General features: G+C 37.1%; 1 pseudogene; it reads left to right on the plus strand.

Annotated features, from left to right (window-relative positions):
- Positions 1-21,282: 21,282 nt before the first annotated feature.
- Positions 21,283-34,303, plus strand: LOC118530487 (SNW domain-containing protein 1 pseudogene; annotated as a pseudogene).
- Positions 34,304-72,089: the final 37,786 nt, after the last annotated feature.

Raw genomic sequence — 72,089 nt, forward strand, 5'->3', positions numbered from 1 at the left:
GGCAGAAATTCTCAGAACCTTTACTATATAAATGTGCATTATGCTTCTTCAAGCAGGAAGCCTGAGAGACCTCATTTTTTAAACTTATTAACCTTAAAACCCTTGTATTTCCCAGGAACACAAATTAACATCTCAAGGATCACAATTTGGGAAACAGTAGTCCATAGGATAAAGCCAAAAACCTAGCATGACATTAAAGATCCTACACAGGGCCCAAACATACATTTTTATATTTTTTTATGTTTTAAACTGTAAAAATAGTATAATCTCAGTGAATGTGAACAAAAAAAATACAGAAAAATAAAATAAAAAGTTTAAAAATTATATATAGCCTCATCCTCCAGATGTAACCAATATTTGATTTCTATTTTATTTCCTTCCAGCCTTTATGTTATAAATGTTTTATCTGCTTGTGATCATATGGCACCCTAAAATTATAAAAACAAACTTTATGTTTATATTTATAAAAAGATAAAAACAAAATATATTATTAATATTTCATTTTTATTTTTACTATGCTATATTTCAAGCAAATAAAATTATACCTACTATTTCAATAAATAAAATGTATCTACCTACTGCATCAGCTTTGCCAGATATTAACATCTTCATATTCATGCCTCAGATTTTTATGTTTTCTCAAGAAGAAAGAAAAAAACACTGTAGAATGGTCAATGCCCCTCGTGTTTCCCTCCCTGATTTTACATCCCTTCCCCGCCTCCCCAGAGATAACCACCACCTTGAATTTATAATTTCCTGGTATACTTTTATATTTTGACTACATGTGGGGCGCCTGGGTGGCTCAGATGGTTAAGCGTCTGCCTTCGGCTCAGGTCATGATCCCAGGGTCCTGGGATCGAGTCCCGCATCGGGCTCCCTGCTAGGCGGGGAGCCTGCTTCTCCCTCCGCCTCTGCCTCTCTCTCTCTCTCTCTCTCTCTGACTCTCATGAATAAATAAATAAAACATTTAAAAAAAATAATAATTTGACTACATGTTATATCCATAAACAAAAGGGTTTGATTTTTATGTTTTTAAACCTATAAAATTGAGATCATGCTATAAATATTCATTTGTAACTTGCATTTCCTCTCTCAATATTATATTTTTTAGGCTTATTCCATATTGTGTTCTTTGTAGCTCATGTTCAATTATTTTAATTACAATGCAGAATATGCCACAAATTTTTTATCCATTTTTTTTTCCTTCTGATGGATTTTGCATCCACATTTTTGTCGTTATAAGCAATGCTGTGACAAATTAAAAGTATAATTGCTGGATCATGGATATGTACATTGTTAACTTTCCTAGATACCATCATATTAACCTCTAAAATCTTGTACTTATTTATATTTTCACAGTAGGGTGTAAGAGTTCCCCACTATATCCTCACCAACAAAGGTATAGCCAAACTTTTAAATGATTGACCATTCTTATGGGTATGAAAATATATACTGAGGTTTTATTTTGAATTTTCCTGATTACTTCTGAGGCAGAATATTTTTTCAGGTTTCCTGGTCACTCGGGTGTCTGCTTTTGTGAGTTGCCTGTTTATATCCTTTGAATATTGTGGTATTTAAATTCACATGGAATCCCTCAAATCTTACCACTTGCTGGAGAATATTATTAACATTTAGCTGCATTTTTCTTATAGTGTTTTAATACACTTATATGTTTTATACAGTTAAAGTGAGGAACAGCTGGGAAGAAGGCCTTGGTGACAGAATTTTCCACTGCGTTGTTTATAATCTTTTCCAGATTAAATCCCAAGAAAAAGAGTCATGCAATATGTGTTTGAAAAATACAGAACACTGTCTTTCAAGACTTCTGGCACTGTAAATGGCCAGAATATAGATATTTGCTTTACTTTTGTGTAGAATAAAGACAAATCTTTTGTTTAGTCATTTTCTGGGCTTTCTTACTCCATGTTGCACATAGGTAATCCATTGTCAACAAGCACTTGTAGAGAAGAATATCATGAATACCACAAGGGGTTTCACCTGAAAGGGAGTACAGTGGACCAGATGATAGAGCTCACAAGTTACATCTGCCACCAAGAAAGTGGAAAAAGTAAGAGCGCAGGAAGAGAAATGCCACAAGGCTAAGCTAAGCCACGTATGCCTTCAGGCTTCAAATTACAAAATCCAATTTATTATTGATTTTAGAATGCAAAGTGTGACTTACTCAACACAATGCCTAGAACTCCTCTTCTTGCTCAGTTTCTTATTTATCTCCTGCATGGTTTTAGTATATTTTTAAATGATATTTTTAAATAGAAGGATCACATCAATGAGCAGTTTCTGAGCCTTTGAATAATAGTGAAGGTCTTTCTGTGGCTGTCACACGTGAAAGACAATATGGATGCTTTTAAAATTCTTGAGTTACAAACTTTCCATCCAAAAGCACTAAGATTTTTCTCAAATTCTGACATTTGCTATTACAGAAAGGTTAAGGTCAGTCTTTGTAGGCAACATTTTTCTTTCTGCCTGGGCAAATGTAGGATTTATTTTTATTCTTCTAATTCAAACATTTTGGCCAGTCATGTTCAAGTGTGTTTCTCTTTTCTTTGATTCTGTCCAGCATATAGTGAATCCTATTCTTGATACTTGTCTTTGGAGGACTGGGAGAGGTTGCTTTTTACTTAACATATGTTTTTGATTATTGCTTCATCTCCAGTTGTGCTTGTTTCCTCCTCTTTAACACCTAAAGTCATTCAGTTTCATCTACAATCTCTGCTTTGTGGAGCCACAATCTTCTTCATCATTTTCATCTTTTTATCCTTTTTCCTCTGCATTTTGTAAGAGTTCTAGAGCTTGCTCAATGAGTCACTGATTTCATTTTCTATAGTGTCTGAGCTATTTTTTTTTTTTTTTGATATAGTTGACACACAATGTTACATTAGTTTCAGGTGTACAACATAGTGATTTGAGAAATTTATACATTATCCTATGTTCACCCACCACATATATAGCTAACGTCTGTCCCAAAACATTGCTGTTATAATATCATTGACTATATTCCTTACGCTGTACTTTTTCTTGCTGTGACTTACTCATTCCATAACTGGAAGCCTATGCTTCCCACTCCCCTTCATGCATGTTGCCCATCCCCTCCACCCCCCTTGAAACCATCAGTTTGTTCTCTGTATTTATAGGTCTGCTTCTGCTTTTTGTTCATTTGTTTTATATTCCACTTATGAGTAGAATCATATGGCATTTGTCTTTATCAGTCGGACTTATTTCACTTAGCATACCCTCTAGGTCCATCCATGTTGTCTCAAATGGCAAGATATCATGCTTTTTTATGGTTGAGTAATACTCCATTGTGTGTGTGTGTGTGTGTGTGTGTGTGTGTGTGTGTGTGTGTATACACACATACACCACATCTTCCTTATCCATTTGTCTATTGATGGACACTCAGGTTGTTTCCATATCTAGACTACTGTAAATAATGTTGTAATAAACATAGGGGTGGATGTATCTTTTCAAATTAGTGGGTTTTTTGGAGTTTTTTTTAAGATTTTATTTATTTATTTGAGAAAGGAGAGAGAGAAAGAGCATGAGCAGGAGGGAAGTACAGAGGGCAAAGAAGAAGCAGACTCCCCACTGAGTAGGAAGCCTGATGCAAGGTTCGATCCCAGAACCTTGAGATCATGACCTGAGCCGAAGGCAGATGCTTAACCAATTGAGCCACCCAGGCCCCCCTCAAATTAGTGTTTTCATTTTCTTTGGCTAAACACCCAATATTGGATCATATGGTATTTCTATTTTAAATTTTTTTCTATTTTAATTTTAATTCCAGACTGTTTTCCATAGTGGCTGTACCAATTTACATTCCCAAAACAGTGTACAGGTGTTCCTTTTTCTCCACATCTTTGTCAACACTTGTTATTTCTTGTCTTTTTGATTTTAGCCATTCTAACAGGTATAAAGTGATTATCTCTTAATCTCTGGTTTTAATTTGCATTTCCCTGATGATTAGTGACATTGAGCATCTTTTCATGTATCTGCCGTCTGTATATCTTCTTTGGAAAAATGTCTATTCAGGTCCTCTGCCCATTTTTTAACCAGATTGGTTTTTTTGGTGTTGAGTTGTGTAAGTTTTTTTTATATAGTGTGGATATTAACGCTTACTGGATATATCATTTACAAATATCTTCTCCCATTCAGTAGGTTGTCCTTTTGTTTTGTTAATGGTTTCCTTTGCTGTGCAAAAGCTGTTCATTTTGATGCAGCCCAATAGTTTATTTTTGCTTTTATCTCCCTTGCCTCAGGAGACATACCTAGAAAAAAATGTTGCCATGACCAGTGTCAGAGAAATTACTGCCTGTGTTCTCTTCTAGGATTTTTATGGTTTCAGGTCTCACATTTAGGTCTTTCATCCATTTCAAGGTGTTAAAAGGTGGTCCAGTTTCATTCTTTTACATGTAGCTGTCCACTGTTCCCAATACCATTTATTGAAGAGACTGTCTTTTCCCCATTGTATATTCTTGCCTTCTTTGTCATAGATTAATTGACATATAATTGTGGGTTTATTTCTGGGCTCTCTATTTTGTTCCATTGATCTATGTGTCTATTTTGTATCAGTGCCATATTATTCTTTACTGCTATTCAATTTTATCCTGCAGTTTAGTTTTTGGTGTTCTAAAAATCCTTTCTTCACTCAGAAATCTTCGTTTTTATCTCATCCAGTGTCTCTCATTATGACTTTCTAGTACTGTTTCATGGGACAAGATGTCTTGCATTCCACTACTGATGATCCAATTTTCTAAAATTCTCTTCTGTTTACTATAACAAAGCATCCTTCTGAGGTATGCTCCTCTTCTAAGTCTTTAGGCTGGTGCTCTCTTCCTTTGCGATGCACAGTTATTAATATTTCCCCATAGTTTATTTTGTTCTTCTGTTTATTTTTCCATCAACAAGGAAAGATCTTTATTGATTTTTCCCCAATAGACAAAAAAAATGTGAATTTTCCTTAATTCCTTTCTTTGTGGACTTGGGTGTAGGCTGAATACCCATCTTAGACCTCAGCTGACATACTCATTGGCAGGTACAGATTCTAGTTTTAACTGCCAGAGTCCAGTGTCTATCACTATTAGCCCCCACTTTACCTAATGACTCTGCTACCTAAGAGGAAAGTGCTCCTCTCCCCCACTGCATGGTATTCTGACTCTCTATGTTCATTATTTTAAAGACTGACCTCCTGGTTCAGGTCACCAAGTGGAAGAAGGAGTGCATAATGTGAACCCATGTCAGAAATTCCATTTTTATTATTCTGATGGTCAGAGACCTGCAGATCACTGAAATGTCTTCTAAGTGTTTGCTTTGATTTTTTTTTTTTAATGAAATTTTGCTTAGCAGGAAATTTTAAGTACATATGTACTGAATTAAAGACTGTACCATTGAATGATAGGTAGGAAAGTTTTGCTATTCAAACTGATGGTCCCTGGCTTCATCTTATGCCCTCCTTTCAAAAGTTCATGCCTATGTCCACAATAGCCAAACTATGGAAAGAGCCAAGATGTCCATCGACAGATGAATGGATAAAGAAGATGTGGTATATATACACAATGGAATATTATGCAGCCATCAAAAGGAATGAAATCTTGCCATTTGCAACGATGTGGATGGAACTGGAGGGTATTATGCTGAGCGAAATAAGTCAATCAGAGAAAGACATGTATCATATGACCTCACTGAAATGAGGAATTCTTAATCTCAGGAAACAAACTGAGGGTTGCTGGAGTGGTGGGGTGTGGGAGGGATGGGGTGGCTGGGTGATAGACACTGGGGAGGGTATGTGCTATGGTGAGTGCTGTGAATTGTTTAAGACTGTTGAATCACAGATCTGTACCTCTGAAGCAAATAATACACTATATGTTAAAAAAAAAAAAAAAAGAAGAAGATAGCAGGAAGGGAAAAACGAAAGGGGGGGAATTCGGAGGGGGAGATGAACCATGAGAGACTATGGACTCTGAGAAACAAACTGAGGGTTCTAGAGGGGAGGGGGGTGGGGGGATGGGTTAGCCTGGTGATGAGTATCAAAGAGGGCACATACTGCATGGAGCACTGGGTGTTATACACAAACAATGACTCATGGAACACTACATCAAAAACTAATGATGTAATGTATGGTGATTAACATAACATAATAAAAAAAAGTTCATGCCTATTCCCTAGAAATTAATTTACTTTTATTTATTGTTTATAAAGTAATAATATTTTAATAATTATTTTTCAGTATTGTGGAGAGAAGTATCACTTCTATGTCTCAATCAGATCTTAAATATTCCTGGCTTATCCATGAGGGCATAAGGTGTGGCAATCAGGGTTCTTTTGCTGCAATCAATCAATTGCACTTTGGCTGATTTAAGCCAAAGGAAATATGTTGAAAATATTCTAGGAAATCAGAGAGTTGACAGTAAGTTGGAGGTCAAGTTTGAAAGAGACAGGAGAAATGGCAACCTGGAAACCTGGAATCAAGAACTGTAGGAACTAGAGGAATGAACTCAAAGAAGGAAGAGTCTGGCTACCCTCTAAGTTATTAAACTCTGATCATGCACTATCTGCTTGCAACTCTAAGATTCAAACTTCAGGGAGTGAGTGTCCAGTAGGGTTTAGATCACAAGCCTATTCCTTTTATCAGTGAAAGCAAGGCTCCTGATTAGGATCCCACCATATGTAACCCTGAGGGAAAGAGGTAAATCCCCCACAAAAACCAAGGTGGTGGTAAGAAGGAGAAATGGGCCCTGGGGAGCCAAACTCCCGTGAATGTCCATCAAATGAAAATTAGCCTGTACCTTCAGATTTCATCCATATGACCTTATATCTTGTTCATTTAATTTCTTCTCACATCTTAATTAGCTGGATTTTTTTGGCTTTATACCTCAAAATTGATTATCAGCAGAATCAGATGAATCTGAAGTCAAGCACCAGCTGCTCCCCTCACCTAGCTATATGATCTTGGACAAATCACTTAGTTTTTCTAAGCCTCAGTTTCCTAATTTATCATAATTTTTTGGAGAATTTAATAGGGGTAATATATGTATGATTCAGAAAGTAGTCAATAAATAATCTATTGTTTTAATACTATGGTTAAAATTGTGTAAATTGTTATTATTATCATTAACAATTGACTAATTCATATTGACCTGTTATTCTCTATCTCAACCCAGACAAAACTTCTAAATTAATTCTCTGATACCATCAACCCTCAACAATGGGAAGAGAGAATCCCAATAATCGTTCCCCAAGCATACAAACCTCATCCCCAGTGAGTAATAAGCCAATTGGCCCCTGATTGGTCTACTAAAGGCAGGGCATCCTTTAGGGACTTTTAGTCCCATTCAAGAAATCAAACTATTGAATACAGTCAAAGCAATTATGGATAAACCACCCAGTGACTTGCTTAAAGGACCTTTAATGAACCTTTATTCCTGGGATAGGGACAGTAACTCTGCCCAAGCAGAAAATTAATGTATTGTACTTGAAATATCCATTGACACATTATGGTGTTGTTCACATTTGTTTGTCATAAGTACAGGCAACATGCAAGACAAATTCCAAATATCAATGGAAAAAAATGCAATTAAAATTGTCTAATTGAAAAAACAGGTGGATTTTTCTAAAGCACACATGGAACAGAACATTTTCTAGAACAGATCATATGTTAGGCCACAAAACAAGTCTCAATAGAATCAAGAAGATAAAAATTATATCAAGTATATCTTCTGACCATAATGATATGAATCTAGAAATCAATAACAGAAGGAAATCTGGAGAATGACAAATATGTGGAAATTAAACAACATTATCTTTAATAACAAGTAGATCAAAGAATAAATCAAAGGGAAAATGAAAAAATATCTTGATATAAAACACAAGGGAGGCATAACATACCAAAACTTATGGGATGCAGCAAAAGCAGTTCCAAGAGGAAAGCTTACAGCTATAAACACATACACTAAGAAAAAAGAAAAATCTCAAATAAACAACCTACCATTATACCACAAGGGATTAGAAAAAGAACAAACTAACAAAGTTAGCAGAAGGAAGGAAATAATAAAGATTAGAGCAGAAATAAATAGAGAATAGGAAAGCAATAGAAAAGATTAACAAAACTAAGTGTTGATCCTTTGAAAAGATAAACAAAATTTAAAAACCTTTAAGAAAAAAGAGAAAAGACTAAAATGAATAAAATTATAAATGAAAGAGAAGACATTACAAATAACTCCACATAAATACAAAGGATCATAAGATACTACTAGGAACAATTATATGCCTACAAATTGGACAACCTAGAAAAAATGGATAAATATTTGGAAACATACAACTACAAAGACTGAAACATGAAGAAGGAGAAAATCTGAACAGACCAAAAATGAGTAAAGAAATAGAATCAGTAACAAAAAATCCTCCCAACGAAGAAAAGTTCAGAACTGGATGGTTTCACTGGTCAATTCTCCCAAACATTTAAAAGAGAATTAAAACCATTCCTTTCTGAACCCTTCTCCAAAACTGAAGAAGAAACAGTCTCAAAGTCATTTTTATGAGGATAGTTTTACCCCGAAAACACAGCCAGATAAGGACACTATAAGAAAATTACAGGCCAATATCCTTGATGAATACAGTTGCAAAAATTCTCAACAAAATACTAGCAAACCAAATCTGACAGCACATTAAAAATATTATACACTTTGATCAAGTGAGATTCATCCCTAGGATGCAAGGTTACATCAACAATTGTGAATCAATAAATGTGATACATCACATTAATATTATGAAAGATTAAAATCATATGACCATCTCAATAGATGCAGAAAAAGCATTTGACAAAATTCAACATACTTTCATGATAAAGACTCTGAACAAAATTGGGTATAGAAGACTGTACTTCAATATAATAAAGGCCATATAGGACAATCCCACAGCTAACATCATACTCATTGGTGAAACATCGAAAACTTTTCCTGTAAGATCAGGAGCAAGACAAGGGTGCCCACCCTCAGCTTTCCTATTTAACATAGTATTAGAAATCCTAGCCAGAGGGCACCTGGGTGGCTCAGTCATTAAGCGTCTGCCTTCAGCTCAGGTCATGATCTCATGGTCCTGGAATGGAGCTCGGCATTGGGCTCCCTGCTCAGCAGGGAGCCTGCTTCTCCCTCTTCTGCTCTCATGCTCTCTCTCTCTGTGTGTCAAATAAATAAATAAAAATCTTAAAAAAGGGGCGCCTGGGTGGCTCAGTCGTTAAGCGTCTGCCTTCGGCTCGGGTCATGATCCCAAGGTTCTGGGATCGAGCCCCACATCGGGCTCCCTGCTCAGCGGGAAGCCTGCTTCTCCCTCTCCCACTCCCCCCACTTGTGCTCCCTCTCTCGCTGTGTCTCTCTCTGTCAAATAAATAAATAAAATCTTTAAAAAAAAAAAAATCTTAAAAAAAAGAAAGAAAGAAATCCTAGCTAGAGCAATCAGTCAAGAAAAAGAAATAAAAGGCATCCAAATGAGAAAAGAAGAAGTAAAATTATCTGTTTGCAGATGATATGATCTTATATATTGAAAACCCTAGAGGCTCTACCAAAAAAACTTTAGAACTAATAAAAAAATTCAGGAAAGTTACAGAATACACAATCAGCATACAAAAATACGTTGTATTTCTGTATACTAACAACAAGCTTTCCAAAAAAGAAATAAAGAAAACAATCCCATTTACAATAGCATCAAAAACAATAAAATACTTAAGAATAAATTTAACCAAAAAGGTGAAAAATCTGTACACTGAAGGCTATAAGACATTAGTGAAAGAAATTGAAGAAGACAAAAATAAATGAAAAGATATCCCATATTCAGGTATCAGAAGAATGAATATTCTTAAATGTCCATACCACCCAAAGCCATTTATAGATTCAGTGCAATTCCTATCAATATTACAATGGCTTTTTTTTTACAGAAATTAAAAAAAAAATCCTAAAGTTCATATGGAACCATGAAAGACCCTAAATAGCCAAAGCAATCTTGAGAAAGAAGAATAAAGCTGGAGGCATCACACATCCTGATTTCAAACTATGTTACAAAGTTATAGGAATTAAAAGAGTATGGTGCTGGCATAAAGGCAGACACATAGACCAATGGCATAGAATCAAGAGTCCAGAAATAAACCCATGCATATTCAGTCGAATAATATTTGAAAAGGGAAACACATTTTTTTCAAGAGGGAAAAATAGTTTCTTCAATAAACAGTACTAAGAAAATAGATTATTCACATGCAAAAAAAATGTAATTGAACCCCTATCTTACACTAATCACAAAAATTAACTCAAAATGGATTAATGACAAACATAAGACTTAAAATTCCTACAAGAAAACATAGAGGAAAGCTCTTTGACATTGGTCTTGGTAATATTTTTTTTGGATATGACACCAAAAACACAAACAACAGAAGCAAAAATAAACAAGTGGAATCACATCAAACTAAAAAGCTTCTACACAGCAAAAGAAAGCATCAACAAAATGAGAAGGCAACCTAAGGAATGAAATTAAATATTTACAAACCACTTATCCAGTCAAGGGTTAATATTCAAAATATACAAGGAACTCATACAACTCAATAGCAAAAAGATCAAATAATCCAATTAATTTGACAACTGGACAAACAATTGGAATAGATATTTTTCTAATATACAAATGGCCAACAGGTAGGTACATGAAAAAGGGGCTTAATCTCACTAATCATCAGAGAAAAGCAAATCAAAACCACAATGAGATATCACCTCCAAACTGTCGGATTACTGTTATCAAAAAGACCAGACATAACAAGTGCTGGAAAGGTTGTGTAGAAAAGGGACTCTTTGTGAACTACTGGTGGTAACATAAGTTAGTACAACCACTATAGAAAAAGTATGGAGGTTCCTTAGAAAATAAGAAATAAATTACCATATGATTCAGGAATTCCACTTCTGGGTCAACCGTATACCCATTGACTTCTAGAACTGTCTGTACCATTTTGGAGGTTGCCCATTGAATTCTTAACTATGGGTGCCACTTGTTTACATGTCGGACTCATTCAGAGACTTATTTCCAAGGAAGGAGATTACAAAACTCTGCTTTTCAAACTTTAATATACATATGAATCACCTATTGATATTGTCAAAATGCAGATTCTGGGCTGGGGCCTGAGATTTTGCATTTCTAAAAAGCTCCAATATGATGTTGAGGCTGCTATCCACAGACCAGAGTTTGAAGTAGCAAAGCTAAAGAGTATTAACAGCGATTCCCACACAGATTTCTAAGCCTAACTGGAAAAATTCTCCTGATTTTACTCTCATGACCTCTTACATATAACCTTACTCACAGATACCAAAAGGTCAATGGTGTCTACTGTCATGAAACATTTTCCACAGGTCCTAAAAGAAGCAGAAAGCTAATAATCCAGGATAATTGTATCTTCAGTTCATACGGGCATCACTCAAGAGCATGTTTTAAAATGCAGATTACCTGCACTACTATCCTTCAAGAATTTGGCTTCATGATGCCTGAAATTTGCATTTTAATATGCCGCCCGTGTCCAAGATGGCACATGGACAATCCTTTGAGAAATACTAAGTGATTATGTTGGTATTGTTGCCTGAGGTAGTATAGTTAGGGTATAGACTATGCTGCTATAACAAAAATAACCCAAAACACATGGCTTAAATAAGATAGATGGCAGTATCTCCTTCATCTGCCAATCCAAAGAAGAATTCCAAGCTGACATGGCAGCTCTGTGCCATAATGCCAGCATGCCCCAGACGCCCACTATCTTGTTGCTCTGACATCTCTCAAGGTGTTGTCTCCGACTGCATTTTCAAATCTGAGTCACTACCACATCTGTAGTCCAGCCCACAGGAAGGAGAAAAAGAAAAACTAAAGGGCAAGCTATTTTCTTTTTTTCCCTGGTTATTTGGTTTATGCTTTTTTGAAGTATACTTTATATACATTAAACTGCACATATTTAAGGTATGCAATTTGAAAAGTTTTGTTGTATTTGTAACAACCAAAATGTCCATACACAGGTGAGTGAATATGCCATTTCTTTTAAGCAGTGGAGGCAGATTGTACACACATTAAGCATTGATGATAAACTAGTCGAAAGGCCACATCCAAGTGGCAAAGGAGGCTGGGTAACATTGTCTCAAACTGGGCATCATATGCAAAGCTGTACCTCTAGTTCTACAGAGGAGAGAACAGACTTTGGGGGACAGCCAGCAACCCACAACTCCTGGCAAACCTTCTGCATGCCTTAAAACTCAGGTCAGGTATCTCCTTCAGGAGGCCTCTTCTGACCCTCAGGCTGAGTTAAGTTATGCCTTCTTTGCTCACTGAAAAACCACTGCTCATGAATCTCACTATACCTGGGATGTTGAGTTATCGAAATGACTTCTTTGTGTCTTCATCTATGTGTTCCCTTTTGGAATGTGTCTAGTTGCTCTCTGTCAACAAATGACAAAATTGGACTAACCTGGTGTACTTATGAAGGTTGATGATGACTGACATTTCTTCTTTAATATTAATAATACCAATCACTTATTTAACAGGTGCCCACTATGTGCCAAACACTATTCAAGGCCCCTTAAATGTATTACCTCTTCCCTTCTTCACAAAAATTCTGTGAAGTAATTATTATTATCCCTACTTTATTTATGAGGAAACCATGGCTTAGGGGTTACAAAACTTGCCCCAGTTTCAGAGCTAATGGGAACCATAAGCAGAATTTAACTTACCTGTCTGATCCAAAGCCTATTCTATTTCTACCTGAGCAGGCCTCTTCTCCACTGTCATTATTATGATGATCAGTCTCCCTAAAAATGCACACCACCCATAATTTAAGGATTTTTTTAGCATGTTTATATACATCATTACTTACCCTGGAAGAAAATGTTTAGTCTCCTTTTTCATCTGCATGCCATAAAAAACTACCTGTAAGGTATTGCTCATATAAACTAAGAGCTAACCTGATTTAAAACCAGAATCTCAATGTCTTAAAAGAACCCAAATTAACCCAAGATCTGCCTTATAGCCTAGTTCACCAATGGAAAAATAGAGACACAAAGACACAAAATGACTGCTGGAGTCAAATAAGGCATTGGCTCAATTAGGCTCAGGCTTCCTGTTCCCAGGGAGGCAACATGTGTTTGGAAAGAGTATGGACCATGCTGCAAGATTCAAATACTGATGCTGCCATTTGAGTATGTGACCTCAGGCAAGTTTTCTACCTTCTTTGAAGCTGTTTCCTCATTTGTAAATGAAATAAAGATACCTACCTTGTAGATGTGTTGTGACTACTGGAGATGAATTATGGAATTTATATATAGTGCCTGGCAGAGTGAGTGCTAATTAAATGTTAGTTCTCTCTCTCCATCACAGGCTAGCTTTTTCCTGGAGCACATATTGCCTTCTACAGGGCGATGGTCTTTTACCCTTCTTGACACCCACATAAATTTCACATTGTAGAAATCTAGAGCTGGGTGCACATGAAGCAGAGTCCATTCTAAAGGTTTTTTTTTTTTTTTTAATTTAAAGGAAGAAAAAGTAAAAAGTGCTGAGCCAATATTTCTACTATTCAATCATTAAATATTAATCGATGTCAATGCATTTGAGGGAGCCTTTAGCTGTGACAGGTGAACTGAAAGTAGAAATTCTGATTTAACGAGGCCTCCTGGCCGCTTCGGCAAAATGTCAGGGTGCCGGGTGTGGTGGAGAATAATTAACTGATAAATAACATTCCAAAAAAGATCAGTAACTATGAAATTGAAGACAAAGACAAGGCTTCTCTTATTTCTCCAAAACATTTTTTCTCATGGGATCTCTCAGTCCTTTCTGAATCAACCCTGATTCAGTACCCCCTAAGTCGGAATGCCCTTAACTGTTTTGTTTAGACTGGGCTATGAAATGATTAGGCTGTTGAAATGATGAATCAGGGAGCACTGCAGGATTTTTCACAGTCTCTCTGAACAATGCCCCATATCACATTTACACTGACAGGCTGTATTTTTATATTTGACATGTGAGAGGAACATGGAAAATAACACACTGACAGCGCCTTAGATACCAGTCATACATCTTCCTAACACAGATTGATGGGTGGAAAAGAATATTATTTAGTGAGCCCTTCTTAAGCTCTCCAAGGAAAATATATAGATCCACCAGTGGATTGACTTGAAACTCATATTAACATTCCTTACGAGCAAGAAACAGAAAAACAACCACCATCCATTTCTGCACTAGCAAACAGATCAGAAAAATTAGCAGAAACCAATCCTGTACCTGTACATTTCTCACTGATGGGTCATGCTTTGCTTCTCCCCAGCCTGGCAATCTGAGTCAGTGGAATTTCTCCATTGGGGCACATTGGTCTTTCCAATTTCAAACCAAAGGTGAAAGATAAGCTGGTAGGAAAATTGAAGCCACAGCTTTAGCTGCTCAGGGAACCAACCTGAAACAGAAAAAAAACTGAGAAGGAGTAGCCCAGGCTAACCACATGCCTATGGAGAGACCTAAAGAACCATGTGGGATTGTGGCTGCCATGTATTAGGAGACATAGAATAAGAGAAGGAAAAGAAAAAGAAAAAGAAAAAAAAAAACATGCCCCTTATAGTGGATGCTGTAATCTCCCTCCAGAAAGGCAGGATTTATTGCCACAGTTGCTGGGAATGCGGCTGGTGACCACTGTCTCAGCAGCCAGTCCTCTTCAGGAAGTCCCTCTGCTAAAGAGAGCTGTCTCACCAAACAGTATGCTGTCTCATGGAGCCGCCCACATCAGGTGACTCTTCAATACAGAAGTATAAGGGCCTATCCTCTGATCCCCAAAAGGAACAACAATGGAAATTCATCCCAGGTTCAGAGCCCCATGAGTTAGCTAAGTTAGCCCCTTGCATTGAGACTCCATCACAGTCTAAACTCACCCTATGCCCAGTCCTACTTCCTTCCATTTGCTTATGCAGGTATCAATCCCATAAGCATTTCATAATTCCCTGCACGTTAATCTCTATCTCAGAGTCTGTTTCCAGGAATACCCAATACTCCCTTCATTTCCCACTTCCATAATGTACCATGTAACTTAAATACCCCAATGAATAAAATCCTATGATACTTTCAGAAATGTGTATGTATAATCAACCAAATCATTTTGAAACCCAAGTCACAGTCATTCCAATTCTCAAGATGGAACATAAAAACAGAAAAAGACAAGCACCATCTTTGGAAGGACCTGCCACTCTAAGTTTCAAGCTCTCTCTTTAGTCTAACGGCTTTTTGTTTCTTTGTTTTTCATTATATGTTTAAACTAAGGCAAAAGCAGGTAAAGAAAAACATCTAGGAATTCTAGTACCAAAACAGAAATAGGTGAGAGAAATCTTTCTCCTGTTGTAGATGATACTAAAAAGTCATAGGGATGCCTGAGTGGCTCAGTCAGTTGAGCATCCAACTTTTGATTTCGGCTCAGGTCATAATCTCAGTGTCATGAAACTGAGCCCAATGTCAGGCTCTGGGCTCAGCATGGAGTCTGCCTGAGATTCTCTCTCTTCCTTTCCCTCTTCGCCTCCCTCCCCCGACCCCCCACCTCACCTCGCCTCTCTTTAAAAAGCCAAGAACCTGAGATCTGGATCACTGATTATTAGGATCACAGAGTACCTGGCACTCTTGTTTCTGATAGCAAACAATGGGAGATGAAGACTTTCAACTAACAGTTTACTGATTTTGAAGTAGAGGCAAAGGGAACCAGAGACATATTTAGAATCTCACAGTAAGTTTTAGTATTCGGCTCTAAGAGTACCAAGTCATTGGTTGCCTGTGGCTTCATCTACTTTCCCTAGTTTTTTCCTCTCTGTTCTCCATTTGCTTCCTTTGCTTCTGCTTCTTCCTCTTTGGTTCCTTTTCCCATTTCCTCTCCTTCCCACTTCATTGGGCTTTTTTTATTGACTGGGGCTTCAATAGTGGTTGCATCACACAGATTGCTTTTTCCGCAGTAAAGCCCTGATTTGGAAGGGAGAAAGAACTTTTCATCTCTGTGTGCAAATGTGATTCAAATATGGTGAACTAATTTATTCTGTAAAACTTAATTAAAACCAATAAAAAAAAAAAAAAAGGAGACAGCTCTGGAGGGAGCAGTAACTCCCTTGGCAGGACCTGGGCGAGATGCATTCAGTTGGGACTTTTTAAATCTTAGCATTTGATTTGGCACCATGATTTTCAGAGGACTTGGTTTGGTTTTATATGCTACTAAAATGCTTTTAAGTATTTAATGGTTTACTCCAATTGGGGAAAGTTTTGTTAGGTTTTCTCTAAAGTTTCCCACAGGAAAGCCTTGGTTTTTTATTTGTGACTGGAATATTTTGTGGCTTTAGAAATAACCAGGAAAATAAAAAAAATGCTACTTTTGAAGTTTTCCAGATGCACATAAGTATATTTTCATATATCTTACATCACATCCCTCATTTTGAAGTGATTTTGTCTGAAACTATGAATAAACGAGGTCAGAGTGGAACTTGCGGAATAGTGACTTCATGCTTAGATCCCCATTACACTTTAAGCTTCTTGATTATAGAACTCTGTCTTAAACACTATTTCTGTGCTTCACACCAAACAGAGAAATAGAGTACACACTGATAGATGGATGGATGGATGGATAGATGGGTGGAAGGAAGGAAGGAAGGAAGGAAGTCCTAAACAAATCAATCCATGAATCCTAAAGTGTTGGGATACATTTGTCTATATTCTTCCTGCTGAAATTGGAGTTAAAGGGAGAGGTTGGAGCTGCTCCATTAGCCATACTTAAGAGTAGAGGAAGACTACTAAGCATGGAATCTCGATGAAATCTCATACCCAGCACCAAATTTTGCCAAGGCAGATACTCAATATAAATTGGATAAATTGAATGGGGTGAAACATTTTGATCAAAGTTTGCCTCAAGGACACTGCAAGAGGAGTGCCAATGGTGATTATTTCCAGTGTTTTATTATGAAAATTTCCAAACTATAGAAAAGTTTAAATAATTTTTCATGGAACACCTCTATATATATGACCTGGATTCTACCATTAACATCTCACTTGATTTATCACATAACTATCTATCCATCCCTATATTCATCCAACAACTCACATTATTTTTTTGGCTGGATACAGTATATTCTGTTGATGGTACATGACAATGTAGGGCTCTCCAAACCCCTCCCCTTCTTCAGAGGGTCTGGGATGGAAACTGTGTAGAGGTTGGGAGATTCCCAGTGTCTTGGGGGATAAGTTGGGGCAAGGACTCCCCAGCTGCTAAGGAACTCTCTCTTCCTCTTTCTATTGCTGGGGTTGGTGGTCCAGGGAACTCTTACTGCTTAGAGGCCATGTGGACTATAAGGTCTGCCACCCAGTTGCCATAGCCAAATTAATTGTCATACCAGGAAATGAGCTTGACAAAGTGGTCATTGAGAGCAAAACCAGCTCCAGCATTAAAAGTGGAAGAGCAGGTGTCATTGTTAAAGTTTCAAGAGACAACCTGGCCCTCAGTGTAGCCCAGGGTGCACTTGAGGGGCCCTCTGATGCCTTCTTCAGCACCTTCATGATGTTATTGTATTTGGCAGCTTTCTCTATGAAGCAGGTTAGATCCACGACTGACATATTGGGGATGGGGACACAGAAGGCCATGCCAGTGAGCTTCCCATTCACCTCAGGGATGATCTTGCTACAGCCTTGGTGGCTCCAGTAGAAGCAGGGATGATGTTCTGGGCAGCCCCTTGGTCATAATGCCACAGGTTCCCAGAGAGGCCATCCACATCTTCTGGGTGACAGTGATGGCATAGACTGTGGTCATGGGTCTCTCCATGATGTCAAATTTGTCATGGATGACCTTTGCCAGAGGGGCCAAGCAGTTGGTGGTGCAGGAGGCATTGCTGACAATATTGAGGGAGTTGTCATACTTATGGCTCACAACCATCACAAACAAAGGGGCATCAGCAGAAGTTGGCAGAGATGATGACCCTCTTGGCCCCACCCTTCAAGTGAGCACCAGCCTTCTCCATGGTGGTGAAGACTCCAGTGGGCTCCACAACATAGTCAGCACCAGCATCACCCTATTTGATGTTGGCAGAAACTCATTCCTGGAAGATAGCGATAGGCTTTCCATTGATGACAAGTTTCCTGTTCTCAACCTTGACAATGCCATTGAATTTGCTGTGGGTGGAATCATACTGGAACATGTAGACCATGTAGCTGAGGTCAATGAAAGGGTCACTTATGGTGACAATATCCACTTTGCCAGAGTTAAAAGCAGCCCTGGTGACCAGGTGACCAATACAGCCAGATCGGTTCACTCCAACCTTCACCATCGTGTCTTGGGGACATGCCTGGCACTGCACCAGAAGATGTAGCTATCTGTGGAATGGGGAGGAGCAGAAAGCTAACTCATATTATTTTTTATGCATTTCAAATTAAATTGCAGGCATTGGTAACTTTCTCCATAAATACTTTGGGTACATATCATTAGAATTCAATATTTGTTTCAAGTCTTTTCCTTTGAAATAAAATGATCATTCTAAATTTTGACAATTGCAAACACCTGTGTAACACAAATCCTTATCAAGATTAGCATCACCCCCAGAAAATTTAGCAGTGGAGATTTGGAAGTCTTTGAAATAATTTCTTTACATCTTTACCCAGAAAGAGACTGAGAATAACCTAAAGAGTTTAAAATTTGATAGGAACTGTCTACCCTCACAAACTGCTTCAGATCTCACACCATTAAAGAGTTGCTTTCCTCTATTTGTTTTAGCAAAATCCAAACTCCAAATGCATAGTTGATAGCAAGGGAGAGATTTATGTGTATGTACAATAATAGCTGAAGGTCCAGTGAGCTGGCAAACAGGCAGGAGAGAATAAAGCAAAATTAGGATCCTATTTTCTTATGTGGATTTAAAAATAATAATGTATACAAATAATTTTTTGTCAGAATAACAGGTATGCTTTGGGTCTTAACACATGTAAGTATGTTTTCTTTGCATCGGATTTTCTTGGGACATCACCTTTATGGGGGAAAAAAAAAACAACCAAGGAGCCCTCTGTGAAGTTGTGCATGTTGCCAAGTTGAATCCAGTGCTAAGCTAAATCCCTACCACATGGTACATGTAAGTTGAATCTCTTCCAAATGCAAGGCTCCTTCTTAAGTAGCTGTGTTGACTAATTACTTTCATCAGGATAATTGCACCTAAGAAAAGGGTACAATTATTTCTACCGAGTAGAATGTTGACATCGTTTAATGAAGAATTAATGCATGTGGTGACAAACTATGTATTTAGAGAGGAAATAAAGCACTTACCAACAATCTGTCTCCAAGAAAGAATTTTTAAGCATGTCTGGTATGCTCTTAAGTATTCAGAATGAAGCTAATAGGCATTTCCATAGCACACAAGACTCAGCCTCTGTCTAAGCCCATGCATGCCAGTGAATTGACATCCACCAGGCCCTAGTGGGTTCTACATCATGGTTGAAAGTCAGAGCTGCAATTCAATTGGGCTAAGGTAGTACCCACTCATATCACCACATTTCAAAGTGACCTTCCCAGTCACTGTTCCACACAAATAGCAAACCCACATCATCCTTCTTTGTTGGAGTGGCAAATTTATAAAACTATAATGCAGAAGGATTATAGTTAAAACCTCCAAAGTATTGACTGGGACCTAGAATAGTCACTGATGGACAAGAGCCCTAAAATTTATTCTTTCATCTATTCACTGAACACATACTGATCAATCAACTATTATATGGAAGGTGCTATGCTAATTGCTATATAATAACCCAAAAGGAACCTACATTCCAGAGGCATGTAAATACAAAAGACCATTCAATCATTCATTCAACATATCTCTACTGGGAACTGTGGTGAACTTTGTGGTCCATTGCCCAAATCCTCCTCTAAGACTGAGACACCCATTTCTCCAGCTGCCAGGAGTACGGACTGCTGATAGTTCACAACTGAGTTCCTCCCCAGGAATTACTCTAGTCTAAAAGAATACACATCCCCCTTCCTGGAGGCATCTGCATCCAGTGACTGGTGGTGCCTGAGTACAAAGCCTCTTGACTCAATTAGGACAACTGTGAAGAACATCACAGCTCCAGATCTCAACGTAGAATCAACTGAGGCCTCTCCTACAACTACGCCACAATTCAATTTCTCCCTTTGCCCAGTGCAGCAACTCTCACTCATCACAGGTGTTGTTACTAAAAGCACTCTTCAATTAACCTCCTGCATGCAAATCTCACAGTCACAGTCACCTGAGGAAGCCAACCGAGGACAGTCACTGCCAAATATGATTCTAGGAAGACAACTATAAAATGGAATTTATGAGCTGGATCACCTAGCTCCAAAATGAGAATCCCATCACTAGTGTGCAGTTATGGTGCAACTATTTAAAAAAATCCCACTAATGGAGAACTGAGATGGAAATGAAAGCCTGAAGGTAAAATACTACCAACATAAGCTGGTAGAGACCCTCCAGAGTAATATAAAAAAGAATCTCATATCCTGCAACCAGAGGGCAGAAAAACTGCAGATTGGACCTAGGAAGAGCTATAGAAGAAGTTGAATTCTCCATGCCAGCATGTCTTTTATAGTACAGGCAGGGTTCTGGTTGGGAAGGAGTGGGACATGGAGACTTGAGTTGGGAACATATTGGTCAATGAACTAGAAAATCTTGAATCTTTGGATACATTTAGACTCCCCTGAATCCTCTAGCTATTCAAAAGTGGTCCACTCCTCTCTCTTTAAAGGCTTACACTCTCCATCCCACTTTTGTTTGAAGATGCTACAGAAGCTTTTGTACTTGCAAAATAACACACATCTTATGATGATCTGCCCCACATTTTCTCCTGGCTACCAGATCATGGAGAAAGTTATAATCCATCTGGGTTAGTTCTAGGCCTGCTAAAATAAGTTAAAAACTATATGTCAAAGAAGCTGCACTACCTAGCCAACATTTCTCAGCAGGAGCCAGGAGAGTTTACATGGGATTGCATCCTGAGTATGATGTATCAAGGCGAACAGAATGTGAAGTTGGAAAGGGATGAGTTTATCAATATGTGAGCAGTCTCCTGTGATCCAAAATTTACACCCCATCAAGGACCCCAGGAGACAGTGCTAATATGCTGCTAGGATGGTTCTTGGAAGCTTGGACAGAGCAATAACCCACACCTAATGAAGTAGAAATTGGACAGATGGTAGCGACAGTAATCAAAAGATTCAGAGAAGTGAGGCTGCTGGATTAGATATAATACATGAAGCCAGAAAACCCACCCATCTACAATGTTCTAAGAAAAGGCCTAGAGAACAATCCATTTACCAAAGTGTTAAGTAACATGCCAGTAAGAGGGGCACTAGCATCAGTAAGAAGCTCAGTGACAGCTGTCTTGTTGTCCAGGGCAATAAGAGATCCTGCTGAAGAACTAGGCTCCTGGATAACAATGGACATGAAAGGATCCTCAAATAAAAGAATCCAGGTAACTGAACCCACTGAAAAGAACCCACTTAACTGAAAAAAGCAAGGTGAGCACAATTATCATAATAAATAGTAAGGTTAAAGTAGTAATCAAGGAAGCTGACCTGCAAAGAACCATGGAGATGGTTAATAGAACACGTCACTCCAAATGTCATGATAAATTGGCAGCCTTTGAAAGTTGCTCAAGCTGTACAATGAAAAGAAATTAAGGATGAATGATCAAGAGGCTGGAGGTGGATACCTCAAAAAAAATTCATTAACTTGTCCAATATCCAGATCTGAGCCTTTCTCAGACCTGGAATACAATGACTGATGGAAATGTCATGTCCACAGGAAAAAGAACTCCATGACACCATGAAAAGTTACTTGGTAACGATTCTTCCATAAGGGACCTCTGTCCACTTACTCAAATAACTTTACACTTGAGAAAAAGAAATATCCAAATATTTGGATGAGAATTGTAGGGTGGAGTCCAAATTAACATTTATATCAAAACATCATAATGGACCTCTGTTTTAGTGGGGTTAATATGGATACATGCAATAAATGGAGCTCTGGCCACACCCTGCTTACTATGGATCCACTGGGGTCCATGGACCTACACTATCATAATTTCCTCAGTCTCTGAGTGTATAATTGGAATAAATATACTTGGTAGTTGTTAGGACCTATACATTGCTTTTTTAGTCTGTAGGTTAAGAGCTTTTATAGTGAAAAAAACCAAATGGAAAACTAAGAAACTGCCTTCTCATTTCCCTCTCCATCCAAGATGTATGCTGGAACATCCTCTCCAAAGTGAAGGAAAAATTATAGCATCTCATAACTCCCACCACTATGAAGGGCAGCATATTCCATATTTCGGAATACTGCTTCCACTCATTTACTGAGAGACATGGAAGTCTTAGATATTTGAATGGATCCCAGAGCAGGAAAGAGATCTGCAACAGGTCCAAAGTATATATAGTACAAGCAGCCCTTCCACTTGGGGCATCAGACCTAACTGACCTTATGGTATTAGAGGTATCTGTGTTGACAGTGGATGTGTAGAGTTTATGGTGAGCTCTAATAGGAGAATGATAATATAGACTTCTAGGTCTATATTTGTAGCAAGGTTCATTCTATCTACTTCAGAGACTGCTGGGCCACTTAAAAAGAGCTCCCTCACATGCTACTCATTCCTAGCTGAAATGGAATATCAGATCATGGAACACCAATTGATCATGTGGCCAGAGCTTCCCATCAGAAGCTGGATTTCCAGACCCATTAAGGCATAAGGTTCAGAGGACTCAGCAGCAATCCATCATAAGATGGAAGAGTTACTATTGGTATCAGGCATGAGAAAGTCCATAAGGCACAAGTAAGCTACGTGGGCAGGTGGCCAGACTCCCATGCCACCCTCCACTATTTTGTCAGTACCCCTCCCTCCAACTTATACATATGGCTCCATGGTAGAGGTGGGGAGGGAATGGAGGATGGCATATGACTTGGTGATAAAGAAAGAAAAAGGCCAAATGGTTTCTATTTGATGACACATCACAAGTTGCCCTGTACTACTCACCTCCTCTCCTAAATGATGATCTAGGAAACTATCTTGGAACTGTGGTGCCAGATGCCACCTGGTGTTTAAACCAGGTTTCTATCTGATAAAATAAGTAGGTGCACCACTTCTTTTTATTCATTCATTCAATAGCTACTTATTGAGCCCATACTCTGTATTATCCTGGGTATGAGGAGTACAGTAATAAGTAAAACAGACAAAAATCTCTTCCTTCAAAAACTGAAACATGCAAAACAATGAATCTGGACCACTTTCTTATACCACACACAAATATAAACTCAAAATGGATTAAAGACTTAAATGTAAGGCCTGAAACCATAAAACTTCTCAAAGAAAACGTGGGCAGTAAACTCTTGGACACTGGCCTTAGCAGTATTTTTCTGGATCTGTTTCCCAAGGCAAAGGGAACAAAAACAAAAAGCTTTTGCACAGAGAAGGAAACCATCAACAAAATGAAAAGGTAACCTACAGAATGGGAGAGATATTTGCAAGAGATATACCCAATAAGGGGTTAATATCTAAAATATGCAAAGAACTTATACAACTCAACACACAGACACACACACACACACACACACACAAAAAAAAACCCACAAATAATCCAATTAAAAATGGGGAGAGGACCTGAATAGACATTTTCCCAAAGAAGACATACAGATAGCCATCAAACACATGGTAAGTTGCTCAACATCACTCAATATCAGGAAAATGTTAATCAAAACCACAATGAAATATCACCTCACACCAGTAAGAATAGTTAGAATCAAAAAACAAGAAGTAACAAGTGTTGGCAAGGATGTGGAGAAAAGGGAACCCTTGTGCATTGTTGGTGGGAATGCAAATTGATGCAGCCATTATGGAAAACAGTATGGGGGTTCCTAAAACTTTTAAATAGAAATACCCTATGATCCAGTAATTCCACTACTGGGTACTTACCAAAAAGAAATGAAAACACTAATTTAAAAAGATACATGCATCCCTATGTTTACTGAAGCATTATTTATAATAGCCAAGATACAGAATCAACCGGAGTGTCCCTATAGATGAATGGATAAAGATGTACTATGCATATATGATGGAATATTATTCAGCCATAAAAAGGAATGAAATATTGCCATTCACAACAACATGGATGGACCTAGAAGGTATTATGCTAAGTGATATAAGTCAGACAGAGAAAATGCCATATGCTTTTACTTACATGTGGAATCTAAAAAACAAAACAAAAGAACAAGCAAACAAAAAATAGAAACAGATTCATAAACACAGAGAACAAACTGGTGGTTGCCAGAGGGAAGGCGGGTGAAAGAAAGGGTGAAGTAAGTAAAGGGGATTAAGAAGCTTCCAGTTTTAAAATAAGTAAGTCACAAGAATGAAAAGTAGAGCCTAAGAAATATAGCCAAACAAATGTCTACTTACATTTAAGTGTAGGGTACATAAAACACAAACAAGTAGAAGATATTGTATGTAAGGTGATAATTTCTATGGAGAAAAATAGAGAAGTTAGAGGGATTGGAGGTGTCTGGCTTGTACACAGAGGTCCAGTTTTGAATAAGATGATTTGGAAAGGTCTCCATGAGAAGTTTTAACTTTTGAGCAAGGGACTGAAGCACTTATCTTTGGTATTAGCATTCTAAGCAGAAAAAAAAGCAAATGTAAAGGACCAGAGTCAGTGGGCATCCCTGAAATGTTCAAATAGCAAAAAGGCAAGTAGAGCTACAATCTAGTGAGGAAGGAGAACACTCTAGTGTTGGAGGTGAGCTCAGGAATTAATGAGCTACCGGGCACCTGGGTGGCTCAGTTGGTTAAGCGACTGCCTTCGGCTCAGGTCATGATCCTGGAGTCCCGGGATCGAGTCCTGCATCGGGCTCCCTGCTCGGCAGGGAGTCTGCTTCTCCCTCTGACCTTCCCCCCTCTCATGTGCTCTCTCTCTCTCACTCTCTCAAATAAATGAATAAATAAAATCTTAAAAAAAAAAAAAAGGAATTAATGAGCTACCAGATTTTGTAGGTTTAGAGGCCATTGTAAGGACTTGGAATTCTGCTCTTAGTGAAATGGGGAGCCACTGGAGGATTTTGAGCAGAGAATGGACATGATTTTATACATGAAAATAATTTATCTTGTCTCTGTGTTAAAGATAGACTATTGGTGAGATAATAATGGTATCCCCAAAGTGCCATAACCCAAGAGGGGGATGATGATGGCTTATACCAAGATGATAATGATGAAAGTGATAAGAAGTTGTATGAATTTGGATTTTTCAGGTCAAAAATAATTTGCAACCAGATTAAATGTAGGATGAGGGAAACAGACAATGCTAAATGTTTTTGGCCTGAACCAAAGTGAATGGCCTTTCCATTATCTGAGAAGGAGAAAACTGAGGGAGAAGCAACTTGGAGAAAAAAAAATGAGGAATTTTCTTTTGTGCATGTTAAAACTGAGATCTCTATTTATTAGATACCAAATGAAGATGTTAAGACTCAACCAGTCTGGAGTATGTATTTGAGGTATGCATTTGGCTGAAGTATATATTCAAGGATCATTGGCATGCAGATGGTATTTAAAGCCATGAGGCAGATGAGACCCCTAAGGTAGTACAAGTAGGTAAAAAAGCAAAGGAGCTCAAGAAATGAGCCTTGGGATCACTCTACCATTAATATTGGGGGAATCAGGAATAATCTGTAGAAGAAGCTGAAAAGGAGCAGCCAGCAAGGCAGGAAAACCAAGGGTGTGTGGTGTCCTGAAAGCCAAAGTATTTCTAGAAGACTGGAATGATCACCTGTGTCAAATGGCTCTGATAAATCAAGTATAACATGAAGACTGACAACTGATCTTTAGAATTCCCAATGTGAAAGACATTGGCTTAGTAAAAGAAGTGTCTTTATCATTCTTCGTCAATAGTCAGATCAGGAATACACACAAGTGCATCTCCACTCCTCATTAGTTCCAACTCAGCAATCTAGCTTTCATAGCCTTTGTAAAGATGAAAAATCATCTTTCTCTCTTTCTATCCTTTCCCTTTTCTATTTCCCTATCCTCCTCTCTCTTCTCCTTTCACTCTACATTTTGCATCTCCCTAAATAGAAAAATTATATAATGGTTCAAAATCTTCTAAAAATGCCAAGTAAACAAGTACCATTCACCTCTAAATTTCTAACAGTTTCTCATTGTTTTCCTTCAGAATACTGACAACTGTCAACATCCACTTCTTAATATCTTTGCTTATCCACAGGAAACAGGTTTCAGGATAAAACATGCAACATGAAACTCTTTTTTCTGTAATCTAGCAAGTAATTCCAAATTATATTTCCACTATGTTTTCATTTCAAATGCACTATATGTTAAATAAACATTAATGGCCTTTCCTGGACCTCTTGGGAGCAAGAACCATATCTTTTGTTCCATGTGCCCTCCTTCCCATGTGCCTTGCATAGTGATTTGCATTTGGTAGGACTTCAGTTAATATTTGTAAAATTGAATTAATATTTTTCCTGTGGCTAAATGGGTTTAGTTCAAGAAAACTTACCTACAACTGAATTTTAGAACACAAACTACTTACAAGATAGAAATATGCTGTATGTGCCAAAGCTTGCCTCATAAAGCAACAAGAGTGGTGGTAAGAGAAGAAGCATACATAATGTCTCCAAATCAGGGGTTAAAAATCAAATGAAGGAGGACATAAGTGGGCCAGGTGAGGACTTAGGGAAAAAGACCAACATGTCCAGTCTAAGGGGGGAGTTGCCACTTAATGCCAAATAATCGTAGCCATACAAGAACACAAACCTGGTGTTATTGGGTCCTCCTATTTCTTTTTTTTTTTTTTTTAAGATTTTATTTATTTTTATTTGAGAGAGGGCATGAGAGAGAGACAGCACAAGTCGGGCAGGGGAGAGGCAGAAGGAGAAGCAGACTCCGCATTGAGCAGGAAGCTCGATGTGGGACTCGATCCCAGGACCCTGGGATCATGACCTGAGCCGAAGGCAGACGCTTAACCAACTGAGCCACACAGGCACCCCAAAGGTCCTCCTATTTCTTAAGAGAAATCAGAAATTCAAGTGATATCTCAGTTTTAAAATGTTGGCTATGAATCCAATCTTCTTAAATGGGAGTGGAGAGGGGTCAAAAGCAACAGAAATGTTCATCAAAGGCTTTTCTACAGATTTGTCACCTCTGCCCTAAATAGGCATGAAGAATTTTGAGGAAAGGAACTAGTTTTATAGCTCAGCTTGCTGCCTGTCACCTGTCTAAATGTGGCCCTAGGACATTTCATAAATGGTGGGGAGATAGAATTGCTACCATCCTTCTAAAAGATTTAGATTAAGGAGGCTACATTAAATTCCATAAATTACATCATTCAGTGAGAACTACACCCCACCTATATATCGACAGATACCAAGTACTTCCCTTAATGAGATAACCTTTCAGACTGCCTGAGATGTCCCCAGTAAGCGATCTCCATGCATGTTCTATTATTACCTCATAAATACTCAGCATTGTGGAAGGCTGTCCTATTTTTAGTTCTTTCATAGATTATTCATGAAGAGTTGTAGACCATCTGTGAAATTTCACTAACCTTTCTTCAATTCTCCCAAAGCAGTGGATTCCTTTTGGTGTACCTCTGTTTTCTGGAAACTGTTTCCTTCCTGTTCTGTTTCATTTAACTGGAATCATCCTGGATGAATAATGGGCTGGTATCTTCAAAATACCTCTGTGTGTGTGTGTGTGTGTGTGTGTGTGTGTGTGCGCGCACGCGCATGTTGCAGCCATCACTGTGGGGCAGGAAACTGGTTTTAAAACTTGTCCTAAAAATCAGGGTCATAAACTCAAATGTAATTATTTATCTTCCTCTTAAACAAGAGGAAAGCTTTTTTAAAGCTCCCTAATGCATTTATTGGCTTTGCCCTGATGGAAGTAATTTGAACATATCCCTAAAGCATTTGCCCCATTTCAGGCAGAACGTGGTTCTGGGACTGGGCACAAGCCTAAGTACAGCATGGTTTGGTGCTAAACTATATTGACAAGTAAGAAGGTCTCTTACTCCCTACTGTTCCAAGGAACAAGGTAATATTGAGACACATTCTACTCTCCCCTAGCATTTCCCTTTCACAGGTCCTAACCTGTTTTCTTAAACTAACCCTAATACCTTTATCCTGGGGGAGGGCAGAGGACAACCCATTTCGAGTTTTTTTGTTTTTTTTGTTTTTTAATTTTCCAGCACATGTAAGCAAATGAGCCAGAGTGAAGAAAACTTTAGTGGGGGAATCCTTTGGCCTCTGTGGGAGATCAGGCAGCTTTCCAGCTCTCAATGTTGTTCTAATCCTAACTTCCAGCTGGCTGGAGGATTCCTTTTAGATTTTTGGGTTGCTTTCATATAAGTGATATTATCCAATGTTTCTGGCTGTCCTGTAAGTTTGGGGAACAGAAGAGGCACTGATTATACCCCTTTATCAGGTGAAAAAAGTTGAAGACCAGAGTAAATGGTGGTGGAAGGAGAGCCAGAAAGAGTTCTCCTGAATCACTCCATAAATCTCCTTTGCTATTTGTGGCTGCCTTTCCTAGACCAATCCACCTGCAAACAGTCAGCATATTCCAGCTTGGAGACTTGTCCTTTTCTTTACCTGGAAGGTTCTTCACGTGGAGGGTTGTCTTCGCATCATTCAACATCAACTCAGATGTCACTGTGCAAAGAGGTCTTTCGTGATCATTCTGTCTAATGTCGCTCCCGTTTCTCTACCTGTCACTCAATCGCAAGATATTTTCCTCTTGATAGCACTGAAATTATCTTCTCTATTTACTTTTTAACCACAGGTGTATGTTTTCTATCTTCCCTCATACTAGAAGGGATGTACCATGAAAGCCAAGAGGATGTCTCTCATGTTAATTCCTGGGTCTCCAAAACTTAAAATAGTGCATGGCACTTTGAAAGCATTCAACAAATATTTGCTAAATAAATGACTTCCCAATAACTTGACTTACTGTACACTTTAATCAGTTAAAAAAAATCACAATAAATGGGAAAGGTATTGTATGAGAAATCAGAAGATGGGATCTAGTAGGAGTCCCCACTATTTAAAAGTGGCCACGGCCTGACATATCGGTTCCTATATGGCAGCATATGGTTGAAACATCCTAGGCCACCTGCATCATTACTTGTAGCTTCCCCTTTGAACTCTCATGTCTCATCAACCAATTCTCTTCCTAAATTAAGCACATTACCCTTTCCTCACAGTGAAAAATTCTAGTGATGCCCATTCTTAACCACAGAGAAAAGAAAAAATAGCTTTACCAAATCATTGGCTCAAATATTACACACTTAACTAGCCCATGAGGTAACATATTTCCCTGATTCCTAAATCTGAGTCCTGATCCTAGCTGACAGTAGAAAGCCCAATATTGGGGCGCCTGGGTGGCTCAGTTGTTAAGCGTCTGCCTTTGGCTCAGGTCATGATCCCAGGGTCCTGGGATCGAGCCCCGCATTGGGCTCCCTGCTCTGCGGGAAGCCTGCTTCTCCCTCTCCCACTCCCCCTGCTTGTGTTCCCTCTCTTGCTGTGTCTCTCTGTCAAATAAATAAAATCTTAAAAAAAGAAAAAAGCCCAATATTTTTCCAGGTTTCCTTGTCCACATGTTTCTAGGAATCTCCAGAAAAACTTTGTATGATTCTCCTATCTATCCTACCTGTGGCTCGCTACTGCAGCCACCAGCTGGCCTCATGCTACTGTTCTGTTCCTGCACAGATTTCCTCCTATCATCTTGAAATCATTTTCTGTCTGGCTGCAGTGCCTAGCACTGAGACATTTTGCCTCTACTTTGTTAACAGACCTTTCTTTCGGGTCTCCATGATTGTGGAGACCAAGATGTAGCTCTTAGCATGTGCTGGAGACAGGAGAGAGTAAACAAGAATAGTAACAATAAAGAACTTAAAGGCAATATAAGTTATGGCTACTCTCAGAATTCACAAAATCTTTCTCTGGAACCCTCATTGATTTCTTCTCTTTATAATTTCCTTCTTTTTGCTTACATTGGGTTTGCTTTATTCTTTTTCTACCTTCTTCAACTGGAAGCTTAAATAATTGATTTTAGACCTCTTTTCCAATATAAGCTTTTAAAGACATAAATTTCCCTTTAAGCAGTGCTTTAACTGCATCTCAATAATTTTGATATGCTGCATTTTCATTCAGTTAAAAATATTTTCTAATTTCTCTTGTGATTTCTTCCTTTATAAGTTAATTAGAAATGTGTAGCTTCATTTTCAAGTATTTGGGGATGTTCCAGATATCTTTTTTGTTGTTTATTTCTAGTTTAATTTCAAAATCTTTTAAACTAGTTGAGGTTTATTCTATGGTCCAGAATAGAGTCTATCTTGTTGAATGTTCAATGTGCACTTTCAAAGAATATGCATTCTCCTGTAGCTAGGTGAAGTGTTCCATACGTGTTCCATATATTCAATCAGGTAAAGTTAGCTGATAGCATTGTGTTCTAAATAACTATCAATGTTTCTGTCCAATTGTTCTAATAAGAAGAGAGTTTTGAAATCTCTTACTATTATCTTAGATTTGTCAATTTACTCCTTCCAGTTCTATCACTTTTTACTCCATGTGTTTTATAATATCTGTTATTAGGTCCACATATATTTAGGATTATTAAGCTTTCCCCATAAATGCATTTGTTTATTACTAAAAACTCCTCTTTATCTCTTATGATTCTTTGTTCTGAAGTTATCTTTGTCTAATAATATAGCTAATTTATATTTCTTATACTGCTTGCATACTATATCTTCTTGTGTTCTTTCACTTTTAACCAATCTCTCTCTTTTTTAAAAAGATTTATTTATCTGAGAGAGAGAGAAAGCATGAGTGGGAGGGGCAGAGGAAGAGGGAGAAGCAGACTCCCCACTGAGCAAGGAGCCCAACACCAGGCTCTATCCCAGGACCCCGAGATCATGACCTGAGCCAAAGGCAGATGCTTAACCCACTGAGCATCCAGGTGCCTCTTAACTAATCTCTTTTTATATAGTTATGGTGTTTCTTATAGACAGCATTTTTTTGGGTCTAACTTTTATGCAGTTAGACAATTTCTGCCTTTAAATTGGAGTGTTCAGAACATTTAGGTTGAATGTAACTATCAATAGGTTTGGTATAAATCTACCATGTTCCTATTTGTTTTGCACTTATCCCTTCTGTGCCTTGTATCTTTTCCCCTTTTGCTGCCATCTTTCAGGTTGGGTAGGTTTTATGACTTTTTCTCCACTTTATCTCCACTAATTTGTTAATTAGCTCCACATTTTATTTTTATGTTTTAGGCTGGCTGGCTCTATAGTTTACAAATGCATCTTTAACTCACCACAGTGTACCTTCAAATATCATACTTCTTCAAATATAATGTAAAAACCTTACAACAGTATACTTTTAAATGCCCATTGACTATTCTGTGCTATTGTAAATCATTTTACTTCCACAAAAACTATAAACCCCACAATACGTTGTTGTTAATTTAGGTTTAAACAGTAAGTTCCCACTAAAAATTTTTGAAACAATGGGGGTAAAATCCATGTGTATATTCACATATTTACTACTTTCAACATTTTCATTCTTTTGTATGGATCCAGATTTTATCTGGTATATTATATTTCAGCCTGAAGAACATACTTTAACATTTCTTATAGTTAAGGTCTTCTGGCAATAAATATGTTAAGCTTTGGTGTTTCTGGAAAGGTCTTTATTTTACCTTTATTGTGAAGAACAGTTTTAGCGAATATAAAATTCTACATTGACATTGTTTAATTTCAGCACTTTAAAGATATTGTACCACTGCCCTCTGGCTTACTTTGTTTCTCACAAAAAGTCAGTGATATTTCTTATCATTAGTCCCTTTATATAATGTGTCTCTCTTCTCTGGCTGCTTTTAAGATTTCTCTTTATCACTGATTCTTTGCAACTCAATTATGGATGTACTGAGGTGTGTGTATGTGTGTGTTTCCTGAGTGGTGTCCATTTACCTTCTTGAATCTGTGAGTTAATAAGTTACACCAAATATAGAACATATTTTGTCATTATTTCTTCAAAATATTTTTGTTCTTTCCCTCTCTTCTCTCCTTCTGAGACTCTAATAGTTTTGTTAGAGCACTTGTTGGCCCATCAGTTCTGAAGCTCTGTTTACTGCTTTCATACTTCTTTCTTTCTGTGCTTTCCTTTGGCTAGTATCTGTTGCTACATCTTCACATTCATCGATCATTTCTTCTGCAGTACTTAATAAAGTGGTAATACTATCCAGTGAAATTTTCACTTCAGATATTTTTCACCATAAAATGTCCTGTTGGTCGCTCGCGCTGGAAGAAGTGGAAGAAGATCGCGCTCACCAGCTTTTTACTTGCACCTACTCAGCTATCTCAGGACCAGCTTGAGGCTGAAGAAAGGGCAAGATCCCAGAGATCACGACAGACCTCACTGGTCTCCTCCCGAAGAGAACCTCCCCCATACGGGTACCGGAAAGGCTGGATACCTCGGTTATTAGAGGATTTTGGAGATGGAGGTGCTTTTCCAGAGATCCATGTGGCGCAGTATCCACTGGATATGGGGCGAAAGAAAAAAATGTCAAATGCACTGGCCATTCAGGTGGATGCTGAAGGAAAAATTAAATATGATGCAATTGCTCGGCAAGGACAGTCAAAAGACAAGGTCATTTATAGCAAGTATACTGACCTGGTTCCCAAGGAAGTCATGAATGCAGATGACCCAGACCTGCAAAGACCTGATGAAAAAGCCATTAAAGAGATAACAGAAAAGACAAAGGTAGCCTTAGAAAAATCTGTATCACAGAAGGTTGCTGCAGCCATGCCAGTTCGAGCTGCTGATAAACTGGCTCCTGCTCAATATATTCGATACACACCATCTCAACAAGGAGTGGCTTTCAATTCTGGAGCTAAACAGAGAGTTATTCGGATGGTGGAAATGCAGAAAGATCCAACGGAGCCTCCAAGGTTCAAGATTAATAAGAAAATTCCCCGAGGACCACCTTCCCCTCCTGCACCTGTCATGCATTCTCCTAGCCGAAAGATGACTGTGAAGGAACAAGAGTGGAAGATCCCTCCTTGCACTTCAAACTGGAAAAATGCAAAGGGGTATACGATTCCATTAGACAAACATCTGGCTGTTGATGGAAGAGGCCTGCAGACAGTTCACATCAATGAGAACTTTGCCAAGCTGGCCAAAGCCCTCTATATTGCTGATCGGAAAGCTCATGAAGCTGTACAAATGCGTGCTCAAGTAGAGAGAAAGATGGCTCAAGAAGAAAAGGAGAAACATGAAGAGAAACTTAGAGAAATGGCCCAGAAAGCCAGGGAGAGAAGAGCTGGGATCAAAACCCATGTGAAAAAAGAGGATGGGGAGGCACATGAGAGGGATGAAATCCGGCATGACAGGCGAAAAGAGAGACAGCACAACAGGAATCTTTCCAGGGCAGTTCCTGATAAGAGGTCGAAACTACAGAGAAATGAAAATCGAGATATCAGTGAAGTCATTGCTCTTGGTGTGCCCAATCCTCAGATGTCCAATGAAGTTCAGTATGACCAAAGGCTTTTCAACCAGTCCAAGGGTATGGACAGTGGTTTTGCAGGTGGAGAAGATGAAATTTACAACGTTTATGATCAAGCCTGGAGAGGTGGTAAAGATATGGCCCAGAATATTTACAGGCCTAGTAAAAATCTGGACAAGGACATGTATGGTGATGACCTAGAAGCCAGAATAAAGACCAACAGATTTGTTCCCGATAAGGAGTTTTCTGGTTCAGACCATAGGCAAAGAGGCCAAGAAGGACCAGTTCAGTTTGAGGAAGATCCTTTTGGTTTGGACAAGTTTTTGGAAGAAGCCAAACAGCACGGTGGCTCTAAAAGACCCTCAGATAGCAGCCACCCCAAGGAACATGAGCATGAAGGCAAGAAGAGGAGGAAGGAGTAGATACACCTCTCTTCAAAGTGAATGAACTTTTATCCATAACCCTAATGATGCAAGTCAGATGGGCAAACACTTTGTAAATGGCCAGGATAAAAACCAAATCTGGGTGTCAGACCCCAGCACTACTTTTTAATACGGGAATAAGGGGTGGGGGGGGATGGAAAATTCTTTGAACTATTTAGTTTTTTTTTAAGAGTGGGTTGTGTTTGTGCTTCTCCTACCTTTTGGCATTTATAGAACATACTTCCCCACACATGAAATTAAGACCACTTCCTTTTATGTGACATTAGTACTTGGGGTTAATATTTTGTGTAAGAACGACTGCTGGTGAATAAAGTTGCCCCAACCACAGGGAGTAGAAGGATATTCACATACTGGAACTGTCTGCCAAATGACGTTTGCCCCTATTACCTCTGTTTTAATTTGGAGTGGGGAAAGTAAGCTCTTGCTTGGTGCAACTATTTTTTCAAATAAAAACATTTAGACAAAAGTTAAAAATATATATATATATGGAAACAAATGAAAATGAAAATACAATGGTCCAAAGTCTTTGGGACACAGCAAAAGGAGTTCTAAGAGGGAGTATAACAATACAGACCTACATCAAGAAATGAAAAAAATCTTAAATAAACACCTTAAACTTACATCTAAAAAGGCTAGAAAAAGAACAAAGCCCAAAGCTAGCAGGAGGAAGACAATAATAAAGATTAAAGCAGAAATAAATAAAATAGAAAATAAAAAGCAATTTAAAAGGTCAGTGACACAGAGAAATAACAACTGATAGCACAGAAATATAAAGTATTATATATAATGTATAATTATAAATATTATAAAAAATGATATGCCAATAAATTCAACAACCTAGAAGAAATGGACAAATTCCTAGAAACATATAATCTTCCAAAACTGAAACAAGAAGAAATAGAAAATTTGAACAGACCAATTACTAGTGATGAAATTGAATCAGTAAACAAAAACTCCTAACAAAAGTATCAGGGTGAGATGGCTTCACAGGTTAATTCTACCAAATATTTAAAAAAGAGTTAATACAGGGATGCCTGGGTGGCTCAGTCATTAAGTGTCTGCCTTCAGCTCAGGTCATGACCCCAGGGTCCTGGGATCGAGCCCTGCATTGGGCTCCCTGCTCTGCAGGAAGCCTGCTTCTCCCTCTCCCACTCCCCCTGCTTGTGTTCCCTCTCTCGCTGTGTCTCTCTCTGTCAAATAAATAAATAAAATCTTAAAAAAAAAGAGTTAATACCGATTGTCAAGCTATTACAAAAAAAAGAAGAGGAAGGAAAACTTCCAAATTCATTCTATGAGGTTATAATTATCCTGATTCCAAAACCAGACAAAGATACTAAAAATAGGGATGGCTGGGTGGCTCAACTGGTTAAGCATCTGTCTTCAGTTCAGGTCATGATCTCCAGAATCGAGCCCCACATCTGGCTCCCTGCTTAGCTGAGAGCCTGCTTCTCCCTCTTCCCTGCCTCTGCTCATGCTCTCTCTTGCTATCTCTCAAATAAATAAATAAAATCTTTAAAAAGAAAAAGAAAAAGAAAAGCAGAGAAAATAGTTACAGAAAAAAATACTAAAAACAAAAAAAAATAACAACAAACAAAAATTACAGGCCAATATCTCTGAACATAGATGCAAAATCCTCAACAAAATATTAGCAAATTATCAACTATACATTAAAAAATCATTCACCACAATCAAGTAGGATTTATTCCAGGGATGCAAGTGTGGTTCAGTATTTGCAAATCATCCAATGTAATAAATCACATTATCAAAAGATATGATCATCTCAATAGACACATAAAAGTATTTGACAAAACACAACATCCATTCATGATAAAAACTCTGGACAAGTTGGTTTAAAGAGAACATATCTCAACATAATAAAGACCATATATGAAAAACCCACAGCAAACATCATACTCAATGGTGAAAAACTGAACGTTTTTCCTCTAAGATCAGGAACAAAATAAGGATGTGCATTTTCCCCACTTTTATTCAATACAGTACTGGAAGTCCTAGCTGCAGCAATCAGACAAGAAAAATAAATAAATAAATAGCCTCCAATTGGTAAAGAAGAAGTAGAACTATCATTATTTGTAGATGACATGATACCATATGTAGAAAACCCTAAAGACTACACCAAAAGATATTATAACTGATAAATAAATTCAGTAAAGTTGCAAGATACAGGGTGCCTGGGTGGCTCAGTTGGTTAAACATTTGTCTTTGGCTCAGGTCATGATCTCAGTGTCCTGGGATTGAGCCTGGCATTGGGCTCCCTGCTCAGCGGGGAGTCTGCTTCTCCCTATCCCTCTGCTCCTCCCCTGCTTTCTCTAATAAATAAAATCTTTTTTTAAAAAAAGTTGCAAGATACAAAAAATGGGCACAGGACCTGAATGAACATTTTTCCAAAGACATACAAATGGCCAACAGACACATGAAAAGGTACACAATATCACTTATCATCAAGGAAATGCAAACCAAAACCACAGTGAGATTGCCTTACACCTGTTAAAATGGCTAGATTCAAAAAGACAGGAAATAATAAATGTTGGTGAGGATGTGGAGAAAAAGAAACTCTTATGCACTGTTGGTGGGAATGCAAATTGGTGTAGCCACTGTGGAAAAAATTATGGAGGTTCCTCAAAAAATGCAAAATAGAAATGCCATTCAACCCAGTAATTCCACTACAGGGCACTTACTGAAGAAAATATGAAAACACTAATTTGAAAAGATATATGCATCCCTATGTTTATTACAGCATTATTTATAAGCTATGGAAACAAACCAAGTATCCATTGATAGAAGAATGGATAAAGAAGATGTGAGATATATATATATATATATATATATATATAAAATGGAATATTGCTCAGCCATAAAAAAAAATGAGATCTTGACATCTGCAACAACATGGATGGAGCTAGAGGGTATTGTGCTAAGTGAAATAAGTCAGACAAAGAAAGACAAATACCATATGATTTCACTTATATGTGGAATCTAAAAAAAAAAAAGAAAAATCAAATAGCCTTTTTTTTAAGATTTTATTTATTTATTTGAGAGAGAGAGAATGAGAGACAGAGAGCATGAGAGGGAAGAGGGTCAGAGGGAGAAGCAGACCCCCCGCTGAGCAGGGAGCCCGATGTGGGACTCGATCCCAGGACTCCAGGATCATGACCTGAGCCGAAGGCAGTTGCTTAACCAACTGAGCCACCCAGGCGCCCTCAAATAGACTCTTAAATACAGAGAATAAACTGCTGGTTGTCAGAGGGTACGTGGAGGGGGATGGGTGAAAAAGATAAAGGAGATTAAGAGTTAGAAACTTCCAGTTATAAAATAAATGTCACAGAGATTTTTTTTAAAAGTACAGTATAGGGAATATAGTCAATAATATTTTAATAATGCTGCATGCTGACAGATGGTGACAATACTTATCATGGTGAGCACAGAGTAACAGAATGGGTGAATTGATATGTTGTATTCCTGAAACTATATAACACTGTTGTTAATTTTACTTCAATAAAACTGGTCACAGCTGGGAATAATTCATAGAATTGTGCTCACTTTTTGGCCATACATACCTTCACTCTTTTAAAAAATTATTGAGGACTCAAAAGAACTTTGTTCTTTGTGGGAAATGGCTATTGATATTTAACTTATTAGAAATAAAAACCTATAGGATGCTTCAGTAGCCTTTTCATTTCCAATATGAAAAGTTGCAAAAATTTGGGGATTTTAAGAACTCATAATGTTGACAATTTCAATTACAAATTCAATTCCTTTTTCTTTAAACTCTGAATAATTGGTCTCAAAATGATGCCACAACTTAATTGGCATCATGATGCTATACAAAAATGTTCTGTTGCATAAGACACAATAAGGTACATTATTCCTATCTATAAAGCTGAGTGGAAGCTAACTTTCACCATATTTTAATTATTTACAGCTTTGCCTAGCTTTCTTTGGAGTAGATTCCTCCCTTCTTACACTCCTACCTCAGGCCTCTGCACTAACTCCCAGTTCTGCCCAGGTCTCTTTCCTCAGAGAGCCACAAAACTCCTTTCCACACCTCCTTCAACCTTGGTTGAAATGCCACTTTCTTAAGTGCTGTCTCTATTTGGTCTTGCAACTCTCCCTGCACAACCTATCCACTATCCCCATCCATTGCTTTCCATTAAAAAAAAAAAAATTATATTATATTTTCCAAATATACTCAAAATTAGATAAGATAGTATAAAGATCCTCCTTGTATTTATCATCCAACAACAAGGATTATCAAATTTTTGCAATCTGATTTTATCTTATCCACAAATACTTCAGTCTACATCTTTAAATGACAAATACTTTTATTTCTTTGGAAACACAGCCACAACACCATCATCAAATCTAACAAAATTAACAATATCATATATTATCAGTCCATTTTCTAATTTCCCATTTGACTTAGGGGTGTCTTGGTACAGCTGGTATCTTTGAATAAAGGCCCAAACAAAGTATACACAGAACAATATCACCATTCAAAATACTACATATTTTACTTATTTATTTGCTTATTGTTTGTTTCTCCCATAGAATATCAACTCCACAATATCCATTGCCAATATCACTTATATTTCCTTTTTCACTTTTTTAGTGGCTGATGTTGAATTTGCAGTGTACATTTACAACTAATCCAAGTCCTCTTTCAAATATTTCATGTGTAGTATAATTACCTTATTAGAGTATATCTAATTCCTCTTTCAAAACATTGCTGTCACTCACTTCACTTATCTATAAACTATAATCACTGAACATATTGCTGCTATCATTATTTTGCACAAACTTATTTGTTAGGTCAATTAAAAATAAGAAAAATATAAGATTTTATTTTACTTTTATTTTTTTCCTTTTTTAACACTTTTCCTTTCTTTATATAGATCCAAATTTCTGACCTATAGTACTTTCCTTCTTTCCAAAGAATTTCAACATTTCTATTAAGGCAGGTCTTGGATTTCCCCCAATTTTTGCTTGGCTGAGAAAGTTTTTATTTCTCGTTTACTTTTGAAGAATAATTTCACTGGATACAACATTCTTGTATCATTTGGTCATTTTTTTTTTCTTTCAACACTTTATTTCACTCCATTCTCTTGCTTTTCTGGTTGCTGAAGAGAAATCTGACATAATTTTATTTTTGCTCCTCTACAGGTAATATATTTTTTCCTTTGGAAAAAGAGGAGTTTTTCCTTTGTCTTTGGTTTTCTGAAGTTTGAAAATTAAATACCCAGGTTTTCATTTTTTAATATTTGTCCTGCTTGATGTTCTCCTAACTTCCTGGATCTACTTTGGTGTATGTCATTAAGTTTGGAAAATTCTCAATCATTATCACTTCAACTATTTCTTCTGTCCTTTTTCCTCTTTCTTCTTCTGGTATTCTCATTACACATATATTAGACCTTTTTGAATTGTCCCACAATTAAAATGACCTCATTTTCATAAGGCCATTACTTTCAGAAGCAAGAGACATAACTAGCTTTTCTAATACACAGAAGTAGGCAGAGACTTAGACAAAATTCCAAGATGGAGGAATTTATCCCAAATGAAAGAACAAGATGAGGTCATGACCAGAGATCTAAGAGAAACAGATATAAGTAGCATGCCTGATGGAGAATTTAAAACAATAATCAAGAATATTCTCTGGGCTTGAGAAAAGAATAGAAGACATAAAGGAGACCCTTAAAATGGAGATAAAAGATTTTTAAAAGATTCAGAGATGAAGAATGCAATAAACGAGACTGGGAACAGGCTTGATGCAATGAACAGCAGGCTGGGAGAAGCAGAATAATAATTACTGACCTAGAAGACAAAATAATGGAAAATAGTGAGGATGAATGAAAGAGAGAAAGAACTATGCAACACAAGAACAGACTTAGGGAACTCAGTAACTCCATCAAGTGTAATAACATTTGTATTATAGGAGTTCCAGAAGAAGAGAGAGAGAAGGGGACAGAAAATTTATTTTAAGAAATAATAGCAGAAAACTTCCCTAATCTGGGGAAGGAAACAGACATCCAGATCCAGGAGGCACAGAGAACTCCTATCAAAATCAACAAAAGCAGACCAACACCAAGGCATATTATAACTAAATTTGCAAAATATAGTGATAAAGAAAAAAAATCTTAAAAGTAGCAAGACAAAAGAAGTCCTTAACTTACAAGGGAAAACCCACAAGGCTAGCTGGAGATTTCTCAACAGAAACTTGGCAAATCAGAAGGGAGTGGCGTGATTTATTCAAAGGCTGAATGGGAAAAATCTGCAGCCAAAAATACTCTATCCAGCAAGGCTATCATTCAGAATAGAAGGAGAGATAGTTTCCCAGACAAACAAAAACTAAAGGAGTTCATGACTACTAAACCAGCCCTGCAAGAAATATTAAAGGGGACTCTGTGTGTGTAAAGGAGAGACCAAAAATGACAAAGACAAGAAAGGATTAGCAAAATCTCCAGAAACAATGACAAAACAGTAATAAAATGGCAATAAAATACATACCGATCAATAATTACTTTGAATGTAAATGCACTAAATATTCCAATCAAAAGACATAGGGTGTCAGAACGGATTAAAAAAAAAACATCTATATGCTGCCTACAGGAGACTCACTTTAGATCTAAAGACAGATTGAAAGTGAGGGGGTGGAGAAATATTTATCATGTAAATGGATGTCAAAAGAAAGCCAGAGTAGCAATACCTACATTACACAAACTAGACTTTTTTGTTCTTGTATTGTTTTTATCCTGCTTTGGTATCAGGGTAATACTGGCTTCATAGAATGATTTTGAATATTTTCCCTCTATTCCATTATTTGTAAGAGTTTTATAAAACCTGTCATTAATTATTTTTTTAAATATTTGGTAGAATTCACCAAAGAAATCATGTCGTCTTAGGCTTTTCTGTGCTGGGAGATTTTTGATTCCCAATTCAACTTTCATTCTTGTTATTGGTCTAAGATTTCCTATTTCTAAGAAGATTTTCCTATTTTTTGGATTTAAGATTCATGATTCAATCATGGTAACTTGTGTGTTCTTAGGAATTATCTGGGTCTTTTTTTGCTGTTATCCAATTTGTTAGTATATAATTGTTTATAGTAATCTGTTATCACACTATGTATTTCTGTGGTATCTATTGTATTGTTTTCTCTTCCACTTCTCATTTTGGTTTTTGAGTCTTCCTTTTTTTTCTTAGTTAATGTAATTAAAGCATTGCCAATTTTGTATGTTTTTTTTTTTTTCAAAAACTAGTGATTACTTTCAATGTTATGTTATGGTTTATTCTGGTCTCTATTTTATTTATTTCCTATTTTTCTTTGTTATTTCCTTCCTCTACTAATTTTTAGCTGTTTCTTCTTTCTTTAGTTCCTTGTGGTGTAATGGTAAGTTGTTTATTTGAACTTTTTTTCTTAATACAAGTAGTTATAGCATAAATTTCACTCTAACATCTGCTTTGCTGCATCTCATAGGTTTTGGAATGTTTTCTTTTTCAGTTGTTTTGAGACATATTTGATTTACCATTTTATTTCTTATTTGGCCCACTCTTTATGCAGTAGTGTGTTGTTTAATATTTACCTATTAAATATTTAATATTTACATTGAAAAAAATAATGAGAGGGTATATCTAGATATATCTGGACCATTTTACTCCCTCATGGGAAGGCAGCCTTCCTTCCAGGAGTGACTGACAAGAGGTAAGTCCATCCATTTCAGGACTTCACTGGATCCCACAGAAATTTGGTCTTAATATCTGCATCTCCTCATCTCTTGACATTAGCACAAGAGACAACATCAATATATTTTCCAAAGTCTGGTTTATTTATTCCGGAAAATACTGCATGTAATACTTCTATAACAAAGTCAATCCAATTCCTTTCAGGATCCCACCAACAGCATACACATACTTTCAATATTCTGGGTATTTCTTTTTTACCTCTGCCCAATTTATATGACAAGAACTCATACCCATCTTCCTAATATGATCAATATTTTTCAGGGATGAATCGATCAAAATCTTAACATGAAAAATACATTTTTTTCTTAAGGAAAACATAATATGATTGTATGAGATGCTAGCTAAAATGGAAACAGGTTTTTTCTATTATTATGGAGAACTGTTCAGCTTTTGGGTCCACATTGTCTTGAATTTCTCTATTTTCAAATTTTGCTTTATCTCTAGAAAACTTCAAGGTTTATCAAAGTGGTCTTTTAGTGCAAAGAACATCTGCATAATGACTTTATGTCCACAAACCATATAAAAGGAGAATCAGAGAAAAGCCTGATGCTTTTAAGTTGTAGTTCTTTCAGAATCTAATATCTCCATCAGTTTTGGAGATTCACAGGGTTTATTCTAATCCCTAGGTAAAATTACATTTCCGCCCCATTCCTGCAGCACTCTCTATGAAAGGGAATCTTTTCAAAGTTAGTGACCTAAGAAAGGCTGTCCAGTTATGAGATGGAGTCATATGAAAGTTTCTCCCTCTCCCTCAGGCTTTCTCCTTGATTCTGTTGTTTGGTTCAGAGATATATACATTACCTGGATCTAATTACACTGCCAAGTAATCAAGGTTTGGAATCACAACTGTAGATGCATGATATTGAGCAAATATTCAGATCTCTCTTTCTCATGTACAGAGTAATAGTATTGCATAGCTCATGTGGCCATTTTGAAATAACATCAGATTATTTTTTAAAGAGACAAAAAAGATAAACATATATCTCTGTTTTTTATGGTGTTCCTAATTTCGTTTTATTCAGTGTGATATTCATATATTCTCTGCATATATATGTTCTAAGAACCATGTGAAAAAGTGTATCAGAAAACCATTTCAGATGTAAGAGCTTTAAAATTTTTAAGTCAGGGTGCCTGGGTGGCTCAGTGGGGTAAGCCTCCAACTCTTGATTTTGGTTCAAGTCATGATCTCAGCCCTGCATGGAGCTCCATGCTGGGCATAGAGTCTGCTTGATATGCTCTCTCCTCCTCTCCCTCTGTCCCTCTGCCCCTGTTCGCTCTCTCTCTCTCTCAAAAAAAATTAAAAATTAAGTTAAAAAATTTTTTAAGTCTTCTCTCATCTGGGGCCGGTTTCTTTTTCCCTTAAAAAAAAAAATCACCAGGTATGAGAGCTAGATGTGGAGAGAATAGACTTGATTGTGTTGCTATGTCCTAAGATTAGAGCTTGGTGGTAATTTCATAGAAGATCAAAGTGTCTTATTATGCAAAAGAATGAGTCTCCACCCCTTCTATGATCAATAGCCTCTTCCTCTCTGAGTAAAGAAGTAAAGAAAGGATGCTAGCAGGGAGTAATTCCCCCAACAATTTCTCCTATTTCTTGAATACTTTGCCCCAAAAGACTGATGCCAGAATTAGAAGCCTTGAAGATGGCCCCTGGTAATTCTTGTCTTCTGATATTCACACACTTGTGGAATCCCCTCCCTTGAGTGTGTGGTTTGGATTTAGTCACCCACTGCTCTGAATGAAATATGGTAGAGTGACAAGATGTCACGTTTGAGGTTATGAAAAGACTAGCTTCTGTCTTTTGTTCTCTCTCTCTCTCTCTGGTCATTTACCCTAGAGGAAACCAGGAGTCCTTTGGAGCAGTTTGTGGCAAGGACCTGAGGCTGACCAACAAACATATGAATGAGCTTGAAAATGGATCCTCCTGCATTTGACTCTTCAGATGAAACTACTTACAGGGACCTCATAAGAGATTTTGAACAAAGGCATCCAGCTAAGCCATGCTCAGATTCTTGGCCCAGAAACTGTGAGTTAATAATTGTTGTTTTAAATTGTTAAATTTTGAGGTAATCTGTTAGGCATCACTAGTTAACTAATACAAGGATCTATGAAATGTTATGATAAAAGTTAACTCCCCTCCACCCCCCAAAAAAGGTCTATAGGTCAGAAAACTTGAGCACTAGTCCTGCCTCTGTCACTAACCAGTTGATGTCTGTGCAAATCTCATTTTTGTTCTGGGCTTCCGTTTCTCCATTTTTGGATTGGATTAGCTGATTTTTTAATATCATATAATTTTATATTTTTTTAGGATCTATATAGTGTAAACAGTGTATATGTGTGTATAAAAATATAAAAGTCACAAGATTCTGGTGAAGAAATCAAAGAATATAAATTTATATACATAAATGTATATTTATATACATAAATGTTTATATTTACATACATAAATATATATATATAGCAATCAAAGAAAAAAAAACTAGAGAGAGAGAGAGGAGAGAGACATCAGGTTTAGAGGTAGGAAGACTCAATATTGCTAAGGTACCAGTCTTCCAAAATTGATCTATAGATTCAACAAAATCCCAGTCAAAATTCCAGCAATTTATTTTGTGACTATCAACAAACTGATTCAAAAGTATATATGGAAAAGCAAAATACTCAGTATAACCAACAAGATATTGAAGAAGAGCAAAGTCAGAAGACTGACATTGCCTGACTTCAAGACTTACTATAAAGCTACAATAATCTAAACAGTGTGATATTGGTGAAAGAATAGACAAATAGATCAATTAAACAGAATAGAGAGTCCAAAAATAGACACACACAAAATTAGTCAACTAATCTTTGACAAAGAGGCAAAGACAACACAATGGAGAAAGGTAGTCTTTTCAACACATGGTGTGGAATGACTGAACATCTACATGCAAAAAATAATAATTTAGATTTTACATCTCTCACAAAATGAACTCAACATATATCATAGACCTAAATGTAAATTGCAACACTATAAAACTCCTGGAAGATAACATAGGAGAAAATACAGATGACCTTGAGTGTGGAGATGAATTTTAGGTACAACAGGGCCTGATACATAATAGAAGTCATTGATAAGTTAAACTTTATTAAATTTAAAACTCTGCTCTTTGAAAGACACTATTAAGAGTTAGAACAGACAATCCACAGAGTGGCAGAAAATGTTTGCAAAACACATGTCTGATAAAGGACTATTATTCAAAATATACAAAGAACTCTTAAAACTCAACAGTAAGAAAACAAACAATTTAAAAATGAACAAAATATCTGAACAGATACTTTACCAGAAAAGATACATAGATGGCATATGAAAAGATGCTCCACATCGTATATCTTTAAGCAGTTGCAAATTAAAACAATGAGATACCACTACACACCTATTAGAATGGCCAAAACCTGGGGTGCCTGGGTGGCTCAGTCAGTTGAGCATCCAACTCTTGGCTCAGGTTCATGATCTCAGGGTCTTGAGATTGAGCCCCACATCAGGATCCGTGCACTCAGTGTGATGTCTGCTTGAGATTCTCTCTCCCTCTCCCTCTCCCTATGTCCCTCCCCCTGCTCATGCTCTCTCTCTCAACAAATAAATAAATAAATAAATAAATAAATAAATAAATAAGATCTTAAAAAAAAAAATAAGAATGGCCAAAACCCAAAACACTGATAATACCAAATATTGGTGAGAATGTGGAGTACAGGAACTCTCATTTCTTGTGGGTGAGAATGAAGCAGGGCACAGCCATTTGGAAGACAGTTTAGCAGTTTCTTACAAAACTAAACATAGTCTCACCACACAATTCAACAATCATGCTCCTTGGTATTTATCCAAATGATGTGAAAACTTATGTCCACACAAAAACCTACAAGTGAATGTTCATACAGCTTATTCATAACTGTCAAAATGTGGAAACACCAAGGATGACCTTCAATAGGTGAATGGATGAACAAACTTTGGTATATCTATGCAATGGAATATTATTCAGCAAGGAAAATAAGGAAGCAAGCTATGGAAATACATAGAGGAATCATAAATGCATATTACTAAGTGAAAAAAGTCTGAAAAGGCTATAAACTGTATGTGTCATATATGAATTATATGACATTCTGGAAAAAGGCAAAACAGTAAAAAGAAAGTAGAAAGATCATTGATGGCCAGGGGTTTGGAGAAAAGAAGAGAAGAATGAACAAGTGGAGCACAGGGGGGTTTAGGGCACTGAGACTATCCTGTATAATACTCTAACAGTGGATACATGACATTATACATTTGCCAAAACCCATAGAATGTATAACATAGAGTGAGCACTAAGTAAACCACGGCTTTAGTTAATAATAATTTATTTTTTTAAGATTTTATTTTTTTATTTGACAGAGAGAGAGAGCATGAGCAGGGGGAGAAGGAGTTGGAGAAGCAGCCTCCCACTGAGCAGGAAGCCCGATATGGGACTCGATCCCAGGACCCTGGGATACTGACCCAAGCTGAAGGCAGATGCCCCACCAACTGAGCCACCAGCCACCCTAATAATGTATTTTTTTGTTCATCAATTGTAACAAATGTACCACACTACCACAAGGTATTAATAGAGGAAACTGTGGAGTGGGAGAAGGATGAAGAAGGGGAGATACAAGGAAGCTTTCTGTACTTTCTGATCAATTTGTTATAAACCTAAAATTGTCCTGAAAAATATTTTATTTTAAAGATTTTATTTATTTATTTGACAGAGAGAGACACAGTGAGAGAGGGAACACAAGCAGGGGGAGTGGGAGAGGGAGAAGCAGGCTTCCCGCAGAGCAGGGAGCCCGATGTGGGGCTCAATCCCAGGACCCTGGGATCATGACCTGAGCTGAAGGCAGACACTTAACAACTGAGCCACCCAGGCGCCCCTGAAAAATATTTTTAAAATACAGTTGATTTTATATTTATATATATGTGTATATGTGTGTCTCTGTGTGTAAGATGATAGATGATAGATAGATGATAGATGATAGATAGATAGATGATAGATAGATAGATAGATGATAGATAGATAGATAGATATAGATAGATGATAGATAGATAGATAGATAGATAGATAGATAGATAGATAGATGATAGATGATAGATAATCAGGAGCCTTGTGGTTACCTTCTGGATATAAGTAAGTCTTAAATGTGTGATATCTACTAAGTATATAATAATTAATTATTAATACATTTATTATATGTGTGATGTGGTGATTAAGAAAATTCAGAGGAGGGCACCTGGGTGGCTCAGTTGGTTAAGTGACTGCCTTTGGCTCAGGTCATGATCCCCGGGTCCTGGGATCAAGTCCCACATCGGGCTCCCCCTACTCTGCAGGGAGCCTGCTTCTCCCTGCCCCCCTGCCTGCCACTCCTCCTGCTTGTGCTCTCTCTCTCTCTCTCTCTCTCTCTGTTAAATAAATAAATAAATAAATAAATAAATAAATAAATAAAACCTTTTTTAAAAAAAGAAGATTCAGAGGAAAGAGTGGTTTAAATCCTGTTTGCAATATTTCTAACAATAAATTGCTAGTAAAGTCACTAAACCTATATGCTTTGATTCCCCCAACTACATAATAGATGTAAAAAGTATGAGATTTAAATAAGCTAATAATTGTAAAACACAGAAAAATACTTGGCACATAGTAGGTACTCAATAAATGTTAAATATTATTTTGGTTATGTATTAACTGTTTTGGTTTTTATACATTGCCTGTATGTTTGATTCTCTGTTTTAACTCCCCAACCAGACAGACCTATATTTTAAACATCTTAAAAATAAAACAAAAAACTTGAGGTTAAACAGTGAACGTTTCACGTGCTAGGTGCTTAGTAAGTATTTGTTGATGATGTTTAAATATTCATATAACAGAGGAATGGTTGGAAAAATAAATAAGGGAATATTTTCAAAATGGCCTTCTACTTGACACATCAATAAAAATAATCCTATTTTTCAGCGAACTGTCTGGAGAGACATTTTCATCCACACCTTTGTCCCAAAAGAACTTTTTTCTATCTCAGTGTATTTATATATCAGGAGTAAATGTCAGCTAGATTCTTTTCCTAATAACTTTAAAGTAAAGCTAAAAAGAAGACAAATCAGCCTCACAGGGAAAATGTCCTCACCGGGAACTCCTTGATGGAACACAACAGCTGTGCTAACAAGTGAAGGGATGAATTTTTAAAGAATTTTAAAGAACAATTCTGAATCCCAGTTTGGAAGTGCCTTGTTTCAAAGATCACTGATGGGGTAACATTTCATTGAATTAAATATTGACTAATAACAAAACCTAGGAAGCACAATGTAAGTGATACTTATCTTTCCCAAACTCCAAAAAGAGAGGGTCAAAGTTGAACTGCTCCAAATTGAAGAGGTTATACAAGTATATTGAACACAAGATCCATCAATTTTTTAGGCAAGGGAAAGAATCCTATTATTTCTTTTGAATGATGTAATACGTTCAAAAGGGAGGATGTTTAGACCACAAATTTTGAATGGCATGAAAGATTGAACGTCAATGACAAAGAATTCACTTTCATCTCCCAACAATGTCCCCTTGAGTCTCCTTTATTCAGCATAAGCATATGATCCATTGGTAAATAACTCACTGTCTTATTTTTGGTGTACTATCCAAAGGACAGAATTAATAATAACAAAAATAGTAGCTAATGTTAATTATGTATTTTCCCACTTAATTCTCAAAACTCTATGGGGTAATGAGAGGAGGAGAAAGATGGCAGAGGAGTAGGAGACCTAAATTTCATCTGGTCCCAGGAATTCAGCTAGATAAGAATCACACCATTCTGAACACCTACGAACTCAACAGGAGATCAAAGAAAAGAATAGCAGCAACTATCTGAACAAAAACATGACCATTTTCTGGAAGGTAGGACGTATGGAGAAGTGATATTTGGGAAGATACAGAGTTCGGGGGTCCTCCATCGGCCACGACTGGCAAGTGATAGAGCAGCCGAGCACAAAATCGGAACTTTTAGAAGTCGGCTCTGCTGAGGGATGTCGCTCCAGTGGCTAAGCGGGGTGGGGGGGGGGTGGAACTCTAGCTAGGACAGTGTGGTCTCAGGACCCTTGGGGTCACAGAAAGACCAGGGGTGCCTGAGTGTGGCAGAGCTCCCAGGTATCAGAGCGGAGAAGCCAGCTGCAGAGACGGAGCCAAGGCACGGGCTCTCAGCTCGGGGTTGCCATAAACCGTGATCCGAGGCACAGTCGGGCCACTGCTCCTCCAGCAGGGACCCAACAAGTGGCAGATCTGGGGACACTCTCCTTCCTCCCCCAGGAGGCGTGACAGGGGAGCGCACCACAGGGATCTGCTGGGTTTGGAGACTCCACACCGGGTCGGGTGCCAGAGATAGAAATGCTCAGTCACAGGCCGGGTGAGCACGGAGTGTGGCCAGAGACCTGGGAGACAGGAGTGACTGACTGCTTTTCTCTGGGGGTGGACTGAGGAGTGGGGCCCCGAATTCTCGGCTCCTCTGGGGTGGAGATTGGGAGGCAGCCATTTTCACTCTCGTCCTCCAAAGCTCTACGGAAAGCTTGCAGGGGACAAAAGCTCCCAAGAGCAAACCCCAGCAGATTACTTAGCCCGGACCCAGAAAAGGCGGGCAATTCCGCCTCCAGCAAAGACATTTGGGAACCACGGCAACAGGCCCCTCCCCCAGAAGATCAGCAAGAACAGCCAGCCAAGACAAAGTTTACCAATCAATGAGAACGGAGGAACTCCAGCACTAGGGGAATATTGCACATAGAATTCATGGCTTTTTTACCATGATTCTTTAGTCTTTCAAAGTTAATTTTTTTTAACTTTTTTTTTTGAATTTTTCTTTTTCCCTTTTTCAACCAACACCTTATAAATCCTTTTTTTAAAAAAATCTTTTTTATTTTTAATTTTTAGAGTCATATTCTATCCCTTCATAGTAGTTAACCTTATTTTTGGTATATATATATAAGTTGTTCTCTCTTTAAAATTTTGGGCTACAGTTTCTTCTAACATACCAAAATATACCCTAAATCTCTAGGGAATGGCTTTGTTCTAGTCTCCTCCCTGATCACATACTCTCCCTTTTTTTATTTTTTTTTTTTACATCTTCTTCTTTCTTTTTTCAACCAACTTATCTTATCAATTCCTTTTATAAAATCTTTTATAATTTTCATCTTTACAGTCATATTCCACCCCTTCATTGTATTAACCCTTATTTTTGTACATATATGTTTTTCTTTCTTTAAAAATTTGGGAGGCACTTTCTTCTAACAGCCCAAAATAGACCCAAAATCTAGATTATATGATACTTTATGTGGAAAACCCAAAAGACTCCACCCCAAAACTGCTAGAACTCATACAAGAATTCAGTAAAGTGGCAGGATATAAAATCAATGCACAGAAATCAGTTGCATTCCTATACACCAACAAGACAGAAGAAAGAGAAATTAAGGAGTCGATCCTATTTACAATTGCAGCCAAAGCCATAAGATACCTAGGAATGAATCTAACCAAAGAGGCAAAGAATCTGTACTCAGAAAACTATAAAATACTCATGAAAGAAATTGGGGAAGACACAAAGAAATGGAAAAACGTTCCATGCCCATGGTTTGGAAGAACAAATATTGTGAAGATGTCAATGCTACCTAGAGCAATCTACACATTCAATGCAATCCCCATCAAAATACCATCCACTTTTTTCAAAGAAATGGAACAAATAATCCTAAAATTTGTATGGATCCAGAAAAGACCCCGAATAGCCAAAGGAATGTTGAAAAAGAAAAGCAAAGCTGGTGGCATCACAATTCCTGACTTCAAGCTCTATTACAAAGCTGTCATCATCAAGAAAGTATGGTACTGGCACAAAAACAGACACATAGATCAATGGAACAGAATAGAGAGCCCAGAAATGGACCCTCAACTCTATGGTCAACTAATTTTCGACAAAGCAGGAAAGAATGTCCAATGGAAAAAAGACAGTCTCTTCAACAAATGGTGTTGGGAAAATTGGACAGCCACATGCAGAAGAATGAAACTGGACCATTTTCTTACACCACACACAAAAATAGACTCAAAATGGATGAAAGACCTAAATGTGAGACAGGAGTCCATCAAAATCCTAGAGGAGAACACAGGCAGCAACCTCTTCGACCTCAGCCGCAGCAACTTCTTCCTAGAAACATCACCAAAGGCAAGGGAAGCAAGGGCAAAAATGAACTATTGGGACTTCATCAAGATAAAAAGCTTTTGCACAGCAAAAGAAACAGTCAACAAAACCAAAAGATAACCAACAGAATGGGAGAAGATATGTGCAAATGACATATCAGATAAAGGGCTAGTATCCAAAATCTATAAAGAACTTACCAAACTCAACACCCAAAGAACAAAGAATCCAATCAAGAAATGGGCAGAAGACATGAACAGACATTTTTCCAAAGAAGACATCCAAATGGCCAACAGACACATGAAAAAGTGCTCAACATCGCTCGGCATCAGGGAAATCCAAATCAAAACCTCAATGAGATACCACCTCACACCAGTCAGAATGGCTAAAATTAACAAGTCAGGAAACGACAGATGTTGGCGGGGGTGCAGAGAAAGGGGAATCTTCCTACACTGTTGGTGGGAATGCAAGCTGGTGCAGCCACTCTGGAAAACAGTATGGAGGTTCCTCAAAAAGTTGAAAATAGAGCTACCCTATGACCCAGCAATTGCACTACTGGGTATTTACCCCAAAGATACGAATGTAGTGATCCAAAGGGGTACGTGCACCCCAATGTTTATAGCAGCAATGTTCACAATAGTCAAACCATAGAAAGAGCCAAGATGTCCATCAACAGATGACAGATGAATGGATAAAGAAGATGTGGTATGTATGTATGTATATATATATATATATATATATATATATATATATGGAATATTATGCAGCCATAAAAAGGAATGAAATCTTGCCATTTGCAATGACATGGATGGAACTGGAGGGTGTTATGCTGAGCAAAATAAGTCAATCAGAGAAAGACATGTATCATATGACCTCACTGATATGAGGAATTCTTAATCTCAGGAAACAAACTGAGGGTTGCTGGAGTGGTGGGGGGTGGGAGGGATGGGGTGGCTGGGTGATAGACATTGGGGAGGGTATGTGCTATGGTGAGCACTGTGCATTGAATAAGACTATTGAATCACAGACCTGTACCCTGAAACAAATAATATATTATATGTTAAAAAAAAAAAAAGAAGAAGATAGCAGGAAAGGAAGAATGAAGGGGGGAAAATCGGAGGGGGAGACGAACCATGAGAGACTATGGACTCTGAGAAACAAACTGAAGGTTCTAGAGGGGAGGGGCATGGGGGGATGGGTTAGCCCAGTGATGGGTATTAAAGAGGGCACATATTGAATGGAGCACTGGCTGTTATATGCAAACAATGAATCATGGAACACCACAACAAAAACTTATGATGTAATGTATGGTGATTGACATCACATAATAAAATTAAAAAAAAAAAAGAATGTTTGGGTCAACCAGGAAATCAAAGAACTTAAACAATTCATGGAAACCAATGAGAATGAAAGCACATCGGTCCAAAACCTATGGGATACTGCAAAGGCGGTCCTAAGGGGGAAATACATAGCCATCCAAGCCTCACTCAAAAAAATAGAAAAATCCCAACTAATTCCAAATTCACCAACTAACTCTACACCTTAAAGATCTAGAGAAAAAGCAACAAATGATGCCTAAACCACACATTAGAAGAGAAATAATTAAGATTAGAGCAGAGATCATTGAATTAGAAACCAGAAAGACAGTAGATCAGATCAATGAAACTAGAAGCTGGCTCTTTGAAAGAATTAATAAGATCGATAAACCACCGGCCAGACTTATCCAAAAGAAAAGAGAAAGGACCCAAATTAATAAAATTATGAATGAAAGGGGAGAGATCACGACTAATCCCATGGAAAATGAAACAATTATTAGAAATTATTATCAACAACTATATGCCAACAAACTGAGCAACCTGGATTAAATGGATGCCTTCCTGGAAACTTATAAACTCCCAAGTCTGAAACAGGAAGAAACTGACAACCTGAATAGGCCAATAACCAGTAACGAGATTGAAACAGTAATCAAAAACCTCCCAAAAAACAAGAGTCCAGGGCCTGATGGACTCCGGGAAATTCTACCAAACATTCAAAGAAGAAATAATACCTATTCTTCTGAACCTTTTCCAAAAAATAGAAACAGAAAGAAAGCTTCCAGACTCATTCTATGAGACCAGCATTACCTTAACCCCCAAATCAGGCAAAGATCCCATCAAAAAGGAGAATGTCAAACTGATATCCCTGATGAATATGGATTCCAAAATCCTCAACAAAATCCTAGCTGATAGGATCCAACAATACATTAAAAGGATCATCCACCACGACGAAGTGGGATTTATCCCCAGGATGCAAGGGTGGTTCAACATTCGCAAATCAATCAATGTGATAAAACACATTAATAAGAGGAGAGAGAAGAACCATATGGTCCTCTCAGTTGATGCAGAAAAAGCATTTGCCAAAATACAGCATCCTTTCCTGATTAAAAAAACTCTTTAGAGTATAGGGATAGAGGGAACATTCCTCAAGTTCATAAAATCTATCTATGAAAAACCCACAGCAAATATCATCCTCAATGGGGAAAAGCTGAGAGCCTTTCCTTTAAGATCAGGAACACGTCAAGGATGCTCACTCTCTCCACTGTTGTTCAACATAGTACTAGAAGTCCTAGCAACAGCAATCAGACAACAAAAAGAAATAAAAGGTATTCAAATTGGCAAAGAAGAAGTCAAACTCTCTCTTTTCGCAGATGATATGATGCTTTATGTGGAAAACCCAAAAGACTCCACCCCCAAATTACTAGAACTCATACAGCAATTCAGTAATGTGGCAGGATACAAAATCAATGCACAGAAACCAGCTGCTTTCTTATACACTAACAATGCAACTGTAGAAAGAGAAATTAGAGAAATGATTCCATTTACAATAGCACCAAAAACCATAAGATACCTCGGAATAAACCTAACCAAATAGGTAAAGGATCTATACTCTAGGAACTACAGAACACTCATGAAAGAAATTGAAGAAGATACAAAAAGATGGAAAAACATTCCATGCTCATGGATCGGAAGAATAAACATTGTTAAAATGTCTATGCTACCCAGAGCAATCTATACCTTCAATGCCATCCCAATCAAAATTCCAATGACATTTTTCAAAGTGCTGGACAAACAATCCTAAAATTTGTATGGAATCAGAAAAGACCCAGAATCGCCAAGGAAATGTTGAAAAAGAAAAACAAAGCTGGGGAAATCATGTTGCCCGATTTCAGGCTATATTACAAGGCAGTGATCACCAAGACAGCATGGTACTGGCACAAAAACAGGCATATAGAACAATGGAACAGAATAGAGAGCCCAGATAGGAACCCTCAACTCTATGGTCAAATAATCTTTGGCAAAGCAGGAAAAAATATGCAATGGAAAAAAGACAGTCTCTTCAATAAATGGTGCTGGGAAAATTGGACAGCTATATACAGAAGAATGAAACTCGACCATTTTCTAACACCATACACAAAGATAAACTCTAAATGGATGAAAGACCTCAATGTGAGACAGGAATCCAGCAAAATCCTAGAGGAGAGCACAGGCAGTAACCTCTTTGACATCGGCCACAGCAACTTCTTTCAAGATACATCTCCAAAGGCTAGTGAAACAGAAGCAAAAATGAACTTTTGGGACTTGATCAAGATAAAAAGCTTCTGCACAGCAAAGGAAACAGTCAACAAAACAAAGAGGCAACCCACAGAATGGGAGAAGATATTTGCAAATGACACTACAGATAAAAGGCTGGTATCCAAGATCTATAAAGAACTTCTCAAACTCAACACCCAAAAAACAAATAATCAAGTCAAAAAATGGGCAGAAGACATGAACAGACACTTCTCCAAAGAAGACATACAAATGGCTAACAGACACACGAAAAAATGTTCATTATCATTAGCCATCAGGGAAATTCAAATCAAAACCACACTGAGATATCACCTTACACCAGTTAGAATGGCAAAAATTGACAAGGCAAGAAACAAAAAATGTTGGAGAGGTTGTGGAGAAAGGGGAACCCTCTTACACTGTTGGTGGGAATGCAGCCACTTTGGAAAACAGTGTGAAGGTTCCTCAAAAAAATTAAAAATAGAACTACCTATAACCCAGCAATTGCACTCCTGGCTATTTACCCCAAAGACACAGATGTAGTTAAAAGAAAGGCCATATGTACCCCAATGTTCATAGCAGCAATGTCCACAATAGCCAAACTGTGGAAGGAGCTGAGATGCCCTTCAACAGATGAATGGATAGAGATGTGGTCCATATATACAATGGAATATTACTCAGCCATCAGAAAGGATGAATACCCAACTTTTACATCAACATGGGTGGGACTGGAGGAGATTATGCTAAGTGAAATAAGTCAAGCAGAGAAAGTCAATTATCATATGGTTTCATTTATTTGTGGAACATAAGGAATAGAATGGAGGACATTAGGAGAAGGAAGGGAAAAATGAAGGGGGGGATATTGGAAGGAGAGATGAACCATGAGAGACTATGGACTCTGAGAAACAAACTGAGGGTTTAGAGGGGAGGGGGGGTGGAGGGATGGGTTAGTCTGGTGATGGGTATTAAGGGCACATACTGCATGGAGTACTGGGGGTTGTATGAAAACAATGAATCGTGGATCACTGCATCAAAAACTGGTGATGTATTGTATGGTGACTAACATAATAAAATAAAATAAAATAAAAAATAAGGAGAAAAAAGGAGTTAATAAAAGCAAGAACATAGTTTATCTAAATCTATAGGAAGTCTCCAGGATGTATTTGGAGAAAATTTATAAATTAAAATACCTATATTAAATGAATATATAGATAATAATTATTTTAAATGAATTATATTTCAGCAAAGTTACAGGATACAAAATCAACACACACAAAATCAGTTTTATTTCCATACATTAACAGTGAAAAATCTGAAAGGGAAATTAAGAAAATAATCCCACTTCCAATAAGATCATCAAAAAGAAATATAAAAGACATAGGAATAAATTTAACTAAGGACATGAAAGTTGTGTACTGAAAACTACAAAACAGTGCTGATGAAAATTAAGGAAGATACAAAAGGGGTGCCTAGGTGGCTCAGTCAGTTAAGCATCCAATTCTTAATTTCAGCTCAGGTCATGATCTCAGGGTTGCGAGATTGAGACCAGCCTCGGGCTCCATGCTGGACATGGGCCTGCCTAGGATTCTCTCTCCCTCTGCCCCTACCCCAGCCCCCTTCCTCCCCCCAAAATTTTAAATTAAAAAAATAAAGAAAATACAAATAAATGGAAGGCATCCCATGGTCATGGATTAGAAGACTTAGTATTACCTAAATGCCCAGACCACCCAAAGCGATCTCCAAATTCAGGGAAACCCCTATCTAAATTCCAGTGACATTTTTTGCAGAAATAGAAAATAAAATCCTAAAATTCATACGGAATTTCAAAGAATCCTAAATAGTCACAACAACCCTGAGAAAACATAATAAAGCTGGAGATGGCACACTTCCTGATTTCAAAACATATTACAAATCTATAGTAATCAAAACAGTATGGTATGAGGATGTGGAAAACTTGGAACCTTTGTGATTCTGGATGGAAATGTAAAATGGAGCAGTCACTATGGCAAATAGTATGGAGGTTTATCCAAAAAAATTAAAATAGAATTATCATAGAATCAAGCAATCCCACTCTTGGTATATATACCAGAGAACTGAAAATAGGGTCTTGAAGAGATATTTGCACACCCATGTTCATTGCAGCAATATTCACAGTAGCCAAATGTGGAAGCAACCTAAATGTCCATCAATGGATGAATGGATATAAAAACAGATGGTATGTACTTACAACAGAATATTATTCAGCCTTTAAAAAGACAGAAATTGTTCCATACACTACACCATGGATGAATCTTGAGGACATTATTCTAAGTAAAATAAGCCAGTCACAAAAAGACAAATACTGCGTGATTCCACTTATACGAGGTATCTAAAATAGTCAGACTCATGGAAACAGAAAGTAGAATGTCATTATCAGGGACTGGGAGAGGGAGAAGAGGGGAGTTGTTACTTAATGGGTACAGAGTTTTAGTTTTGCAAGAAAAAGTTCTAGAAATCTGTTTTACAACAATGGGCATATAGTTAACACTACTATTGTACACTTAGAAATGGTTAAGACAGTAAGTTTTATATTACGTTTTTTTACCACAATAAAAAAATGAATTGTTTAAATAGCTTTAAGAAGAGTATAAATAGAAAGAAGCAGCTCTTGAAGATAAAAGTAGAAACTGATGAAATTGAAAACAAAAAGAATTCTAACCAATCCAAAATGTGTTTCCTTGTAAAAAATCAATAAAATAGAAAATGCATGGCAAATAGGATCAGGAAAAAGTAAGAAAATAATAGGAATGAGAAAGGGAGCAAAACTACAGATAAAGACAAGTGGGTTTGTTTGTTTACTTATAAGAAGATCCTATGTTCAACTGTGATAGATCATGGCCTCTTGGGTCTCTGGTTCCAAAGGTTAAGTGATAGCATGTGTACACAGACTACATTATGATTAAATGTATGTAAGAGCTCATGTGTGTCTTTACTGTTTGTCATGTATACTTGTAAAATTTATATTTCATATATATTTTATTGATTTTATTTTTATTTTATAATTGCCGAGATAAAATGGTAAGTAAATATATAGTAGTAGATAAATAGAAAATTATCTGAAAAGATATCCACCAAATTGTTAATATTAGTTATTCTAAAGATGATTAGCACTGTGGTGGAGGATGATGGTCGATGAACTGAGAATTTTCAGATTTCTCTCTATATGCCATGATGTTTGAATTTTAAAAAGAAGGTTGCATTTCTCTGGTAATTAAAAATAACATAAAATGGGAAAATCTATATAAAAGAATGGACAAAGTTAAACAAGTTAACAAAGAAAGAAGGATGTTGCTGATATTAATAGAAAACAAAGTGGACTTTAAGCCAAGGAGCATTTATTCAAGCAAAGATAAGTATGTTTTAGTGCTAAAAAGTACAATTCAAAATGAATGTTATAAATATTATTCACTAAATAGGGGCACCTGGGTGGCTCAGTCATTGGGTGTCTGCCTTCGGCTCAGGTCATGGTCCCAGGGTCCTGGGATCGAGCCCTGCATCGGGCTTCCTGCTCAGCAGGAAGCCTGCTTCTCCCTCTCCCACTCCCCCTGCTTGTGTTCCCTCTCTCCGTGTGTCCTTCTGTCAAATAAATAAAATCTTTAAAAATAAATAAATAAATAAAAATATTATTCACTAAATAACATAATATCCAAATACATAAACCAAATAAAAAAAATTTAGCCAAATCACAGCCATATTTAGACATGTTTACCCAGAGACTGGGGAAATAAGAAATGAGGGTACAATGCAGGATTTGAATAAATCATATGCTTACCAGTAATGAGTCTAATTTGTATCCTTCAAGAGAAGATACGCCCTCTTTTCAAATACTCAAAAAACATATGCCAACATTGTCAAGTACCAGACCATAAAGAAACCTTAATAAATTCCCCCAAAGTAGGAACTATACATGCCACTCTCTCTGATCACAATGAAATAATCTTATAAATTAAGAGTAAAAAGCTAAACAAAACTAATCAAGCCACTTAAAGTTTTTTAAAAGCCCTCTGGATGTTGTCAAGTGAGTCTAATGTTGTAAAATAACAAGCTAGTGATAATAGTCAAAGAAATATTGAAGAATACTGAGAGAAATTTGCATGACAATATATTAAAATACTAAAAAGCAAAAACAACTAAAGCAATGTGATTTTCTCATAGGAATAAGCAGACATATCAATTAAACACAACTAAAAATTAGAGTTTAGTGTGTTAGAGTTACTTTCTTAGTTTATTAATTTCCTAGGGTTTCTGTAACAAATTTCAATGAACTGGGTGGCTAAAACAACAAAAATCTACTCTCTCACTGTTCTGGAGATCAGAAATCTGAAATCAAGGTGTCAGCAGGGCCATTTTCTCTTTAAAGGCTGTAGGCAAGGATATTTCCTTGCTTCTTCGGAGCTTCTGATGGTTTCTGGCGATCCTTGGTGTTCACTGGCTTGTGAACACATCCCTGCACTCTCCGCCTCCACAGTCACACGGCTTTCTCCCTGTGTGTCTGTGTCCGAATGTCCCCCTTCTTATAAGGACACTAGTCATTGGATTAGGGTCCACCCTACTCTGGTACGACCTCTTCTCAAACTGATTACATCTACCAAGGACCCTATTTACAAAAAAGATCCCATTCACAGATTCCAGATGGACAGGAATTTTGGGAGAACACAACTCAAGCAGGATGCTTAGTCAATCTACTCCTTGCATGAAGATAAAGAAAACGTAATTCCAACTTAACACCTGAGTAAGGAAGTGAAATTTCACCATAAGGCTACTCTTCTGACACCCAAGGCAGAAACTTGACAGTGACTGGCACTGAGGGATTCTTTCATCCTCATCCTCTAACTCGGGCAATTTGGCCTCTCACCACTGTCTTCCTGTACACATCTGCTTTTTTATTTTCTCTCTACAGGCCTCCTTCTCCATGCACATAGACATCCTCAGTTCCCGTGTAGATGTTCTCAGTTCCAGGCACATACAGGGACCACCTCTCAGTCTCAATTCCAAATTTCCAAGAGAAATATGATTAGCTCAGGGCATGAGGATGCAGCAGCTCACCTCTATGGCTTGGGGAGAGTTTCCAGAGAAATGGGATCATCGTGAGCTGGGCAGTTTCTTCCCAAAGTCTCTACTAGCATAGGTATCATTTTAAACCAATAAGGAAAGGATAACTAATTCACGAAACTCTTTGGGAGGAGAAAAAAACAATTTAGAAGGAACATGATATAGCCTTGCCGTGCATCATAAATCACAGGGAAACTAAATTAAAAAAAAGATTTTTAAATATAGGAAAAGAACAGGTGAATATTTATATTAATCTGTATTTTTGTAAGTATTTTGAATCATTGCTTAAGTATAACAACACATACATTAGTTACATATTATTTTAAAATATTAGTTGCAGATTTATGGTATTACTCTATGTATCTTCATAAAATATTTCCAGGAATTCCTCAAGCATATATATTAGTTATACATTATTTTTTTTTTTTTAAGATTTTATTTATTTGACAGAGAGAGACACAGCGAGAGAGGGAACACAAGCAGGGGGAGTGGGAGAGGGAGAAGCAGGCTTCCCGCTGAGCAGGGAGCCCGATGCGGGGCTCGATCCCAGGACCCTGGGATCATGACCTGAGCTGAAGGCAGATGCTTAACAACTGAGCCACCCGGGCGCCCCAGTTATACATTATTTTTAAAGTTGCAGATTACTCTGGGCTCAAAGAGTGAAAATTTGCCACCAATGAAATTTTTTTTTAATGTGCAACGCTCAATTCTTTGAAAGATTTTCACGTACTATTTAAAGTAATATCTTTATCATTGGAATTTAGTGTTTTCCAAGATGATTACTTTGAAAGAGAATACAATTATTCAAATGTATAATTATCAGTAAGGCTATTTTAAAAAATAATCACAAAATAGTTTGCACAAACCTCACCATTTCATATTTGAGGAAATTACTGTTTCTCTATCACAGTGTTTTGTTTTGTTTGTTTGTTTGTTTGTTTTGAGTGCTCTGTTATTATTTTAGGTAACTATGCCCTCATGAAATGACTCTGCAGTGTTAAAAGAATTGCTTGTTCATTTAAATGAGATTGTTCTAGAAAAATGTAGACCATATTTACTTAATGGAAAAGCTATTCAATACCCTAGTTATAAGAAAACCTCATTCAGAATTTTCAGGGTAGAGGAGAATTCTTATAAATTTCATTTCTCATTAAATAAGAGTATTTTTAAAATACTTTTGGATTAGCTTTTATTATTGAAACATGCTAAGAAATGGATTACTCCACCTTCCTAACGTAGTAGTTGAGTAAAAATGGACATAATTATATATGTCTTTGATCATTTAGGACCCTCCAACATGGGGCACATAGTAAGGATTCAAGAGCGATGCTTGAATGGATAAGAGATTTTCCATTATTATTAAAAATGATTTGCATTGACTAGCATTCTGAATGAGGATATGAAATAAAGCAGTATTGATTGAATCTGTCTTGCCTCTAGTACATTTCTCTAAAACTTATTTTTTTAAATAAGTACTTTGAGCATACTTCCTCATTTTTTTTTCTTTTTCCTGTAGGTTGAGAACAGAAAACTCCGGTTAAATTGAAATGCTAGTTTTTTTTAATTTCCATTAATTAATACTTTATAGCATGTAACTCATTTTTCTACATTTGAATCTGAACCAATTAAATAATCCCAGCAGAGAACCATTTTTTTCTTAAACTTCAAGTGTCTGAAATAATAGATGCGAAAGTATGCAGTAAATTGTAATAATGGTGTAACACAAAAAAGTATTATTCAAAATATTATTATTTTTTTTAATTTTATTTATTTATTTGAGAGAGAGAGAATGAGAGAGAGCAAGTACATGAGAGGGGGGAGAGTCAGAGGGAGAAGCAGACTCCCTGCCGAGCAGGGAGCCCGATGCGGGACTCGATCCAGGGACTCCAGGATCATGACCTGAGCCGAAGGCAGTCGCTTAACCAACTGAGCCACCCAGGCGCCCCTTATTCAAAATATTATTAATAATAATACTTAACCTTTACTGGGTATTTAATAAATTCCAGGTATTGAGCTAACTGCTTTATATACATTATTTTATTTAATCCTCACACCACCCTCTGAGATAAATACTATCATTATCACCATAAGGAACCTGGGGATTAAGACTAAAGGCCTGAGAGTCTGAACCCTGGAGGCAAGGCTGTAGGAAATGAGTGGTCAGTTTATTTATGCTTGTCCATTTCTTTGCATTGTTAGGGCTCCAGGATCAACTCAATGGGAGAAGTGCTAAGAGCCAAGACTTGCCTGATCTAGATAAATCCGTACAGAGATCCTAACACAAGCCTTGGCCCATCAAACCACAAAACTAAGTGAATTGAAAACTCATTTTTTAAGACATTAGTTGAAGCTTTCACAGAAAGTTTCTGGTGCAGGAAACTGGGAATCCACTTGGGACTGAGTACACTATGGTGAGTGTGCTTTCAGTTCCATAGATTCAAATATCAAAACTAAAAATACAGGAAAGCAGAGGACGTGTAAAACATTCCCAGCCAACTGTTTCCTGACTGCTGACAGTAGGAGGGAAAGAACTTCTAGCGAAACAACTTCTTGTTGTTCAACAAAATAGCTCTTGATTCTGTGAAGAGAAAAACAGCATCCTCTCTTTATTGTGATGCAACTGATCCAGCAAAGAGGTAGGTATTTGCACAGGTTTTCTTCTCCAGGTCAACTGAACAAATTTCACAATCTCAAAAGGGAAAAGGAAAGTAAACCCCTGAGTTTGACAAGCACCTGCACCATCTATGTTGATTTAACATTTGGCAACCTTACTATATTTTGCTGTTTCATTCACTTATTACCATTATATTAATTTTGGAGGAGGCTGTCATATTCTATTTTCACCCAATAAATCACAATGAAATGATTAAATATCTTATACTTAGCAATTAACAAAGGACTTTGATCTTTTCCGAAATCATTCAGAAGCTGCCAGTATAACGGTAACACACACTTGACTGCTTTCAAATCGGAAAAGTCCCTGAAAGAAGAGAGGGGGAGAGGGAGAGAGGGACAGAAGAAAACTGTTTTAAATTAAAATGAGAACTGGATTTCTGAGGGCATGTGCACATTAATTTTAAAAGGCCTTGACTTCTTTATCAGGTGGCATTATTGAAGCCACTGACCTGTTTTAAAAAAGGAAAGGAAAAGAAATAACACACATTTGGGAGCTTTGGAATTAACAGATTGGTTTGATAGCCTAGGCGTGCTGCATTCATTTACTTTTGTCTGCTAAATGGCTAGATAAAACTAAATAGAGTGAGCAATTTGGTAATCTCAACTCCTTAGACTACCATATATACGTAAATGTATTATCACATTAGAGGAATATTTCTTATCATGCCTGTGTGCCTCACAGCGTACAGGTGAAGAGAACCATTGTGCTGATCTCCCAGAGAAAGTTGAATCTTGAAAGCCAGGTGGTGGCATTGGCGTGTTTGCCTCTAAAATCCAGGAAGCTGTGCCTCGATTTGCTTTTCCTGTTGTTCACGTCCCACGAAGCACTCCCTTCAGTGCCATCAGAGTTGGTGGATTCAAATATTGGGAAGACATCATCATTGCAAAGGCAATGTATTTGATTCTAAACATACCAAGTTTCAAATCCTGGGTATATAACTACTAGCTATTCGACAACAGGAAAATTTCTTAACCTCTTTGAACCTCCGTTTCATCTTTGTTTTGGGAATAGTAAACCTATTCTGCAAGGACCAGAGGTGTTGGGTAGATACAGAGAACAGAAAACTCCGGTTAAAAGAAAAAGAAAAAAGAAAGACAAAAGGAAATATATGTATGGTAGATAGATGTGTGTATATACATATGTGTGTGTGTGTGTATATACATAAATACATAAACACATAAATACGTATATATAAATGTATATAGAAGACATAGTTTAATGTGCCTGGCATAAGTGGAAATCAATAACTAGTAGCCATTAGTAGTAGTAGCATGAGACAATATTGGAGAGAAGTTAACAGTTTGAGTTCTGCAATCAAGCAGACCTGACTTTGAATCCTGACCCCACTACCTAATAATCTTGTCACCATGAATAGAGCAATTTAACTCTTCTGTGTGTCAGTTTTCTCTCCTATAAAATGAAGGGGAAAAAAATCCCTGCCAACCAGAATTTTGTGGAGATTAAATTAAACTAAATGGTGTACATAAAGTGTTTTGCATAAAGCCATCAACTGATAACTTTTTAAAGAAATAGCTACAGATTCTGGATTAGAATAATGTCTTACCACTTTTCTATCTCTGTGATTCCCTGACCTGAAAAGAATGTTCAGTATACATTTGCTGAATGGTCCTTTAATTCATAGATCATGTCTCATGGATCAGATATGAGGCACCAGCACTCCTATTCTCAGCTTCTTTTTTTTCCCCATATATCAGATCGGCAGTGTTAATTTACAGCCTGACTCCGTATTTTGATTGATGTGTGGTAGCCTTAGGTTTGAATGCAGACAATAAACTGTCACGATTGGACTTGGGATACCGTCAGGCTCCCCTGACAGTGTTAAAATTAGCTTTCTGGAGAATCCTAAAATGTAGGAGGAATTGAAATGAGAATACAACATATTCTCACCAAGATACACTATCAGGGTGGTGTTGAGCAAATTATTTATCTCTGTAAGCTAGTTTTCTCATCTATAATGTAGAGAAAATTGATTATAGGGTCCTTTCAGTATCTCAAATCCTCATGCCCTCGTTATGAGTCCTGAGTACCACTTACCTCTCCTTTACTTTAGAGTTACAGCTTTCTCGCTAGGCCTGTAATCCATCTCAAATTAATATTTTAGTGTGGTGTGAGGTAGGGAATGAGGTTAATTTTTGTTCCATATCCAGTTATTCCAGCATCATTTGTGAAAAGGCTTTTCCTTTTTTTTCACTGAATCGTCTTGGTGCCTTTTTGAAAATCAATGACCATGTATGTGGAAGTCTATTTCTGGATTCTCCATTGTGCTCCTTTGATGTATTTTTCTCTTCTTTCATCCATACCATGTCATCTTGATCACAGTAGACTTTATGGTGAGTCCTGAAATCAGGTACTGATTGCTCTGACTATGCTGTATCCTGTGGATTTCTATATACATTTTTAAATCAACTTATCAGTTTCTACTGAAAAATCTGTTGAGATTTTTATTTGGATTGTATTGAATCTGTAGGTCCATTTAGAGAAAATAGGCATCTTAAAAATATGTAGTCTTCTGATTCAAGAAATGATGTTATCACTTCATTTATTTATATTTTCTTTTATTTCTCTCAGCAATATTTTGTAGTTATCAGTAGAGAAATCTTATATATTCTTTGTTTAATTTCTAAATGTTTTCCTTGATTGCTATTATAAATGGATTTTTCTTAATTTTATTTTTCAATTCTATGCTAATATATAGAAATCCACTTGATTTTTGCATACTTGTCTTGAACCCTAGAAACTTACTACTTTATCTTACTAGTTCTAGTAGGGTTTTCTTTCTTTCTTTCTTTTTCCTTCTTTTTCCTTTTGTCTTTCTTTCTTTCCTTCTTTCTTTCTTTCTTTCTTTTTCTTCTTTCTTTCTTTCTTTTTTAAGGTTCCTTGGTAGAGATAGTGCTATTTCTTCCCTTCCAATCCTTGTGATTTTACTTTTTAAAACTTACTTTGGTGCACTGGCTAGTCTCTCCAGTACCGAATTGAACAGAAATGGTGAGAGCAGATACTCTTGTGTAGTTTCTCATCTTAGGAAGAAGCATTCAGCTTTTCACCACTAAGCATATTGTTGCCTGTTTTGGGTTTTTTTGTCTCACTGTAGATCCTTTTATTAGATTGAGAATGTTCCCTTCTGTTTGTATATTGAGAGGGTTTCTTCTTCATGAATTAATGTTGAATTTTAACAAACGCTTTTCCTGCATGTATTGATTTCATCATATGGCTTTGTTCTATTATTCTGTTAATGTCATGAATTACATTGATAGATTTTTGAGTGGTAGCTCAGTCTTGCAGTCTTGGGAAAAAGCTTACTTAGTCATGCTATATTATCCTTTTCATATATTTTTGTATTTGATTTGCCAATATTTTGTCAAGGATTTTCACATCTATGTTTATGAGGCTCGTTATTCTGTTATCCTTTTCATATATTTTTGTATTTGATTTGCTAATATTTTGTCAAGGATTTTCACATCTGTTTATGAGGCTTATTATTCTGTTATTATTCTGTTATAGTTCTGTTATTTTTTGTACTATCTTTGTCAGGTTACTATTGGGGTTATACTACCACAAGAAAAAAAAAAATAAGAGAAGTGTTCTTCTCTAAAAAGTGTTTGCATAAGAAAAATATTATTATTTCTTTAAATATTTGATAAAATTTAACACTGACACCATCTGGGCCTGCAGTATTCTTTTGGGAAGTTTTAAAAATAAATTCCATTTTTAAAACAGATACAGAAATATACATATTTTCTACTTCTTCCTGTGTATGTGTTGGTAATATTTACATTTTAAGATATTTTAAATTTCATCTAAAGTTGTTGAATACATAATCTCTTCTTATTATCATTTCCCTGGTGGTTTCCTTCTTGACCCATGGGTTATGTAGAAATGTATTTTTTAATATTCAAATATTTGGAGCTTTTTGGACATGCTGTTATTACTATTTCTGGTTTAATTGTGCTGTTATCAGAGAACATACTGTTATTAATTCAATTTTTTAAATTTATGTGACTTGTTTCATAGTCTACCATATGGTCTATCTCAGTAAACATTCAATATGCACTTAACAAAAATGTTTAATATGCAGTTGTGGAATGTTGTACAAATTATCTATAACCTTGTTGATTTCTTTTTCATTATATAACTTACTGAGAGAGCTATTTTAAATTCTCCACCTGTAATTTGCATAGGCCTTTCTTCTCCCTCCAGATGTGGTTGCTTTTGCTTCATGTATTTTTTTTTTAAGATTTTATTTATTTATTTGACAGAGAGAGAGAGACAGCCAGAGAGGGACCACAAGCAGGGGGAGCGAGAGAGAGAGAAGCAGGCTTCCCGCCAAACGGGGTGCCTGATGCGGGGTTTGATCCCAGGACCCTGGGATCATGACCTGAGCTGAAGGCAGACACTTAATGACTGAGCCACCCAGGCGCCCCCTTCATGTATTTTTAATCTCTATTATTTGGTGTATACACATTTAGGATTACTATGTCTTCCCAGTGAATTGACTGGTTTATTAATTGCACAATGTCCTTTTTTATCTCATAATATTCCTTATCTTCAAGCCTACTTTGTCAATACTAACATAGTCACACCAACTTTCTTATGTTTATTGTTGCATAGTATATCTTTTTCCATCGTTTTAAGTTCAAACTCTCTGCATTTTTGTATTTAATATGTATCTCTTCTCAATAGGATAGAGTTGGGCTTTGCATTTTTTTTACCCAGTTTGATCATCTCTGTCTCTCATGTGGCATTATATTTAATGTAATCATTCATATGATTGGGTTTAAGTCTACCATTTTGGTCTTTCTTTACTACTTAACACATGTCTTTGTTATGGATCATCCTCTGTTGCTGATTTTATTCCTTCTTATTGCTTAATTAAATTGATTTTAGGGGCGCATAAGTGGCCCAGTCAGTTAAGCATCTGCCTTCAGCTCGGGTCATAATCTCAAGGTCCTAGGATCGAGCCCAGGAAACAGGCTCCCTGCTCAGCAGAAGATCTGCTTCTCCTTATCCCTCTGCCCCTACCCCCTGCCCCGCTTGTGTGCTCTCTCTCTCTCAAATAAATAAAATCTTGGGATGCCTGGATGGTTTACATATATTCTCCATTGTGGCAGACACATTTATTTCTCACAAAATATCTAAGACCTACTCATATTTCTCGGCCCTCTTGCAATTAGGTAGGTCATTAGTTCTGTAAATTTGTTACTTCTAGGCAAAACATTTAAGATCAGGTTTGAGGCCTCCATTAGTAATCTTGCTTTGTAATCATGAAGACCATATATTTCGCCTACAAGATAGTAGAGACTCTGTCAGCCTAGATCCATAAATGACTCTGTAGAGCAAATTTCTTTCCCCTCCTCATCCTGTGACCTGCAGCGGACTACAGAGTGGGCGTGATACATACTTACGTTGTATTAGTCTAGTGAGATTTGACAATAATTTGTTACTTGACCTAGCCTAGGCTAACAGACCTGCTGATTTGAAATTATATAATAAATTATTTCTAGAATATATGTTTTTTAGGATATCCTTTCTATTCTATTGATCTATCTGTCCTTTCTGATACCAATACCAAGCTTCTGATTTTTGTAGCTTCATAATAAAATATGATGTTTGCTGGGGAAGGAAAACATTGTCTTTATTCTTCTTTTCAAAAATGCTGGTGTATTCTCATACATATCATCCTTATAAGTCACCTTTAACTTTAATCATGTTTCCAAAAAGAGTCCAAATGGGGTTCAACTTATCCATTTATTTAACTAAATTGAGACTTCCTATCTAAGAACATATTAGATATATCCATTTGTTGGCCCTGTTTATATCCTATAGTAAAGCTTTATAGTTTTCTCCATATAGATTCTGCGTGCTTTATATAAATTTTTTCCTGAGTTTTTTAGTACTTTTTATTACTATAGTAAATGATACATTTTTACCACTGTATATTCTTACTGGTTATTTAACATAAATATTCTTGACTAGAACCTGTATATAGCCTTACTTACTACATTGGAATCATCCTCTTGGCTAAGTAACGTCCTGCATGATATATATACAATTCATAGAATCATGCATTCTATATGCCCCCTTGAGTAAGGCACCAGAGTATAGAATAATTTTTTAAAGCATTTTTTTTGTTGTTGCATTGTTTAAAACTTGAAAGGGACTTTAGGATCACCTGGTCTACTTCTCTCATTTTTTATGTGAAAAAATAAAGGCTATTTCAGAGAAAACACTTCAGTATCAAGGCCATACTGATTTCAATTTAACACATATTTACTGAGCACCTGCCATGTATTTGATAACCTGATTCTAAGGAACCCAAAGTATGCCACAACGTAAACTGAGATGGGCACATAGTAGCAACTCAATAAATGATTGATTTGACTGCTTTATTTTGAAAAAAAAAAAAAACATGTCATTGCTAGAGGTCATTGCACATCAGATTTGTGGAAGACAAGCACTACAATCTTGAAAGTTATTTGAGTGAGATTCTGCATCATTTCATAGTCCCCACAAAGTCCTCTGTGAATTTCAGAAGGAAAAATCTACCATTATAAGTGGAAAAATATATAGCTGGCTGCTCGGAGCTCCTGCAGGAAGTAGGTGAAAGGATTTCTTTTCCCTCTTAGGCTTCCTGAAGTATTTTCCATCTTACAATAAATTACACATGGTTCTCTGGCCCCAGGAGCCTACTTTTCTAAGTTTGTTTTTAAACATGGCAGGGGTTCACAGACAGCTGCCACTAGAAACATCTATGACTTTATTCCCTTCAGTTAACAGCTGAGTACATTAAGACATAGCAGTACTTTCCCAAGGGTTATATCCAAGCCAAAGGAGATTAGGACAAGACTCAACTCATGTGCACAAAAGTTAGCACACGTTAAAAATAGAAATTAATTTGTAAGAAGCTAAGTTAAGAACCATGGATAAATAACTCAATGTGGGTTAGGGAGCAACACTAGGATGTACCAAGCAAAATTTCTGGCCTTAAGATTTATTATATAATCAAGGCTAAGACCACATCCTTAGTAGTTTAAGTCTCAACTCTGCCATTTGCTAGCTATGTGATCTTTGCATTTTATTTAACCTCTCTGAGCTCCGCTTTCCACATCTGTAAAATGAAGATAACATTTTACCTACTTTAAAAGTTTCTATGAGGGTTATATATGACCCTTGGCAAATATGTGCCATGGTGCCCAGTACACAGCAAGCCTCAATTAAGTAATAGAGACCCGAGAACAGCAATTGAATACCGACAGATAATAGTCTGACCCAGGAGAGCAGTAATTATGCTCCTGTGTTTTTAAGCCAATAGTTTGAGAGCTAGTTTTAGATCAGCCAAAATGAGAGCTTCTTCAAGCAATATCATTCATTTTAATTCCACTACATATAAGGCAGTATGCTAGGCAGTGTGGATTACAAGGATGAAGAAGGCACAGTTTCACCTTCCAGTATGCACTAAATCTAAGAGGGGGAAAGGAATATCACTCAGGAATACAAGGGACTGTAATCAGTACCATATGATCATCAATGAATTCTCTAATCTCAGAGGGAGAGTGATTATGCTGGTTGATGTGATCAGGGAAAGCTTCAAGGAAGAGGAAATATTTATAGAGTCTCAAAGAGTCAGTAGGGTTTTGAGAGATGGAAATGACTGCAGGTAGTTGACTGAAAAAAAAAGAATTAAAGGAAATAGAGCCAGAAACAAGAAATGAAGATTGAGTATATATTCATTCACTCACTTATTCATTCATGTGATAAATATTGGATATTTGGGGATCAAAGAACTGTTAGTTTGGTTGGAATATATAACATGTGTGGAAGTCAGGAATACATCCCTGAACAGGGATGTTGGACTCCAGGTATGGAGGACATATGGTATCCACTATGCTATGGTCCCACATATGGGAGAGTCAGAGGATCCTTGTGAATAAGAGAATAATCAGAAATGATTGGACTCCTGCTTCTACAAGGATTACCCTATAGGTTTGATGTTTCCTAAAGGAATCCTGGTGAGAGGTGATGAAGGTCTAAATTTGAGAGTGGCAGTAAGAACATTTTGGAGGACAGTTGGCAGGATTGATCACTGGTTGGGGAAGGGCATAAACCCAAAATAAATTAAGTTCCTCACATGTGTAACTCATAAAATAATAAGTCATTATCAAGTTTGTAAGTCAGAAAAAAGCTGATGGGGGAAAGAGATGGAAGGAATGTTGATGCCAAAGCCAAATGAACATAATGGTTCTAAGGTTTTCATGGGAAAACCTGAAGAAGACTTGTGATGAACAGAATCACCAAGGAAGTAGAGAAGGGGAATGAGGACAGAACCCTGGTGGATGCCTATTCCTAACAAGTATAAAAAAGAAGAGAAATCAGTGGAGAAGCAGCTAGAGACATCAGAGGAAAACTTGAAGAGCTCAGGGTCACACAAGTAAAAGGAAATTTCAAGAAGTAGATGATAAGCAGCACCATAGCTTCCAAGGGATTGAGGATGAAAACTGATGAAAAATAAACATGAAATTTAGTGATTAGGAAATCACAGGTGACCTTCAAGAAAACAATTTTGGAAGACAGGAGAGGTCAAATGCAGATTGCAAAGAGTCAGTAGGTCAATATGCGATTAGAAAATGGTGCTTGAGAATAGACTGGTTTTGTGAAATTTGGCAGCATGCCCCAAATGGAGTTACAAGAAGAGCCCATGGTCAATTTTATCTGCAACTATAATTCTTTAATATGTTAACTGCCTGCATCATTTTTGTTCAAAGTACTTTAATTTGCATAACCTAATTTTATTCTCACAAAGACTCTGTAAGGCCAGGAGGTCAGGTACTAGCTTCCTCATTCATGGGCTAGATGGGTGGCGGATGTGAGGGAGTGCACTTGTTATAACGAACACTGGGTGTTGTAATGTAAGTGATGAATCACTGAATTCCACTCCTGAAACAAATATTGCACTGTATGTTCACTAACTAAAATTTAAATATAGATTTGAAAAGAGAAAAAATAAATAAAGAGATAGAGATATTAAACAACTTATGCCAGGTCCACAACTAATAAACAGGGGCAGGACAAGGACCCAGGTCTTCTGTCTCCTGGTCCAACACTATTTCCATTGCTCCAAACCAAATGTACAGGGACCTCTTGGCAATATGTCTCATGTTACCTAGCAATGAAAGTTTCAAACCACATATAAAGCCCATATGAAATGAAAAGCACATGGTATGTCAGAGACAAGGTATATTTCTCTTTTTCCAGCACACTGGAAACATGAGGGTTACCTTGAATTTGACTTTCCTAGCCAGAACTTTTATGCAATGAGGTCAGGATTGAGATTATCTTTCTCTCATCTTTTCCTCTTGAGTAGCCAGCCAAGGATAACCATCACTTTGTCAGTGTCTTGATTCGCCTGCTGCCTTTCTATCATCCAGGAAGCTGATAATGACCCCAACTTCCTGAATGCCTCAAATCCCATTTATTTTCGCATAATCTATACTGGAATCCTCACTCTTTTCTTTGACGTCTGCAAGACCCTAAAGACATATATTATTGGTGGTGACAATAAAAGTTTCTGGATATTCAGTCAGGAGGAATGAAGTGGCAGTGGACTTTACTAGGATGCTTTCCTTAAGAAAGGAGACCATCTAACTTTTCCTCGTTGATGCATGATTTCTCAGTTCCTCCCACTGGCGCCCCTTCTCCTCTATCCTCTAATCCTTAGGCATGATTACTAGTTGATGCATAATTTTT

Source organism: Halichoerus grypus, chromosome 7, assembly GCF_964656455.1.
Source record: "Halichoerus grypus chromosome 7, mHalGry1.hap1.1, whole genome shotgun sequence".
NCBI lineage: Eukaryota > Metazoa > Chordata > Mammalia > Carnivora > Phocidae > Halichoerus > Halichoerus grypus.